Raw genomic sequence first — 71,823 nt, 5'->3', positions numbered from 1 at the left:
AGATAGGATCCATCAAAGATGCAATGTGTATTTGTGTGGATGTTGTCTGCATCTCTAACATATACAAACATATCCGACCTTGAATAGCTCCTTATTTTTGAGTTTTGGGGGGTGTTATTCTTTTTTTTTTTTTTTTTTTTTTTTTTTTAAAAATAATTTGAGGTTATTATTTCAGCTTTTTTTCGATTTTTTAATATTTTTTGGATGTGCTCTTTTTTCTTGAAGATTTTTCTCTGTACACATACTTATTTTTACATAGGTAACTTTTTTTTTCTTTAAAGATATTTCTTGGGGCTTTTTATTGCCTTTATTTGACAGGATAGACGTAGCATGAAAGGGGGAGAGAGAGAGGGGATGCAGCAAAGGGCCGAGGCCAGACTCAAACCCGCGGCCGCTGCACACAGCCTCTATATATGGGGCGCCAGCTCTACCAAGTGAGCCACTGGGTGCCCCAGGTGCCATTTTTAATGCATGACTTTTAGTATCAGACTAGTAACAACTACTATCACAGTATTTTCACAGGGTGGTATTGGTACTTTTACTTAAGTAAAGGATCTGAATACTTCCTCCGCCACTGACACATCAGACTGTGACAGTCTGTTGCAAAACCCAGACCAGACTGGTGTAAAATCCAAATCCTGCAGGCTCATAATGTGGCTGCACTGCATGAAAATGACCATGTATCTGAGCCTCTGTGAAAATGAGTGAATATAAAAAATAAACCAGCTCTTTTATGTGTGGTCCTGTTATAGAAAGCTTGTAATGCTGAGCAGCCCAATGCCTGAGTGCATACTCACAATTAATGCAGCTTCACACAAATTTCTCCTTTTGTCTTCATCCATTTAGTTCAAAGTGGCTTGTTTAATTACATCCTCCTCCGCTGCTTCCTTCAAAGCTCCTTCAAAAAAGGACCCAATGAGTATAGTGCACCTTAAAACAGTTACTGTATATAAATCTTGAACCATTCTGCAAAAAAAGTTGGAAAGTCTTAAATCAAAATGTTAAAAGTACCTCTCATCCTCTCAGTTCATCCACCATACTGACTGACACCATCTCGTCATTTCTTCCCTCAACACATTCTGTACCACTTATACACCTCATCCGTTCTTCCCTCCATTTCTTACATGCTCCGTCCTCTCTTGCTCTTCCAGTCCATGTGGCGTCCATGTGGGGGAACCAGTGGCATCTGTGCCATCTGTTGCCACCTGCTGCCAGCCCTCCATCCCACTGCCAGGTGCTACTGGCACCCGTATCCCCAGTAGAGCGGGTCAGGGCCTAAGTGTCGGGGCAGGTGGGAAACAGGAGCAAGACAGCAGTAGCAGACGGGTCGTACGTGTGGAGAAACCTTAATTAGATTTACTGCTGTAATTCTTTTGGTCTTGACAGACTCACCTCAAAAGTATTTATGTAATTGATAAAGGAATGTTGCCAAACTGCTTCTTGGAACGTTCTTTTGCCAAGAAATAAGAGCTTATTGATGCTCCATTTATAGTACCAAACAACTGCACCTAACTCCAATGTGATTTTGCCACCTCTGGTTTATTAGCTAGAAGTGGCAGAGGGGCAGAATTTGAAAACGTGTAACGTGTGCATCCAGTTGAAAACGATAGAAGCAAACAAATCCAAGCTTTTGAGGTTTGATAAGTTTTGTTTCCTCCAGTGTAAAGACAGGTGACAAATTAAAGAAAAATAATAAAAATTAGTGGAGAAACAATAAATCCAGTCTGATGCTCTACATTGAAATGAGAGCACACAATAAAACAGACAATTACAAACATTTTATGTTAAAGAGCTTATTGACTAAAAAATAATCTTGCATAATATAATAAGTTTGTTTAGATCTCTTGCCCTCGTTTGTTTGTTTTCCTCACTTCCTTTCTCTTCTTGTGCACTGAGGTGAACTGCCAATCAGGGTCATTACATTCACCAACCAAAAAAATCCCCCCTGCTGATTCAACATACTGAGTCGGACAAAAAACGGCCGACAAGGATATACTAGTGCCAACTGTGCATAACACACTGCCAAAATTATAGGGCAACAGACGCTCACCAACAGTCTGACATTGACCAACGGACAAAGAAAGGACTGAAGCACACTATTAGGTTACAGCTTTTAGTTGTGCAAACAGACTTAGGTTTCAACACTACTTATGTTTCAGAGTTTGGTGTGTCAGGGTCCTTGGAAAGCACAAAACTTCAAATGAGGGAATGTCTTTTGAGTGAATGGTGTTCATCCCTCCAGCAGAATTTCGGAGACTTGTAGAATCAATGCCAAGGCACAATGAAGATGTTTTGGCAGCACACAGTGGCCCAACACCTTACTGAGACACATTATGTTGTTTTTTCCTTTAATTTGTCACCCGTCTGTACGTTTCCTTTCTTTAATACAATCAGTTTCTGAGTGGAGGCCAACAATTTTCAGGAAGGACACGTTACTGAACAATGTCAGATATTCCCCGCTGGTTCATCTCATGATGGCGAGAGCGTGTGGGCTGACACAGCGGAGCGTTCAAACCTTTGACAACCCAGCTGGACGTGCATCTATCATTGCTGCGCTAATTCTAATTAAAGCAATTTTCTCTTGGAACAAAATGGCAGCTTCACATTAGGGGCTGAAAACGTCCATGTATTTTAAAGTGTGTATAAGTGTGTGTTCATCCTCTGTGGAGTGGCTGTGTGGGTGTGCGAAAGTACATTACGGATGTGGAGTGTGTCACTTTCCCAGGTGTGTTTGTCCAAATGTGTGTGTAGGAGGTTGTGAATGGAGGTAGAGAGCCCATATCTGGCATGTTGATCAAAATTGTTAACCTGAAAGGGATATGTGTATAATTTTGTCTGTGGATGCGTAATGTGCCTGTACGCAGGTGGTGGTTTTTTGGTTTTGTGTCTGTGTGATTGTGTGTGTGTGCGTGTGGAGGGGCAGGTGGCCATGACCAATCAATAAGCCTGATAATGAGATCTGAGGGGTGTCATTATTGTGGCCCCTCTGGCGTACAACGCCTCCTCTTCCGTAAAGAGCATCGTTGTCTCCTCTCCTCTGAGTGACCGCGCACCTCATTAACCTTTCTAGCCAACACAACACCGATCAGACGTCATTTACTTTTTCCCAACGTACTCGGTTGTTCTAAGGAAATAAACCCTCCTTGGAACATTAAGTTATACTGAGCAAAAATCGCAAGACAATTGTTTTTTTCTCCCATTTTTCACAAGTTGAAGTTAAAGTTCTAAGATTATTTTCATGCACTCAGTACATATATTTCACTCAAATTTTGGTCTCAAACCACCTGACAGCTGTGGCATATCACAATGCATCATTAATACACAGGTGTGTCTTGAGAGCGTCTGTGGTAAGGAGGCAGGTTCAATGTACTGCCAAATTAATGGAGACAACATTTGAGTCGTGTCATCATAGTGAAATTAAAATTCATTTCACAGGCAACAGCTCTGATAGATTTTTCCACAGTCAGCATGCCATTGAGTTGCTCCCTTTAAAACTTGTGGCCTTGTGGCCAGTGGCCTTTTATTGTGGCCCACCCAAGACACACCTGTGTAGTACTGAGGCTGTTTAATCGGCATCTTGATATGTCGCACCTGTCAGGTAGTTTGATTATCTTGGAAAAGGAGAAGTGCTCACTAACAGAGATTTTAAGAGAGACCAAAATTTGAATGAAATATATCTATTGAGTGCATTAAAAAGTCTTGGATTTTAAACTTAAACCTGTGAAAAATGGGAGCAATAACAAATGTCTACCTTTAAATTTTTGTTCAGTATATTTTCTCAGACATTAACCAATCTGGTGCTGTGTTTTAGCAGCAGATTGGAGAATTACAAGACTCAAGGTTTCCTCAACTTATAAAGTGAAGAGATTTCAGCAGCATCATTCACTTAATCATCAGTCTGGAGTGTGAAATCCTCTCTTATACACTATCTGTAAATGTTTCCAAATAAAGTGCTTTCTGTCGTGCCTCAGAGCAGCATGTGGCATTCTGTGATTGACAGCAGTGGAAGTACTTTCTGAAAATATCCCACAATAAATCCAGCACTCTCATCCACCATCCCACCAAAATAAACCTCACACAATCCAATAATGCATATATTTACAGTAGAAACCCAATTAGGCATTACACCATATACAGATACTTTTTTTTTACAGTGAGCAAACTGTGCAGCTATGAAGACAAAGTATGTTTGAGGGGGGTTTTCATGCCAAGCGTGACAATTTTCTCCTCCTCCCTGAAGTCAGCTCTCCCTCATGGCAGTAATCCCTCCCATGTCGAACACCAGCACATGGATTATCACAGTAATATTCAGAAAAACCAGAGGCCGCTGTTCTCAAAGTGAAACTGGAAAAGTCAACAGGGTGTCTGAAAGTCATTAAAACCTCTGGGAATCAGAGCTGTTTTGTAGCCAGTGACCTTCAGAGCCATGTCAGTTCCCCTGTGGTGTGTGTGTGTGTGTGTGTGTGTGTGTGTGTGTGTGTGCGTGCGTGTGTGTGCGTGCACGTGCGTACGCGCGCCTGTGCACTTTACTGTAGGGGTTTGGCTGATTGAGTAGTACAGAGGAACCTTGCTAAATTGAGTGCAGAGAGACTGTCCTGACACCAGAAGGACACAAGTTTGGTCCCTTAAAAGACACGCTGTGGGTGCATCAGTAGTGGTGCCGAAGTGCTGCCGAGCCAGATGTCTGGCCGCTTCATGCCCATCCATCGTGAGCTGTTGAATAAAAACATCAACTAAATGCACAAATACAAATGAAATTCAGCAAAAATGCTTCAGTGGCTGAAACACAGTGCTGGATCAGCATATTTTCCACCATGCATGGACACATATTCTGACAAGCGAAGGATTAGACGTCTAATTACACATAGCTACCAACACAGAATTTCAAACACTTTTCCGCAAAAAATTAGAGAATGATTCAACTTACTGTGCTTGCTTGATATTTGTAAATATTTGATGTTTGAACCAACAAGGATCAGCAGTTAAAAAAATGACTTTTTGAATGCGTGTGTGTATATGTGTGTGTCTTTGTGTGTCCTCTGCTGTCGGGGTGCTGAGAGCAGAGGCTACGTCTCCCTAGTGGTTTCTCTACAGGCTGCAGGGGAGGTGATCGGTGAAAAAGGTTTAATCGTTCCCCCCTCTGTGCTGGCTATGGAGCCACATTCATCATACAGTTTCACAGCCCCACCCTGGGTTGTCCCATTGCCACCACTGCGCAAGCTCACACACTCTCCCAGACCCCGACACACACACCTTCACCTATCAGTCCCCAACCAACTCCTCCTCGCTGTTTCACACTCCATGGTCCATTTGATATTCTATTTTTGTTTAATTACTCTGTAAAGTGTCTGGCCAGGTTGATCCAAGGTCTTAGCTTGCTCTTTTTTTTTTGTGTGTGTGTGTGTGTGTGTGTGTGTGTGTGTGTACGTGCATGCTTGCGTGCATGTGTGGGTGTGGCTCAGAATAACTGAGCAACTAAGATGTAAACACGAGAGTCTAATTATATAGTTATTGAAGGATTTTGTGCACCACGTCAAGTCCACTGATGTTCATTTTCTCAATTATTTTTTAAGAGTTCTCCACTGATATATATAACACTGTCACATTTGCAATGTACATTTTTTTAGAAAGCATCAAAATCACTGTGGCATATTGTCTTATTACTGCATGCATTCTTCCTCCTTGTCAAAACTTGGGGCCTACATTACCCAAAAAGCAACTCCCCTGCTCAGTTTTTTTTTTTTTTTTTTAAGAGGTCTTCTTAAAAACAAGGCGCTTAACCTGAGGGTTTTGCCTTACGCCCTGCATCAGTGTTGTGTGCCTGATGTGTTTTCTTGTCGGCTTTTGTTTTAAGGTCATTTTGTCACTTTTTGAACAAGCTAGCAAGACCTTAAACCCAAAATTAAACTTACAGCAAAATCTAATGCCTAAATGTATCTGCAAACAGGGATTAATTTTTATTTTTTGTAATGAATGATATATGAGAACACACTTAGATCTTTGCTCCTTGCTGACACAGCTGCAGCCACAACTAGACTGCCCTGCAGATTTTCAAATGTCTTTTATCTGACTGCTGAAAAATTATAAAATTGACCATCATAATGTTATAATGGAAAATATGTACAACTAAATACTGTTAAAATTTTGATGGACCAAATCATGTCCAAAAAGCTACTCAGATGGGGTCTGTAGATGCCCAAATAGGTTTAGCAGGCAATAATCAATAACCATGTACATAGGTGTGATCCCAAATTTATAAACTATGCTACTGTAAAACATTAAAAGTAAATATTACATGCCTTCATAGTTAATTGATCTCATATTCAGTGTATTATTCAGTCGAGTTTGCCTAATTTTCCAAGTGTTAGAAATGAAACCAGCCCACTTTTCCACTCCAACCTTTCATTTTCATTAAACCAAAGTAATTCAGGAGCTTTGTTCTGCATTCTTCCTCAGGTACACGCAGATTATCATAAAGTATAAACGGGCATTCAGAGCACGGGCTGCGCTCACTGAAGCGTGTTGTTGCATCCTGCAAAACCACGACCATCTGGGTGAAATACTGTGTTTTTGTGGAGTTGTTTGGTGGTAGTTGTGGGTGTGTCATGCTTACTTCATTCTAACTGTGTTTTTTTTCCCTTCATTTTCAACTTGTAGCCTTCATCCTAAGAATTGCCCCGATGGTTCAGGTTTTTCGAGCTTTCTTTGGAGTCACAAAGGCTTTAAACTACTTTTTCCCCCCCTATATATATGCAGTAGTACTGCCAAATACATGTAAACAAACGTTGGTGTATAATGTGGGTGGAGTTCCCTTTTGAGAGTAACAACTGCAGATCAATACCTCGAGGCTGTCCATCACTCCCCATTCACCCTCTATAGCATGGTGGGAAAATGAGTTTTTAATGAGACATTAGCTCAACCCCTGACCTTGGTAAGAGTATTCTGAGGATTTATTTTATGTCCCCAGCAGGAGCATGTTGTGGTTAAATGCATGACGCTTAGTTATTCATAAGAGCTTTAATTATGCATGGATGTTCAACAGCAGTAAACAGTCCTTGAGTGGAGTGAAAAAACAAGTCTTTTTTTCTGCTCTGTGTGATTCTGAGCTGCGGGACATTTATTACTCCAAAACTTAAAGCCAAATGATTGATGACCGTTTGATATCAGCTTTGGAAATTAAGTGTAAAGCTGTAAAGGTCTGATCATGCTGCAGAAGTAGACAGTGATTGGAGGAGTTTGTCAAGCCGGGCTGCCAAAATCATTTTGTACTGCTACTCACAGTGTAATTTTCCTTCTCGGAGAACAAGAGAGAGAGCAAGTGAGAGAGAGAGAGGGAGAGATGGGGAGGAGGGGGGACTGAATTAAATTAAAATGAGAGGACACTTGGTTCAGATAACAGAGTCTGATGGAGCCAGTTGACTGATGATGCACCGTTTCAAATTTTCTCCACACGATTAGCATCGCCAGAGGATTAATTCTGGCTACATTTAAAGTGATTGATCATTCATATAAATTAATGAAACAAATAGTAAATATATTAATAACAAATGAGGGATAAGCCTTGCCAGAAAGGCAACCAGCCATGGTGCTGCAATGCATCACTTTCAAATTTTGTCATTTGCATTTTTTACAAGATATGCTGCTTCACGGTATCGCACACACACATACTTATGACTCTTTTCAACACTTACTGTACTTTCTCATGGGAGCTCACTCAGTGCTGTGGAGTCGAAGTGGATTGTTTAACCCTTCACTTCCCAACTTAAAAGCCAATAAGTCAATACAGTTTCTACCTGTGATTAAACAGGCAAGGCCAGGGATCAATCTCCTCTGATCCATGTGACACCTTGACTCAGAGCAGAGTTACTCCTTTGCCAATGAAGATATCAGGTTTTGATCAGCTGTGTGATTGACTCATTGAGCCATTCTGCCAATTGGTCGATGGAGGCCCACTGACACTGGAGTGGAGCGCATTATTCCCAAGGGACACAGAGAGCGAGCCAGGAAATTACATGTGCAGGTCGGCATCGCATCACCGTCAGCACTGCTCTGCATTAAACGGCATGTCCACTCATCACACTGACATCACATCAGCACAGTGAAAAAGCAATTACAGGACCGGGCGATATGAAAACCAACTAATTAAAATAGAAATTCTGCATGTAATTATTACCATTTTTTTTTTTTTTTTAAATGAGCAATACTGGAGAGGAGAATATGAATAGTGATTAAATAATTCATTCATAAGTTTTTCTTCCTAGGTTGATTTTGGAATTTCCAAATTTGTTCATTCATGGTTCTTTCCTATCTTATCTAAAAAATAACCCTTTAAAACCCGAGCAAATTGGCCTGTTGTCTTTCAAGAACAGAAGATAGTTATTGTGCAACTTTATATTAATATATGTATAAAAATGAGTTTTCTGGACTTTTTTTTCTTTTTTGTTAATTTTCTAGTTATTTACTCTCTCTCTATTCGTTTGGGTTAATTTTTTGCAATTTGCAGGACATTTCTTGCCAAGTTGGCCACTCTTCTCATGTTTTCTAACGAAATCAAACCAAATTGCTAAAGTATCAAATGCTTGTGGAAGGCATCTGAACATAGCACAAGAAAACTGATATTGATCCAGGTTTCAAAGGGTTAATAATCTTATTTTACATATAAATATAAACTTAATCCTATTTTATATAAGACAGTTTCAAAGTACTTGGAGTTTGAAAGAACTTCCAGATGAACTTTTCAAGTGTTTACCTCTGTGTCTGTAGTGTGACTCATCTGATGATTCATGTCAGGGGGGAATTCCACTTTTCACACATGATGAGGAAAGCCCACACTTACTGTTGAAAAGGTTTATTGGCTCCCAGCAGCATTTAGTTCCAGCATGATGTCCTCAAGTGATTTACTGCAAGAGGGGGACAAAAGTACAGCAACCTTCTTCACTGACTCAGAGTTAGAGGGAAACTTGGTGTTTTCAATCTGGACTCTTTTTACTCAAGTTTTTGTGTTTCAGTGATTAATGAAGACTAGTACTAGAACTTTAAAATTTGTCCAGCTGCAGCGGCAAAACAGACTGCAGTGTAATCAATTCAAGTATTTGTTCTCCGTCAACTCACGTCCATTAAAAGTGCTTGTATTTGTCACTGACACACTTAGAAATGCCTGACAACATCACGGGCAAAACCCTAAAGAGACAGGAAACATTTCCCTTACCTTTCGCTGGTCTGTTTGTTATTGTGACAAAGTCTCGCTCGAGGAGGCATTTCATTCTGAAATCTGACAAGAAGTGACTCGTGCAGGAAAAATAATGATGGAAACATTGAGTTGGAGAGAGAAGTGCTGGGAAGAGTTTGTTGTGTTGGAGTAGAGAAAATGTAGCTTAGTGTTACTTAACAGATTTTCAATGCCTTGGGTGAATATTTAGCTGATTTAGACAATGTGGAAAAGGTTTCAGAACAAGACTTCTCCTTCAGCGAGATACGGTTACACAACCAGACGCAATCAGTTAAAGGTATGCAAAAACATTTCATTTCTCTGTAGGGTCCTTCACATAATGTTTTCAGACACTTATAATAACAATCTGTGCCGGTCAGTGACAAAATCAAACATTTTTAGTGGACATAATAGACAATACATAATTGCTTATAGGGATTACGTTGCAGCTTGTTCCACCAATGTGACTGGAGCAGTCTCACTCAAAACTGTAATAAGTTAAAAATGGTTGTCTCCATTAGTCACTCAGACACACAAAACATGCAGAAAGGGCCTAGGCTCAAACTACTGACATTTTCCTTTACGTGTGGGCAAAAATCTAGCATTAGTGTGTGTTAGTGTTAGTGTTAACCAAACCTGTACTATGATATAAAATATATAAATAATACACAGAAAATCCACTCAAAGCTCGGGGGTGACGTGGGCATGGTCCACCCTTACATAAGTTGAGGGATCTTTAAAAACAGACAAAAACTATAATGTTAAACTTGCTCTTTCCTTTGACAGAAAGATAATGGGCTCTTTTCACGGATGACATTTTGACTTGTGGCACAAGTGTAAATAATGAAATGAATGATGAATGAATTCCATTTAACTCATTTGATTTCAGGGTCCCGCTATCGTGCATGCAGCTCTGTGTAACTCTAAATGGAGCACTTGACTAGAGCAGAGCCATCGTTATTGTCATCAGTGACACCTGTCTGCTGTGAGAAACACCCTGAAGCTTTTTGTGTGTCGATTGTGGTTTCAGTTCAGAGCCACTTGCAGTTTAGCTGAGTTTAATTCTGTTATAAAGTGAACGGTGCATTGGTTACCAGAGTAAAACTGTGAATGAGATGGGTCATGGGTAAAATCTGAAATTGCCTTTGGGTACGCACCTTAACTGTGTGAAGTGAAGCAAGTGCACAAGAAGCTTTCTGCTGAGATTAAGGGACATACAAAGACCAGACAATGTTCTGGGGCCTAAAGGGGGCTCATTAAACATTCAAAATTGCCTCTGCTCTCTTCATCAGTCACTAGAATGGGAGGTAGAAGGTGGCTGTGGAGGGTGGTAGGTGGTGGTGGTGGGGGGGCAGTTTTGATATTTTTGTCTTGGATTTAATTTCCTCCCTTTACATATTTTATCAGAAATCCTCTCCCCCACTTCCTTAATCCTCCCCTTTTTATCTTCCTCTCCTCCTTTCCTGCTGTCTTCTGCCTGCTATCCATCATGCAATCTGACTTTAATATGCTTCACTGAGGAATATAAGCCATTCATCATCACATGGTGAGGCCCTGGACACTGCCATGCTACACATTTCATAGGCCAGTAAGCCAGCAGTAGCATGGGCCAGCTGTAGAGCTACTAATGCCTCTATTTATTCCGCCAGGCAGGCGCCGTACAATCCGTCACTCCAGACCCGACTTCCCTGACTCTGTGTCACGTCTTTTATGCTGCTCCTTAGTAAACATCTCTCTAGTCACCTGATTGGCCTTTGGAAGGAAGGATGACTAGATGGATGCAGGGAGACAAAAAAATCATGCATGGGTGAGAAAGAGAGAGTGAGTGGGAGGCACAGGTAACATATGAGACTGAGAAAGAAAATTAGTGTAAAGAAAAGCTGATGCAGCAAATAAAGTGGGCATAGTTCTTAACTTTCAGGGGACAGTCAACATGTTTATAGCCACACTAACAACTCTGGGGATGGCAATGTCAGTTGGTCCATAATGTTGATCCAGAATGAAATATCTCAACAAAGATTGGATGGATTGCCATAAAATTCTGTACAGATATTCATAATCCCCACTAGATGAATACTAACAACTTGATCCCTTGACTTTTTACCTATTGTAGCACCACTCACTTGTAGTTTTGAGTCAAATATCTTGGCAACTACTAGATGGATTGCTGTGAAATTTGGTGCAGACATTCATGTCCCCCTCAGGGTAGCTTTTATTAACTTTAATGATCCTTTAATTTTCATTTAGTTCCACATTCAAGTCAAAATTGTAATTTGTCCAGAACTTTGGTTTGCGACCAAATACTTTAAAAACTAATGACATTTCCATCAGCATCTGCTTGTGTTCAGTGATAATTAGCAAGCAAGTAAACATAACTTTGTTTATATAGCACATTTCATTCCAGGTGGAAGCACAACGTGCTGCACAGTGTATGAGCTACCAAAGAGGTTGCAGCCACAAACATGATGCAGCTAGGGTAAAGATAAAAAATAAATTAACCAATAGATAAATAAAAAGTAATATATGTGAAGAAATAGGAATAAAAATTGAACTAATTAAGATCAACAACTGACTGCAAAATTAAAGGCAAATTAGCAGATATTAGTTGTCATGGTCTCTGCCCTGTCTTCAGTCCCTGTGTTTTCTCCCTGATCATGTCGCTCTAATTCCTTATAACTGCCATTTTCCTTTACTTTCTTTCAAGCTCCATCTCCTCACCTGTACCCCTCCCCCCCGAGTTATGTATCATGATAATATTGTAAAATGGGGATTCTGGTAAGTCCCACTCCTAGTAAGGTGTTAAACAAACTGATGTTAGCATTTAGCTCAAAGTAAGAGCCAACATGCAACCTCAAAGAGCCGCTAGCATGGATGTAGACAACAAATATATTTCTAAACCTGAAATTTCTTGCAAGCTACCCATGTATAGTAGAAATATGATGCTAGAGTTAAAATACACTTACTTTCGATATTACTGCTAGTGCCTAAAGGAAGAGCGGGGTCTCCATATGTGTGACACAAAGGACCACAATCTTATAGAATAAACATTTACAAGCAAACAACAGACTCCACAGCAGAGTCCTTGCCCCTGGCAAAAAGCAGGGTGTGCAGGATCACAGGGATATAGACGTCTACGGGGAAAATGAACTCATATTATCAAATACCATTCACGCATTGCTGTTAAATGACTGCAATTATTCTTTGAAGCACGATTAGCCTGCAGGATTCTCTTGAGAACAGTGTGGTGGATTAACTATGTCAGCCTGACACTTGTGTAATTTGACAGGGGGTTGCAAGGAAACACTGCGAGCTGAGGAACACACAACTTACACAATATCATTGTGAAATATGTTGCGAGGTCCTGCATTATAAATCTTCAGAAAAAATAGTGAGTGATTAAACTTAATCACACACAGTCATGAAATAAGGAAATGTGAAAAAGAAAAGAACTTTGGGCTAATTAGCAGAGCTGAACCATGATTTATCACAGGTCATCCAAGTCCAAAATCCTCACATTATCTAACATCACTAATCCTAATGAGGACCTTGTGCTGTTTTAAGGTTTGCTGATAATTTGTGCCAGTTGGACATGTCGAACATACTTGATTAGTGGAGTCAAAACCATCCAAACAAGTGACCTCTCTCTTTGTATGGACATCTGGCTTGGTGTTGAAATGAAACTGCTCCAGCATTTTAACGGCTGTAGCATTTCCCAGTACACTACATCATGTACAGTTGTCTCTGTGTTTTTGTCCTTGGGTCAGTCGCACTGTTTGATCTCAAATGTTCCTTTTCATTCCTCCTTGTCATATGCCCTCAGCTCTTCCAACTTTCCCTCGTTCCCGCTCCACCTTCTGCCTCCAATAATAAATCACCTTACCTGTCTGTCTCTCCGACCCTGACCTTGATAACTATTGATGAGACGATGGAACTCTTTATTCACAACCTCATCTGCCTGTCATGCTGACGGAGAGAGAAAAAGCAACCCAACCGTAGTGTTCGGATACACACATTCAGAGGCAGACAGTGAAGGAAGAGATACATGCAGAGACATGAGGGGAGAGCGGGGTCAGATGGGACGATGTCTTTTTAGTAGGTTAGAAAGCAACTGTGTCATTTACCATGCTCATAGTCAGCCACACCTTTTTCACTATCAACCTCAAAGTGGAGACCTTCAGACTATTCATTACATTTTATTCAAAGTTTTGAAACCTGTAGAATTTAAGTATATAAGTTTTGCCACATACAAAAAAAAGATATAATGAGAAAGCTGATTTTCTGGCCTATCGGTTTGTGCTAGTTTTAGCTGTGTGAATTTTTGAAGGTAGCTAGCTCAGGAGTCTGAAATGTGTCTGCTCTTCGTGGAGCGGTTGGTATAATTACCCAGGGGCTGTTGGGAGTGTATTGTTAATAAGTGTTCCAACTTTACAAATCAACAAAAGCAGACAGTTGTGGTTATTGACTTCTAAATAACTTTCTCAGCTTTTCTGTAATAAAACAATTACATATGGCCTATGGTAACCAAATTTAGCAGATAGGTGCCACTAAAATAAAGACTCAGAAGACAGAAAAATCTATCTATCTAATTTATAAAAAAACAAAAAAAACAACTGTTTTTCTTTTCTCAATAAAACTTTCAACCTGACGAAGTACTGACGTTTTTTATGGGCATGTGAAAGGTGCCTTTTGCCATTGTACAGTTACACCAAAATTAAATTAAATTAAATTACTGACAAAGCTGTGCTATTTTATGAGTTCAAAACAAGAATGGGGCCTAAATACACAATGCATGTAACAAGTGTAAATTGACATGCTGTCCCTAAATGTCCAAAACTGGTGCAGGAGGGTGTGTAGTGCAGAATTTTGACATATAAGTCCACTGACAAAGCATCAGTGTTTGACAAGTTGGCATGAGAACAGGTTGGCAGATAGGGATCAAATTATTTTCATAACTGCTCAAGTTGTCTGAGAGTAATGGAGGGTTATGTCATGTAGACACAAAAATGTCCCACTTTTTTCTACCTATAACCTCTACCTTCACTCCCTTGGGTTAAAGGCTGTGTGTGCTGCCTGACCTCTGATTCCTCTGAGGACAGCTACACGATCCTCTTCTTTAGTGATTAGCAGTCTGTAATTTGTCCTATGCAAATGCAAACCCTGTGACAAGCTAACATTCGTTTCCCCCAACCCACTGGCCTCTGTGACTGATAGGACATGGTAACAGTGTGGAAAGTTAATCTAACTGGTCTTCCATCATCATTAGAGTTATTGATAGGCTGTGGAGAGCAGTGAGGGCCAGCAGACCAGCAGGGCAGTGTACCTGTAGTCCTCTCCAGCTGTCCTTTGGCCTCAGCCCCGGTCTGATTTACTCCTATAGATTAGCTGTCAGTGGAGGTGAGGTGATCCGTCACAGCACCTGCACACAGGGCCCATGAAAGAGAGAGGATATAAAGGAAAACATATATGAATTATGCAATACAGAAAACGAGTCATTTTATTATGCCTTTGAGAATCTTCTTCTCTCCTCTTTTTCTCCCACTTGTTGATCTGTTCTCTGTCACCACACACTTAAATTTGAGTCCTATGATATGATGTACTGTGGTTTTGCCCTCGGAGGTCCAGTGCCCAAGCTGCTTGTTCTCCATGTTTGGAGGAGAGTGATAAATTTCTTTAGACTTGCCCTTTGTGTTGTCTGCACTGTTGTCTGTGGGCCAGAAGTTAATGGCCATGTTTGACGCTCCTCCAGACGACTTATGAAAGTGTGTGCGTCTGGTGACGGGAGCAGTGTGTATTTACAGCCACGCTTTGCTCCGCTCGTCTACCGAAATTTCGTCCTGCAGAGACTAATATGGGCACCCGGGCCACTAAATCTTGTGACATATCAGACCTCTGAACGGGAACAGTAAACATAGCCGGCTGCAGGGAGGACAGAGACACTGGCTGATCAATAGAAACAGCATTTGCTTCCATTGTTTTTCCTCCTCTCAGCAGAATCGCCGTTCTCATAAAGAATCTGCTGCCTGCAATTAGGGTGGGCTTGCTGATGGTGTCTTGGGTGGACAGGGGATTAGATTTAGAAAAGAGGGTGAGGGGGAGGGGGAAAGAGGTGATAATGGAATTGAAACAGCAAAAAACTGGCTAATGAATGAGAGTCGAAAGGATCAAAAAGCATGAAAAATGATAAGAATAGAAAGATGCAGGTATTAGTGGGTGGAGAAAGATGTGTTCAGTGAAAGAAGCAGCGATCTTTAAATGGTTATTAAAAAAAGGCCATGCACTGTAATACCTACAATGGTGTGTCTCTCTCTGCACATGCATTCGTACTACTACACTTTTGCACACTGAGCAGATTGGTTTGATTTCTTTCAAAAACATGGGGGGAAATGACAATAAGCAACTTGGCAAGAAACATTATAGAAACTGCAAGAAATAAGTAGATTTTGAAAATTATTTTTAACAAAAGCTGGGGAATTTTCAAGAGACCTCTGTTATTTTTCATTCTAACCCATTTTGTTTGTTTGGTTGTTTTAGGGGGTTAGTGTTTTGGGAGGGTGGGTTGCTTTTTTGTAGGCAATTCTTTTTACTAATTTATTGCTAATTTCTTGCTAATTTATTCTTAAGTTTCTCATTGCCTTCTTCCCATGTTTTTGAAAGAAATCAAGCCAATTTGCCCAGGTTTCAGTATACAGTATAGTGTCCAATTAGTATTATACATTCATATTTTTAAATGAGGGTTTTGATGATTGTGACTGCTTCAGCAACATGAATTTCAGTAATTAAATAGATTATGTTTCTGTCTGAGTTTAATACTTCATTATGGTGTTAAACCTCCTAAAATGTCAACAATATAAAGCCCCATTTTGATCATTTCTCTTCGTCTGAAAGAAGCTGTGATACGGGTGGTTGTGGAAAAGGTGACAGTCAGATGGCATCAGCATCAGAAACAGCATGCAGTGCACTACACATGCACTTAATTGGGTTAGAGAACATGCTGATTAGTGATTGGCAGGGGAATGGTAGTTTAAGATTTGCTTGATTTGAGTTTAGTCGAATTTTAAATATATGAGAGGACTGGAGCCAAGATGTGGTCTCCCTTAATGAACTAAGCTGCATTTCTTCTATACAGTTTCATGCCAAAACTTGGCAGTAGAGACAGTGATTTACAGTACTTATCTGAATAATTTGAAATACTTAAGCAACATATATCTGAAATATCAGTAAAGCAGGCTTGAATTTAAAAGAGTACACCTATAACATTATCGAACCCAAAATGGACAAAACAAGAAAAAAAAGATGCAATAGAAGCAGATATTGTCTCTTTTATTTCACACTTTTTTTGGCACCTACATTAGCCACAACGCTACAACTACACCCAGGTAATCAAAATTACCTGGCCAAACATCATCCCAAACTCGGCACACCAGAAGAAATAAATCGGGTCGTGTCCAGTTGCCTGACTCGGCTGAGAATCAGGTTCATGACGCCGAAGAGTCAGGCCAAATAAACTGTCCCAATTCCAGCTGCTGACACTGCCAATGCTGGGCAGTTACCAAAAATGACCTGGCCCAGCATTGGCCCAAACTTGTCGCGATATTTCAGGTTGCATGCGATTGCCAGACTTGGATGAGACTTGGGATAAGACGCCCTGATGGCTGCCAGCACTGCCATCACAGAGGAGGTCCAATACACTTACTTCTTTAAACTGAATACCTCTTTTTTTTCAGTCTTAGGCCCCAACCAACACAGACTCAAGTGACATCACTTGAGGCCATTTGTCAGACCTGTCTGGAGCCACTAAAGGGTTTACAGAACTTTTTTTATATATGTTATATACTCCCCAAGACCTATAAATAGACTGGTGTGCAAAATCTGCGCGGTCGCCCTTTAGCTGAATATTGAATTGAAAGTGAGAGCCAGAATAGCTGAGGGACAAACGTGAATATATGAGAAAGCAGATTCTGTTTCATGACCTGGAGTAACTCGTCTTTGCCTGCTCTGAGTGTGTTCCAGCCTAAGTGAGTATTTATCAGCACCAACGCATGCGGACACACAGAGCTGTGTCTGACAGCCATGGCCCCACGTTTTGCTGTAATGTCAGTCTGGGGAGTTCCAGCACGTTCACCACGTCCTGCTGGTCTCTGGACGTGAGACAGGGGACTGGTTCGAGCACTCTCACTGCCTATTACTGCTGAACAGGCACACCTGACCCTCCATAAATTTGTCGCCTGCTTTGCTGCTCATTTCCATTGCTAAACCAGTACTGTCTGTCTGCCTGTCAGTTCCTCTCCCTCTCTGCCTCTCTCTTTCTCACTTCTCTATCTTCTCTCATTTTTATTAAAGGCAAAGTGATTTTTTCATTACACATGTCCAAATTTGGCTCCCGCTCTCCGTTTGATATCACTGGTTCATCTTTTGGGACTGGAGCAATATATGAAAATGAGATAAGGATGTATTGACCGCTGACTTTTAGAGCAAGACTAAAAAACTCCTCAATATTAGACCCTGAACCCCGTTTGAGTTGCAATAACAACAGTAGCTTTATGAAAAGATGAAGAGGATAACCTTTAAAAGAAAAATGTCATTTTAATGTGAGGCAATATCCCCAAACAAAAGCCTTCAAGACGTATTACTGAACCATCCATGGCCAAAGATACACAAAAGTATTCTCACCTCGCTATGGCGGTATCATGCAGATAGCTTTGGTTTAATTTGAACATCTGAGATTTTGGCCTCCACCCCAACACTATGTAGGTATGGAGAAAAGCACAAAAAAAATTCATTTTGAACATTAACCTGTGACTGTTACAACCTGATCCATCTATTAAGGCTATATGTTCATGTTTTCATTTTTTTCAATTGTTATTTCCTGTTATATTTTGTTACTCACGTGTCTAATGTTGCATACACCTCAATTCCTGCCCTCGAGTGTTTCCCTCCTCTGTGATTACCCTCCTCACCCTCATTAGTTTCACCTGTCGCTCATTTCTCAGCCTCCCTGCTGCATTTAGTGCGTGTGCTCCCTGTTGTCTGTGCCAGTGTGTTTTCACTGTTTTCTCTTCAGCAATTTTCCCTATATTCCTGTCAATCAAGCTATCTCCTGTATTTTTAGTCTCTTGCCTAGCGTTTATTGGATACCTTTGCACGTTTTTTTGGACTGACTCCTGTTTATTGAACCTTGATTCAAGTTAACTTTTATTTTTTTATGTTTGAGTCGTGTGTTTGAGTCCCTTCTTTGTTTTTGCCTGTACATCCCGATAGTGAGGAGGCGATTTAAGTTATAGATCATTCCATTGCGAAAAAAAGGGCAGGCAACCGCTGCAATAGAAGTAATCAACATCACATGTGTCAAGTAATTTGGGTAAACTGATCCTTTCAAACATATTGCATTGAAAAATCCCAGTATTATTTTTTTCTTCAACAGAAGAGGTGTAGAGGGTAGCAGCATCCAGTGAAAAGGATGGGAAGTATTACAAGCCCAAACAAGATCACAACAGTGCTGAGACCCTGTGGGGGTTAGCAGGTTGCCTGGGCACTGTGAAGGTGTTGCTACCAGGGACATGCAAAGAAACAAAAAGGCTACAAAGAGATATTGACATATCTGCCTTTAAACAGAAAACTTTTTTTGTGGTAATAAGGCCACAATTTCCTGTCTCTATACCACGCATCCATAGTGACTTCTAAGGCTGAAAAATGAAGTAAACACAGAGGTGCCAGAAACTGCAGTTCATCAAATGGCCAGTTGAGGCTAACTCTGAAAGCGAGTTAATCCTCATAGACACCACCAATGGTTTCGGTCTCTATAGCTAATTTCCCCCTATGGGACAGCTGTACAGGGTGTTAAACCTTTATATAACTCACCTGTTTTAGTGTTTTTTTAATGCTTAAACTCAGATCAACTTCATTTAAGTTTATTTGCATAATTTAACCATCGTCACTCCCCCTAGCTCCACTCTCTCTTCCAAATATTGTCACCTCAAACCAGTGGGTGGTGTCACAGTGGCTATGTCCATTATATTTATTCAGTCTGTGCACAATACAAGAGGAGAAAGTACTCCACCTGTTCTCTGTACCAATAGCGCTCCAGTAAGCTCCCTCTCACACACGCCTGTCCAGCATAATCCTTCTCTCACCGGGACACCCTTCTGACCTTTCTGCGCTCTGTGGGCTGACCTCCTGTATGAATGTGACTGTGCTCTTCTCTGTGTGCCATTGAATTGACATGTTGGCACAGTGCCCCACTGCACTGCCGAATCTGGGTCAGAGTGAGCACCCATACAAGCACATACACACACAGGCAGACTTTGGCGACCTTCTTTTGAGCTCTTTCCAAAAGACGTAGTGTGCATCGGGCACATCAAAGAGTTGTTTTAGCAGCCAGTGAGATCAAGAACAATGTCATGTTGTATTAGTCCCATCTGAAACATCTGATGCATAAAATTGCATTTTCTCTGCTGCTCAGCAGAGTAAGATGGTGATTGTTGCTTGTCACTGAATCACTTCTGCAAGCTGATTTAATCAGATACAGGGAAGGATGCGGTTAACCTGTAGATTTGCTAAAATTAGATGGAAGGAGGACTAGAGATGGGACGGACGATGCTGGTTAAATCGCCCATAGGGAGACTGTGTGCCAGGGGAGCTCAAGGACAGCATAGTTAATGGGGCATCAGACAATGACAGGGAAGAAAGGAAATGGGGCGGATGTTGAATAAAAGGCGGCTGACAGGCGAGAGACACGTGACATGTGTTGGAAAATTTCCCTTTGTGACACAAGGATGAATAGTAAGCATAAATGGTGGGGAACTGAACACCACATTCAGTTACTTTGATGGTATCACTGAAAGCTTTTACAGTCAATGATATTTGTCCTCATGCTGTTACATTTCTTTTACTGTTTTTTGTTGACTGTATCATGTCTGAGTTCATCAAAAAAGGCACCTGCTTTCACCACTATTAACAATTAATAGTTGATTTGTTAATTTGTGCACACTGCTTGCATTTTGATAAGATTTTATGACGTGGGATTGTTTTGCTCAAGATGCTGTCACTCAGTTTGTTAGTCCTGCCGCAGCTGCCAACCTGGATCCCAGGCCACAGCGGGTTGTCAGCACTCAGCCGTCAAGTGAGAGAGTCTGTGTGACACCTCTGCCCTACTTTCTTGGGACACGACCTAGCAACACTTCTTTCTGTGTGTGTGTTTGTGTGTGTGTGTGTCTGGGGAAAGACACATACATGTGAGACTAGCCCCCGGTTGGCCAGCTGCATGGCCGCTACCCTCTTTTCTCTCCAGACAGTGACGTTTGCACTCTGTGTGTGAGTCAGCGCGAAATATCCCTGCTGAGTTCACTTCACAGAGCTGTCAACTACACGTGTACATGCATGTATCCCTGTGACTCATGCAGTCAGCATTTAAGCACAGTGTGAACAAATGTTGTGAATGCATTCTTGTCCGAGGACCAAAAGCTGTTAGTCAGTAAGATGAGGTACTTTAAAGAGAAAACATTTGTGTAAGAAGAGGTTATTTTTGGGTTTAGTGTAAGGGCTGGGACTAGAGTAGGTCTATTATTACATCTAGTATTGAGGTTGGGCTTTCGAATTAGTTTTAAAGGGAAACTTCAGTTTTTTTCAACCTGGACCCTATTTTTTCATGTTTTTGAGTCTAAGTGAGTAATGGGAACAATAATTTTTGAAACTGGTTGATTAGTGAGAGACGCTCCAGCTGCACTGGTGGAACGTGTTGCGATGTAACCCCTAAGTTGATACAGAGCTTGAGCCCAGAGTCTGTCATACTAACTTAAGTTGCTCAGTGGCACATGAAGCTGAAAACATTCAACTACCACATATAAAATGACTCGGATGATCAGTACTACTTTCACATTATTGGACCCATAGAGCGAGCACTCTAAAGCCTTCTGCCGCCCAGATGGCTGCTTTCAGTTGAGTGCTCTGCTAATTTGAATGGGTATCAATTAATTTTACCTTGTGGCTTTTCTAGACTTTCCAAATGTTATTAGACCGAATGGATCATACATGACAGTAAAATGAGTCATCTCATTGAGTTGTGATGCTCAAAAAATGTTTCCACTGATTTACAGATTTCTCTTCCACAATGTAAGTTTTTTTTGGCCCTTTAAGTCAAATGGGTTTTGAAACCTGGCGCACTTCTTGAGGGCCTGATCCCTATTGGCAATTGTTCACCATAATTATTCATCCAAAAAAAGTACTTATTTTTTTTACCTTTCACTGTCCTTTTTGTTATTGTGACCAAGTCTCGCATAAGGAGAAGTCTTGTTCTAAATCTTTAAAAGATTTTTAGTGTCTGGCTGACTTTGACATTGTGTAAAAGTCAGCGAGATTTCAGAACAGGACTTCTCCTTGTGTGAGACTTGGTCACACACAGTAACAAACACTGAAGTTGGAGAAGTTTCTCTCAATACTGGAACACTTTCAAAAATGTTGTTCCGATAACTCACTTAGACACAAAACACAGGAAAATAGGATCGATAGGATTTTCATTATCATAACACTGTTGTAGTCTGCTCACTTTTCTTGTGGAGGCATTTGTGCTTCTTGGACATGAAAGCAACAACTTTTTAAAGGCATGGTAACACCACATTGGATTATTCTTTTTTACAGTAAGCCTGATTAGCTTAAAAATTCTGAACTTTTCCATGACTTTTCAAAGACTCATAATATTTTGTTCTTGTTGCACATGCCCATAACTGTAATTTCAGCGAGCTGGTACACAGACGGAGAGACAGACTGTAGGGAGGAAATAAACAATGTATGATGGTGAACAAACATTGTCACACATTGACAAATATTAGAGCTATGTTATGTCAGACATTTTTGAAAATAAATGTGCCATTATCTTACATTATAATGTTAAAATTTCAAAATACACACATAACAGAATTCCATGACTTTTCCAAAACGTTTTAATGATTTTTCATTAATTCCATAACTTTTCCAGGCAACTTTTCCAAAATGTTATTCTAAAATTCCATGACTTTTTTAGGTTTTCCATGACTATGGGAAACCTGTGGAATAACAATCTCTATCTTTAACAAAAGCTAAAGGTGACTAAATATTTAGTGTGATAGATTACCTTCAGTGAGACTCTGTAAGCTGATTATCACACAGCTGGGGAAGTATGTAAATCAGTGTGGTGTCAGCTCTGTGTAAAAGGCTGTGGTGCAAACTCACAAACATGCAAGTCAGATCTCTTGGTCGGTAGGCGGTCTGACAGGATCCAGCCGACCACGTTCCTCAGCAGTGACTTCTCCAGGGTGGTTCCACTGAATACCTGTGTTGAAAGCTGTGTGTGTGTGAGAGCTGCGGGGGTGCACCCTGAGCGATGAGTGCTACACTGGGGAGCTGCAATCTCAGCACAACTCAGCAACAGGGAGGATCCATCATCCAGCAGGACAGCCTTGAACACTGGAGCTGCTGCTCTGCATGTACAGACAGACATACAGTACAGTGGTACACATGCAGGCTTACATACAAAACATGCAAGTTTAAAAGCACCCCCCCCCCCCCCCATTCGTTCTCACCCAAGGCTGCTGTAATCAATCCTGCTGCAGGCTGCTCTGCATCCTACCATCTATACCGAGCTGTCTGACTGCCGCCACGGACAATGAATAGCTACTGTAGTGCGTTCGCACCTAGAAGCATCTCAGACACATTGAAAAGGAAGCACAGACTCTATGGGGGGATCCAGATCTTTTGGGAACAAAACATTATAAAATAGACCAAAACAAATGTGCAAAAGAAGTTGAGACATTTTAATTGAGGTGGTGATATCTTACAGAGTGGGAAAGATGCAAAGACAAATACATTCCTGTTGGCTTGACAAGAGAAAAAGGCTCACCGTGATGCAGCTTTGTTTGCAATCTACATTCTCTGTCCACTTATAAACTAGTGTCTACAAAAAATCAGAGGTAAATGGGTTACAAACACAAATTGAACACCATTAATTCTGGAAGTAAAATGAGGTGAGCATATCCTTGTCATGAATCCCAGTGTCAGTCAGTAGAGCAGACAGCATGCGGAGGTGACCTCTAACCACATCAAGGACATGTGGAGACAACTCAGATTAATGGTAAGACTTGGTGAAATTGGTGCCATTTAGTCTTTGCAACCTTAGTTTCATTTGTCCAAGAGAGGTTTCGGGTCAATAATAGTAAGCCATATGGCTGTGGTGTGTACAGCAACGGCATGGCACAGTTGAACACATGTAGGAGTGGCTTATTACCCTCCACAAAACTGAAGGTCAAAGCAGTAATCTGAACAGAAATGTATGATGGCACATAGTGTTAATGTCAGGACTGAAGCTATCAAAGTGATCATGCTCAATTTTGTGCGTAATCCACCAGTTTGCAAAGGAAGCTAAATTTCACTCAAAGCAAATGAGTGCTGTAGCTCTGCTCCAGAAATACAACTGTAAAAATTCATTCAGAAACTGCACTGTTCCCAAAGGAAATATAGCGAACACTGAATCCCACTTGAGGAATTAATTAAAAAAATAATTAGCAACTGCCCTAGAAGGAGTCATGTGATATCCTCTAGATCAGAGAAGCTTAACCATTTGAAGTGTAGATGGTAAGAAAAATACTTCATAGAAATTTATTTTCAAAAGTGTTATTGTGAAAAAACAGGGGCCATCTTTATTTTTCATAATAAATATAGACTTTCTTACATTTTAACAATTAACAGTGGACGATTATCATACAAACAAGGATCAAGGAGAGCACTGATTGGCTACAACACCACCAAGATGACGACGCCTCAGAGAGAAAGAGTGATTGTGAGGGACTGAAGGACAGAGGACAAGATTTTTTTACATACTGACGTCAACCTGAAGTTCAGGGGCTCAGTTCCCTTGATTTCCACCTTTTTCCTTTCTTATACCCATGATTAAAGATCTAAATGCAAGTTAAATAAGTTCATGTACCCTTTAAATAACAGTAAGTTGTCCTGCACCACACAGTTTCAATAAATGCACAGGCATTGCAGAGAGTACAGTGAGTGTTATTTGTCTTCTACCGCCCCCTAGTGTGAGCCAGAGGAACATGAGAGTCATTTAAGGAAAACCCCAAGATTGTTGTGCCTGAACCCAAAGCCAGCGAAATAAAAGAAAGAGACAATTAAGCACCTAGCGTTTAGCAACACCACTAAACAATATTTCTGTTGTGAAGTGAGCCCGTGTCCCTCCTCTCTATGTCCCCCCCAACTTCTTCCCGGCCAGCTGCAGGGCCTGTTCAGGTACAACATGTTCTCTCTCTCTGAGTGTTTTGTGTGCATCAAAGAGTCTTAGAGGATCTGTTCAGTGCTAGAGGCAGAGATGTCAAGTAGTCTCCAGGCAGCATAAGGGTTGAGCTCCTCCTGGTCTCGACACAGAGCCCACACGTACATCATCCTGAGCACTTTTTCCTGAAGGGTAAAAAACAAATGGGGCTCACTCATTCTTAATTGTTCAATTAAATCATAATAAAAAAAACAGAGACAGACATGCAATTTAAATGTGATTTTAGATTTATCAAATATAAAAATCATCTGTCTGAGATCATTTATGAACTAGAGAGAATGATTCAGCTACCCAGAGTGACTGCTAACACTATTTTTGAGATATCTGCACCAAGTCAATACCCAGATGCCCCATATGTCTGTAAAACCAAGAAAGTTTGAAATGGGAAAAAGATTTAAAAGTCTGTGACCAGATGAGGAGTAACAGTCAGGAGATGAGAGTAGGACACACTTAATACTGTAGTCCATAAGGACAGAGTCTGGATTCGGCTGATAAAACAGTACATCCGCCATTAATCCTCTTGCAATAGTCTTTTAATCTAAGCACTGGGCAGATGCCAGCTGCATGGTACTGAGTGGATACCTTGACCTCTTTACCAATCACAGGTGTCCCCGAGGAGCCCTGAGAGGACTGTACGGCTAATTTACAACCTATAAAGCTTCAGTCTGAGGTTGTGGGTCTAAATAAATAAAAGCCATGCGCATATTAAAATTGGCTTAATTTCCTTGTAACATTCTCTTATGCATCATTTATAAGCAGTTCTAACACACTTGTGATAATGACAAAATTCCAGCTAAAGCTAAGTATTGTTTTTTTAATATTACACAACATAAATGCAATTTAATTTACATTTGTTACATTTTAAATGCTCTTTCCTTTTATCATATAGCAGTTTCTTGAAAATCAAAGTGGTGTTTGTGTTCTGTATCTCTGTGTGTGTGTGTGTGTGTGTGTGTGTGTGTGTGTAACTTACTGGGTCTCCCTCCACCACCTCTCCTTTGGTGTTTCGGATCACCATTACTAACTGAGCCTGGAAGGTGATGATCAGCACTGGACCCTGGTCCATCATCTTTCCCATGGCCAGCTGGAGAAGAGAATGCATTCTCACTTTACTGAACTGCAATCCAAGTATTAAAAATGTTTCATAGCTCAAGATATCCAAAAATAATGAGCAGCCAAACAAAAAATACAAATTATTTTAGAAATAAACAATAACCCAATGACATTTTTTCATAACTTTTCAAGATGTTTGCCAGCACTGACTTTTGACTTGGTTATATACTTTGATTTTGCATATTTGCATACTTCTGTCTGCCCCTGCAGATCATAATTTACACTCTGCTTACATGTTTTTGACAAATATCAGTTTGCTTGGTTTGTAAAATTATTACAACCAGCAACAATCATCAAGATTTTCAGCTATCGGTATGAGGCCAATGCTAATTTCAGGCATTTTGAAAGCTCACCAAAACGCCTGTATTAATTTCAGAGTGGGAGTTACTGGGGCTTAGGAAGATCTGGAGTGTCCTGGGGCATCAATACTGGAGGCTTTATTGTTAATCTTGTGTAGTGTATTCTGGAGAAACTTACATCAATATTGTCAATGTCCAGGATCTTCGAGTGGAACTGAAGTCCCATGGCCTTGGCTTGCTGAATTGGGTGTGCCAGCTGGCTGTATGTCTACACAAGAGAAGATAACATTATGAATACGCATTTTATAAAGAGCTGCCCACCCAATATGTGCACTAATGTCAACAAAGTCCTCTATGGGCAGTCTGGCTGCTGTCTGTACACATCAGGAACAAAAGAAGCTTATTATATGGCATCTCTGTTTAAGCACTTCAAGCTTTGTGTGTGAGAAAAGTCGTACCGCTTCATAACACCAGTCCTTCAGTACCTCCAGCTCCCCTCTGATCATTGCCTGCATGGGCGACAGAGCAAACATCAACGTAACTCTACTCTTTGTTTTACATCTGAAAATAATATTTTTTTATTATGTAAACAGTATTTTTATTTAAAATATTTACATCTACTGTGGTTCAATGTCACATAAAAACAAAACACTTCTCGACAAAAACCTTATTTGCTGTTTGCCCAAACTTGATCTATTCAAACAAAACTTTTCTTAAATGGATTAAATGATTCTGTTACACAGACACTGGTGCCAACATTGTTCGCACTCCCACATACCTCGAGTATATTGGGAATTATATCTCGTTCACACTGCTTGAGGAAAGAATCTTTGTCAAAGGATGGGTCCGCCTTCAAAATCTCTGTTAGTACTTCAGACATCTCAGTCTTAGAGAAGAGCCCACCTAAACACACATGAACACAGACAAGGACACAAATGGCGTTTAGCAAATTGATATGAGCAGTAGAACAAGCTGCGACAAAGTATTAACATATAGTAAAGAATTTATGACAAAAATATTTGCTTCTCGCATTGTGTATTTTTTAAGTAAGCAGGCTAACATCAACTGACCTACTACTCATGTTTTACTAGGGATACACAATCTGACATTTTTCATGTGGTTATGATAAAAACTAACTGTCTTTCCATAAAAATCAAAACAAAACAAAACAGGAACCCAGAAAAATATCTTGTAGTTGTAAACATAATACTCTGAACTACACACAACCATTGTATCTTCTCTATAATGGCGTGATTTGACCTCTCAGCGTGATTAATGCAGATTATATCAAACCAGAGGTCTCTCACCTATGAGGTCAGTCATCTTGTCGGTGACAGCACGAGATGCTCTGATGAGAGCGTTGTCACTCTCATCGTACTTCATTTTCATCTCAAAGAACCCTGAAGTCAACAGAGGAGGGACAGCATGTTAGAGTTTAAGTTAAACCTGAGGCTTCCATAAACAAACACAGTTTTATTACATAAGCAAATCCTTCAGAAGTTCATATACAGAGATTAGACGACGTGAGGAGTCAAAAGGTGAAAAAAGTCAGGCTCATCAAAAGGCTGCTATACATCGCTGCTGAGTGATTAATACGTCATTGTATGATTCCAGTGAATGTCCTGTTAAATAGACATAAACACACACTCAGATCTCTTCAGTTCACTCACACAGAAACACATGCACAACATTCAGCCTATCTAGCAACGCTGGGCGAGGGTCTAAACTTTCTCGCTCGACATCTTTACCCCTGCAACAAGCAAAATCCAATGTCCTGAAGTTCAAGAGACAGAGGAGCATATGAACTTTATACTTCTCTGCAGTTTGCATCTAAAAAAAAACCGCAGTCTTCCACTGCATTAAATAAAAAGCCTTTAAAAAGAACACATATTACGTGAGTGCTGCAGGTGGGTTTATTTATACTGTGTAAGATATTGTGCAGGCAAAGGTAATCAATGAATAAACTCCCATATAAATTCCATTGGAGCCACAGGAGGGTGGTTATTTTGCTGACTCAAATCAGCCAGAAAAGAGATCTAAGAGAGATTTATCACATTTCAAGCGATATATAAGAATAATATATATTTCTGAATACCAATGTTCTAGGTCACAGCATTTCACTGTATTTAAGAGAGTTAAAACTGATGATGCTGCAGCAACAGCTATGGAAATACATGCGGCTTTAAATATGTTGACTTTGCAAAATGTCCTAACTGTGACCCACATAATCTTTTTCATCTGCCTAAACATTATTAATCATCAATTTTTTTTCCTTAACTAATGTGCATGATATCGAACCACATAAGCACATTGCTGTGCATTTTAAAACGCCTCTTTTACACACACTCCACTCAATCTCATAGCAGCAGCTACGATAAACTGGCTCTTTCAGCACATGTTTATTAGTGGAGCCTCATGAGCTTGAAATGATTAAAGCCGTCTAGGTTCAGGCACACGTAAATCTTACACAAGTTTCAGCACTTGGACAATTTTGCTATAGACTAATTAATCTCATCAGAGCTGTGTGAAACCCACAACAACAGCAGCATCACATGCAGGACAATGTGAATGATGTGCATTCCCCCAAATTCTTGCAAACTGTTAAACTGGGCCCACTTTGTTGTCACAACGTAGAAAATTAAATAGGATGGGGGTTCTCCATGTATGACTCCTATCCAAGGATAAAAAAAAAAATACAGGAAGAAAATGTGGTCCATTAGGCCTTACTGTTGAAGACCATGTTGTTGTCTTTGAAGTCCTTCCACTGCTGGTACCATTTTGAGTCTTTGTGGAGCACCACACCCATAGCTTCCCTGAAGAACACAGAAAGTAAAACTTTAAACAGCAGGTTCACAGAAACAGGTGTTGACCTTCAAATTTAACCGTATTAACCCAAAAAGGAAAAAAAACACCACAGAGCTTACAGCAAGAAGAGACTGAGAATACTACCAAGTTCTAGCTTCAAGAAATTCCTCTTTCAAAAAACAGTATTTTACCACTCATTAGTTTCTCTTCTGGAAAACACCATTAGCAAGAGTTTGCTTATCTCTGCAAGCTGGGATTTTTTTCTAATTGTAGTTCAGATAACAGTAAGTGGTTTCTTGGTGCCTCACTGGATGTGTTTCTAAGCTTTCACTGTTTTCATTTACTGCGTTGTTAATAATAATGATCAGACTGTATGGAGCCATATAAGTGGCATCAGCTATCTCTGAACCCGAGAGGCGTCCCCATCTCAGTATCAGGGCAAAGCAGATGGCACTCACGTACTCGTTGGCTTCGAAGACCTTGCTGTCATCCCCTGCCCCTTTGGAGGAGAACTCACTCCTCTTCCTGAGTCTTGCAGGAGGCCGATAAGGGCCAGTGTGACCCAGGTCACCAATCTCTTTCTTCACACTCTCCATGCCCTGAGAGCAGATGAATGGGTAGCAGACAAGAGAACAACAGATCAGTTCCTGTATTCAGGTATACAATTTTTCAGGACTCTTGAGTTCCTTTTATTCTTAATTAATTTTTAAATGTGCAGAAGTTGATTGTTTCAGTGTATATTTATTCTTACTTTATTTGAGAGAAACATAAACTTCCTCACAGCTTGGCCCCACCCTCTTTTAAGTATTTTGCCAAGCTGTGCTCTGATAATACCAATATCAGAATTACAAGGATCTCAACCAGAGGTGACCATATCATCTCCTGAAGGTCAGCAAAATCTGCACAGTCTGCCTTCTCCTTTCAACACTCATAAAAATAGAACTTTCTCCCAGCCCATATTAACATTTACCCACATTGATATTCTTTCTATACAGTAATTAAGAGGTTAAAAGGAAATTGCACATTTGTGGTTATATTATTTGCATTGTGTATTTGTTCGGTTGACCAGAAACTGTGGGATAATTATTAAACTATTAACAATTAACAAATACATCACCATCACCACATCAGTATCCTTGTGCTGTGTTATATGCCTTTCACAAGCTATTTGAGAAAAAGGCAATGACCAGCCTTTCAAATAAATAAATATAAACCAACGAATGCAGTTTAACTTTTGGCAAAAACAGAAATATATCTACTCCATAGTGAGCACAGTGACTCCATACCTGTGATATTGCTCTGAACGCACCAGTCTTCCCCAACATCTCGCCACCTCTAGAGACAGACTCCGCTGAGGTCTTTGCTGTTTTGGCTGCTTCTTCCATTCCATCCTTGATTTTCTTCCCAATTTCTGTACGACTGACCTCCTCTAACCCCTGTCCACACGGCGACACACACACAGATAGACATTCCTTGTTAGGGTAAATGGATAAACTTGAATATAATATCAAATATATGTCAATCGAATGAAAGGCATCTGATTTAGATAGGTTTCTCATTTACCTCTTTAACTGTCTCAGAGAGGGTTCCCAACTTCTTCTTGAGAACATCGGAGGTCTTCACTGTTTCAGACTCTATCGTTTTCTGGGAAATAGACAAAACACTGGTAAACTTAACGCAGTTTTTCAGATAACATGGGAAGAAATGCTGTGTGTGGTTGAATACTAACATATTTCCTTCGAGCTTGTTTCAATGCATCTGACTCCTCCAGTTTTTTGGCCTCTTCTCGGAACTTCTTGATGTTTTCTTTCATTTCCTTGTTCTTGTTTAGCTCCTGCTTAATGTTTTCCAGAAGCTCCCCCAGGAATCCTTTTCTGCCACCACCTCGCTCTCCGGACAGATACCTCACCTGCAGAAGGGGTGACTGAAGCACCTTGTTGGTGGGATTAAGAAACAACACAAAAAATGAATTTACTCCAAGCATGTTTGGAGATGTTCAATTATAATTGAATGAATGACTCGCAGGGGAGATTTTCCTTACTGCTTACGATTAAATTACAGTACGAAACAAGTATATTAGCTCGCAAAGTCAGCAGGAGCACATGATAGATATACAACATGGTAGGCTTCATGCCAACAGTGGATGTTTTAGCAAACTTGTGCTTTATTCAGAGCTCTTAAAATGTCAATGCAAATGCCAGCTCATGGAATAAAGTCTATGTTGCACATCTGTCACATGAAAGTGCTCCATATTTTTGCAAATTAATGTTGTGTAATACCACAGTCCGGCAATAAATCCTGCTTTCTGCCATTTCAGTTGCCTCAGGGTAAAATTGACAGTAAGGGCATACATACAAGTTAACACTCTAATTAAAAGAGAAATAAAACAAGGGTATGACATGACAACCATACATTTTCTTTTCTTGGTTAGTAGCAGAGAACAGCAGAACGGCTGTATAGTAAACATTAATGTCAGAGAGCGAGAAAGCGCAGCTGATAGCAGTGTAATGACACTGGAAGATGAATATCGAAACTCTTTTGAATAGTCAAAATGAATTAATTCATTCAGTCATTATCAGTAATCGCTTCTCTTCTTTGCGGTCACGGGGAGAGGGGGGTGTGGAGCCTATGCCAGCTGACCTCGGGCCAGAGGCAGTGTTGCCAGATAGGTTGTCAGACTATCACAGGGTTGACACATACTGTAGAATCAAACAACCATTCACACCGATTAGGGCAATTTAGAGTTCCCAATCAATGAACTGAGGAAAACGAGACCCAGAAACTCCACACAGAAGGGCCCCACCCACCTTAAGTTCAAACTCCCCACTCTGGGATCCAACCAGTACCCTCTGTCTGTGAGGCAACAGTGTTAACCACTGCACCACCGTGCCACCCCATCAGAAATGACGTGCATCAGCAGCCAACACGAACAAGCGGGTTTTTTCGATCGTTTAACCCATTTATAATATCCAGGATTAACTAAATAATAAAAACAGCTCTTTTCAAAAAGTACTCTTAACCCTTTGAAACCTGGATTGACATCACTTTTATTGTGCTGTCTCAGACACCATTGACACATACTTAAACTGCACAAATTGCAAGAATGTGTAGATTCAGAGAATTTTTTTTTAGGTTATTTTTTGTAACATTTTACTAATTTTGATTTAACACTGGATTTTTGGATTTTTAAGCAAGCTGACTTGCTTAGTCCTCAAAGAGTTAAGATCAAAATCAAGGCAAAGTTTCATAATTTGTATTATGCAAGCAAGCGACCTATAGTATGGGGTCATGTCACAGTTTAAACAAAGACTTAACTTCCTGAAGGTAGGATTTATGACAGGGCTGTTGTATTTAACAGTTAGTTTTACCCCAGGGTGCCTAATATTAGCACCAAATATTGGCAACTGACTGTGTCTGTTGCTTGGTTAACAATACCATCCAAAACCAAAAAATAAAAATAAAACTTCAATATGATGAGAGCATATTCCAACCTAACACCAGGAAACTTCTCCACAGAGGAGTGCATACAGTAACACATGTCCTGCGAGTCCAGCAGAAAGAGGACTGAAAGGAGGGGCAGCTCTGTCAGGTGTTCGTACCTGTGAAGAACAGGTGAGGACCCCTCGTATCCTGTACACATTGGGTCTGTTGTGAAGTAGCAGGTACGAGGAAGGGACTGACACCAAGCCTCTTCTTACACATATCTGAGGACAGACAAACGAAGTCACCTTTACACTTCAGTGGACTGCTCCATAACCACGCACTGACGAGGCTAGAAACACACGCTTCAGAGCAGGACACGCCGCTGACAAACCACTGATGCACGAAAGCTTGTGACGTTAAGCTGAAACGCCGTCGTAAAATGTAAATTTGTGATGTCATTAATGTTGAAAAAAAGTAGAAAATAACAAAGCCAGTAAAGCGAATGCATTTAATATATATATACACACAGACACTGTTGATTGTGCGGCATGAGGCCAAGTTATTATTTTACTTGTAAAAGATTTTGTCCTGCACTTCAGAGTTCACCGGCTGTAACGCTACAGCTGCACATTCAGAGAGCTAACTTAGCTAGCTTACGCATCGTTAGCAGCTTAATCGGGAACAAACCGACGAGGGCTACTAGTCATTGATTAAAGTAATAGTTTAAATTCCTTTAAAGTTACTGTCTTAATTATTCGTGGTGTTTAAATGCTTATATTTAACAGAAAAAGCACCAAACGCTCACCTGGTAACACTGACACAAGGGGGTCGCCATCTTGGATTTAATGCTGTGACCTTCTTCCGGTGGTGACCTTCCATATCCACGAGGGGGGCTCTCGAGCTCAATCGATTTTATCTACATTAAGTCTCCTCGTGCTTTTTACCTCGGCATATTGCTCAAACTGGCATCACTTAATCATTTAGCGACATATGTTGATCTGCACCATTACACTATCATCATAATATGATTTTCAAAAAAGTCATCCGTCATAAAGTGTTAGCACGTGACTAATGTAACATGTCATTTCTCAAGCAAGACTGAAGTTGAATCTCAATTTTTCATTGTCAAATCCACTATATCGACAAGCAATGCAATAACACACCCATACATACAAACAAATCCATCAAAAGCATGTCAAATCTGAGGTTTATTTATCAAAACACTTTATAGAACAAAGGCAATGACAGGTGAAGCATGACAGAAAAAAAAAAATTAAAACTTTGGTCTCTAAAAAAATGTAAAATTGAAGCAAAAACTAAAACACAATTACTGTGACAACTTTCTAACTAAATATTTCCACTGTTACAAATATCTCACAGACTTATTCATATAGTATGAATATGATGAAGGGCAAGTCAGACGATGGAGAGTGTTTGGACGTTAGGAACTAAATGAAATGTCAGATGTAACAGAAAAAGAACTTAAGCATTCCTATCAAGCCTAACATCAATTTCTCTTCCGTTCAGCCGGTAGCCATTCATGGTCTGGCAGACGCGCTCAGCAGTTTCAGGGCTGTCGAAGCGAACCACACCGCAGCCCTTGGACTTGCCGTTCTCCATCTTGATATCAGCATACTGAACCATGCCTACAGAGGGAAGAATACCAGTGTTATTAATCACCTTAAACCATTCAGTGTTCTTCACAGCCGTTTGACCCGTTTAACTCAACCTGAATGAGCTTTCTCTGCTATTTTGGTGTGTATTGCTAAAAAAAAATAATCCACTTTAAGTCGCTGTCTTTAAATAGTCTGCCTTGTCAGTGCGCCTCCTTCAGAAAGTTAGTAACAAGTATCTGTATGGTGGGATTTTCAAAAGGTAGGTATATTGTTTTAATGTGTTGATAGTTTCAGAGGTCTTAAACAGAGTTATGTAACATTATTTTAAAAAAAATAAAAATCTAATTAGGGTCATTTTTTCTTAAACATACTCTATCAAACGGTTGGTCTGGCCTTTTATGGTAAATGTAGTGGAACTAAAGCTAATGAATTTGAATTAAAATGTACTAATTTGCTTAAAAATAAAAACAATTAAATCATTGATTGTTGTTAAATTATACATTTAATGTTATCCATTATATATGGTGAAATAATACTGGAAGTGCGATTTTTTTTTTTTTACAGTATGAAGCCATGCTCAGCCAAACAGTTGAACTGTCTTTTTATGGTAAATGTAGTGAAACTAAGATAATAAAATTACAATATTTATGAAATAGTAAAGGATGATTATTCACTGTTGTTAACACAATATTCAGTGCTTTTACATTATAGTATGATTTTTCACCACTTCTAAGATGTTTTCAAAGTAATGTAATAGTAAATATTTAGAATACATTTTTGGAAATAATAACAGTACTGGGTAATAATTCCATGCAAACAAATTGATATATGTTGTCATACTAACATATTATAAGCATTAGAACAGTTCATGGTTTGTAGTTTTATTTATTATTTTTTTCTGTTTTATCATTACCATAAAATGACGTTTTAATCGTTAGGTAGTTGCCTGCTTTTAAAAAGCTATGGGGTTTGTCAAAGAAAAATTATTTCAATTGCTTTCTTTTTAGTGAGGCCATTAAAACTGCAAACAACAATTGTTGAGTTTTATTTTTATGTACTATGACTAGTCTTACCACATGTATTGAAGGTATCCTTCAGCATCTTCCAGTTGAAGTCAAATGGCAGCTGAAAAACAAATTTGATTCCAAGTTGATTAGAATTATGTGAGAAGATACTCAACATCAATTAAGCCCAACCTCCATGCAGGTTGATACTTACATTTCTGACAAAGATCTGGCATCCCTTCCTGATATTGCCTCCCCCAGTTCCAGACCCTCCGGCTCCTCCGAAGGAATTCCCACCAAATCCACGATCCATGTCAGCAGAGCGGTTAAACTGACCACCAACACCTCCAGACCCCATCCGATCCATGCCAGAGCTCATGCGGTCGAGGCCACCGGAGGAGAAGCGGTCAAGTCCTCCAGTGGAGCCCATGCGGTCAAAGCTGCTGCCCATTCTGTCAAGCCCGGTGTTGCCCATGCGATCCATACCCATTGGGGAGCCGAAGTCAAGGCTAGAACCCATGCGATCCAAACCAGACGGGCCTAAGCGGTCAAAGCCAGTTGGGCCGAGGCGGTCCATGCTGGAGCTCATACGGTCCAGGCCAGGTCCAAGCCTGTCCATACTGGGCCCCAGCCGGTCCATCCCCGAGCCCATCCGGTCAAACCCAGAGCCCAGCCTGTCCAGGTCAGACCCGCGGTCCATCCTGTCCATGCCCATCCGATCCATCCCTCCCATGCGGTCCATGCTGGCTCCCAGGCGGTCCATTCCAGAGCTCATGCGGTCCATACCCATGGAGTTTCCTGTAAATGCAAGTAAACAAAAAGAAAAAAAAAAACATTAGTAAGGTTAAATCAACATCTATGATGAAGTGAACATTACATCTAATGGGGCCTACCAGAATATTTATCGGAAGGATTTCAAACAAAATCCTGAAAATACTAACCCATTCCTCTTTCAAAGGAGTCTCCAAAACTATTGCGAGACATTCCCATTTCATTTCGCCCAAACTCCCTGTCAAAAGCACCACCAATCCCACGATCCATCTCTGACAATGCAAGAGATGAAACCATTAGAAACATCCAGCAAAACGTGAGTATTCCACGCTTGCTTTGGAGTGTTTAACACGCCTCAAAATGCCTCCTCACCGTTCATTCTGCCCATCCCCGAAGAACCGAAACGATCCATGTTGTTCATTCCTCCAAAGTTGTCCATGCCTAGAACAGAGAAAAAAAGTCTTAATGGCAGAGAGCACAACCACAAATAGATGGATAATTTGAGTTTGAAAATCCAATGCTTTTATGATAAGATTCTGAGTTTGTTATATATGATTTATACAAATATAATTTCTCAACACTTTCACTGATAAGCTGTTCGTAATAAAGTTAAAAACGTCCTTACAATGTTTCCCTATAACATAATTTTAGGGGCTTTTATACCATTGGTAAGTGTTCAAAGAAGTGCAGAGTTTGGTTGAGTAGTTAATGCAGCATTTGAGGTAAATACATTAAGGGCCCAGCTTCTTAAAAGTCTTAAGTACATACCTCCTCCACTGCCACCTCCCATGCGACCTCCCATGTTGCCAAAGCCCATTCCATCCATTCCTGCAAGTAAGAAGAATGACGATGAGCCACTAATTTCTCTGGTGTCTTTTATTCATGAGTTCAACAGCACTGCAGCTGGTTACCTCCTGGGCCCATGTTGCCCATCCCTCCACCACCGCCACCGCCACCTCTGTTGAGCTGGGTAGCATCAATGGGCTGGCCACCAGGTCCCAGTCCCAAACCAATACCACTCAGGCCACCTGGGCAAAGAAAACAGATACAGTGTTAAAACATTGTCTATATAGTTTAGTTTTGTGCTTGTAGAAATATAATGTATTAGAAAAACATACAATGTCTACAGTAGTACTATTATTCTTTGGTGTCAAAACTCAAAATATTTAAAGCAAGATTTATGTGGCTTCTAGTCACATTTGCTCCCTGGGGTGCAAAAGTCAAAAGACTATAAGGTTCAGTGGTATATTTACAGATTTGTAACATCCAAATGTGGAATTTCGCACACAGTAGCTGACTCATGTTGCATAAACAAAATTCAAAGATGGATGAATTAAATAGATAGTGGCATTTAAACTTCACAAATTAAAATTTAGGACTAATAAATTTTAAGGCCATACATTTATAAAATTGAATGTAAGAGATTTTAGGACCTGCAGACACCCTGGATGAAAGCTACGTGTATACTTACGGGGAAGAGCAGCAGCAGCTCTCTCAGGTGGTCCGAAATCTTTAGGCAGGGATTTCTCATCCTGAAAATTAAAAAGCCAGAAATGCATTCAGACTAGAGGCTACAATCATAATGTGTTCCAAGGTACAGTGAGGTTCAGGCAACATACCAGTTTGACGTGCATGACCCTGTTGAACAACAGCTGCCCGTTGAACATAGCTGTAAAATAATTAAGGAACGCACACCAAAGACACTTTGAAACAATGTGATTCTACTGGATTAACATTCTGTGCATACACAAGGGGGATTTCCTTCACACTTTTGAAAAGGATACAGACAGCCTGGACTGCTTCAATGGGCATGTCAAATGTTACTGTGCCCATGCCTCTACTTTTCCCATCCTTGTCCTCAAGGATGTCCGCCCTCACCACCATGCCCGCCATGCTGAATACCTCCTTCAGCTTCTTCCAGCCCACTTTGTAGTCAAGCTGTACAAGGCACAAGGAACAATTTAGGGGATGTTAGGTCTGCATCTATAGGCAAAGCTAAAAGACAAGTTAGACTTCACTAAGGTTTCCCACCACGTCTGCAAACATTACTGATTATATATACAGCTTTACACCAATGGGTAATGCTGAAACTATAAGTCAAGCAAGTTATTTTATCAAATAAGGAAACTTTTTTTTTTTACTGTAGTTGATGCCTTTCTCTTTTCATATAATTTAATTCCGCCCATTTGGGCCATTTTGGATAGTAAAACAATCGCACAACAAGGAGAACACCGTGGAAGCCTCACATTAGCCACAAAGACAGTGCTGCCAATCCTGCCAGCCTGGAGACCGTGGATGATCTCGTTGGGGATGTTGGGGTTGTTCATTAGGCTAGGAGGAATATTGATGGGGCCGCTTGGTCCAGGGCCCATTCGATCCATGTTCATGCGGTCCATTCCTCCCATTCCTCCCATTCCACCCATTCCACCGTGGCCTCCTGGAGGGCCACCACCTTGACCCTTGTTGATTTCTCTCTGAGCAATCACACCATCAGGGTCCTACCAAAGATCATAAAAATATGAATCGGGAAAATTAGCAGCTGACATTTTGACGTCTTTATTTTTCTGGTCATTTTCACAGTGACCTACCTCTTTCACTTTGAGGGGTCGTCCATTGAGGTTGTGCTTGTTGACCTTCTCCACTGCTTTCCTCATAAGCTCTTCTGTCCTAAACTCAACAACACTGACAGAAATAGAAAGTATATCCTGTAAGAGAACATAATCTAAATAATCTGTCTTTAGACACCACCGATGCATATGCTTCCACTTGATTCATTTGAACATAATTGCAACATTTCCATTCTGTCAACCTAAGAAGCATTGACACTAAAACTTAAAAAAATAAATGTAGAGACTTACGCGCAACCCTTTGTTGATTGAAGACATCAGAAGAGGCCATACCAAGGAGAGTGAAGAATAATTCAAATTAGTAAAAGCAATGGTTATAAAAGATGTTGTAATTGACAGAAAGGTAAGCAAACAATGGATTTCATGCACAATCAAAAGTTCAACATCACACAAGCCTACAGCCTTAGCCACGGCACTGTGCTTCCAAATATAATTACAATTTATAAAATTCTCAGTCACTAGCACAATGCACACAACTCTGGTGAAAATTAAAGAGTATTGTTCCCAACATCCAAAGGGCAGAAAAATCCAGTGAAGTAGGATTCCCCACAACTAAGATATTGGAGGTACCGTTTCCAGTAAAGCAATTCTACGGAATGAGGTATATATTACAACCATCTAACAGCCCTTTAACAACATCTGGCAGAGTAGAGCCCTTTAGTTCATGAGGAACAAATCCAGCAACCAAAGGGACATTGTCAGATACTGCAATCCCACAGGACTGGCTACAAAGAAAGCTGAAGTCCTTTTATGAGAGCATCAACCCTCAGGATGACCTCCAGTCAGTGCCACAGAAGACACCAAATAAAACACACCTCTGGCATGTCACCATCTCACACACTCCACCAGGCTCCTGAACTGAACAATTCCCAACAATGAAAATAAAGACACCAAAGCTGACAAACACAGGTTTGTCTAGGATTATTCATGTTTTATTTGTATGTATTTGCACTTACCCTCGATTTGCCTTCTGCGTCCATTAAGTGTTCCACGTACGTTACCTCACCCACTACAAATCAGATTCCAGAGACGACACACACCAAGGGGAGAGAAGCCGAGAGAACAATGGGGGTTTAGAGCAGTCACAAAAGTAGGGCGGCCGGTGACAGTGAGCTCAGACTGCCAGTCCTGCGCCTTCCCCCAGCACCTCAGCAGCAGCACAATATGGTACAGGTCTACAAAAAGCAAGCTTGGGTCTTTAGAAAAAAAACTACTTCTTAGCCTGTCCTTGTTAGAATTCTCCCGAAGCACCAAAAGCAATAGACTGAGGACAACAACTGGTGAATGGCCTGGTCTAATTCCGTAAACACCACCTCCTACCTGAAGATAATTGACCCCATAATGTCTAGTAAGCAAAACCCATTCAATGCCTCAGTCCATTTCATTGCAAACCTGTGCATTCTTTGTCAGATGTCGCCATTTTAAACATCAGGCCAATGCATCAATACATTCGCCCATCAACTTAGCCTGAGAGGAAAGCTACAGCTAGGAACTAACCATAATCTTAATGAAGGCAAGCTCTTGTGGGAGAGAAACGTGTCTAACTGCAAACCTGTTCTTGAGAGGACCTGTTCCTTAAACGCACAATATCAGAATTTTGATTCAGCGTCGACCACAGCCACGCCTACGTTCCAGATCACGTGCCTGTTCAACGTATGGACATCAGTGACCAAACCTCTAGAGACAAGGACAGTGCATAAGAAGCTGCTTCATTTTGTAGACCTGTACCCCAAAAATATCCCCGACGCATAGCCGTGTTTGGCACAACATGGAGATCTGCTGAGAAAACATTTGCTTGTCAAGGTCACACACCTAAAAGAGAAAATGCAATTTAACTCCACAGTCAGTTTTCATAAAACGAATACCAGGCACTCCTTCTGAAAAAGGATTGTACCTTTCTTAACACATGATTTTACGTCAAGAAAATGCCAATTAGGCGCATTACTAAATACATCAAACACTTTCCAATACCCCATAACTACAAGTACTTTCACATGAGTAACAGCACATGTAAAGCCATATTGCACATTTAAGAGAACTTAAGGCTTATCCCTGCTGAAAGTTGCTGCATCACAAATGCAGGTCTCGTTTGACAGGTCACCAAAATTTTGATTCAGAAATCATGGTAGCTCAGGTTTTACCATTAATTGAGATGTTGCAACTAGAAGCAACTTGCCCCTCGTTACCGGGCAAAGTCAAATGGCAATGTAATGTGTGTTTTTTCATAGATTTCATGCAGAGAAGCATCTCAATATGCCACTCGTGATCCCAAGCCATTGGATTTTCATGGTAGAAGACCGGCTTTGCACATGTACAACCCACACTTCACAAAAACCACAATATGTTTTAGTAAACACGATGAGAATAAATATTCAGTATAACTTCCAGGTTCACAGCACTTGTGCACGTCTGCAGCAACTCCTTAGTTGACGGACAAATGAGAGGGACCTCGTCCAAAACCTTTGTTCCAGATAACTCCCGCGAGATTTCAAGCAACATTGTACAACATAAAGTTTCTGCACAAATTCCAAAAAGCCCTTGAAAGTTGCAGTGGTCAAACAAAACGACCCTGGATGCTGCATCTTTTATGTCCAAAGTTGAGTGAGTCAGTACCTTATGCAAACACCTTACCTTTCTCTTTCATCAGGTCTTTGAGAGCTTGCCATTTGACATCATATGGGATGTTGCTGACAAAGACGCGGTATCTTTTGTTCACGTTTCCATATGGTTCGTAACGCCCGCCTCCTCCTCTCTTCTGGGGCCGTTCCTTCCTGCTTGAATTGGGCTCATGCTTGGGTTTCCCATTCACTTCCCTGTATAAAGTATCAGTTAATTGCAATTTCAAAGTTTCTTAATGCATGAGCCCATAAGGTACAGAATTAAGCATGAGATTTCAAAAGCGAAAAAGGAAGCTACTGGGGACACCTAAATTATAGGTAAAATTACTTAATACAAATTAAATGGTGCATGTTATCAACAGGTAATTCACAATAAAACAAAACACAGGCAGCACTATCAGGACTTTTGATCATTCTTTGTTCCTTCAAAATGGCCAAACTGGGCTCAATGGTTTAATTAGGCTACCTGAAGTTAATAGTGGGGTTAACAGAAATGCTTTGGGTATTTTTTTTTAGCAATGAAAGAAGTGAAATTAGCATTAGTGATAGTACTAAAACCAGGTTAAAATATTTTATGTAGACAAAGTTCCAATGTAATAAACAGTAATCATAGTCTGCAATGCTTTACTATTGAAAAGAAAACACTTAAGCCTCATGGCAAGGCCGCTCTTTGGATATAGTAGGCCTGTGTTAACGTACCATTATAAAATTAACGCTACATTATGTTAATGTTCGACAGCAAATTGCGATCGAAAAAGAAGAGCACAATTAAACTACTAGACATTAATACTAGTTACAAAAAACTGCTAAAGTTGAGCTACTTGAGTTAGGTAAATGGGTGGATTCTCCCATTAAATAGACGGATCCCAAACACACGCCTCCCACCAGAACATAAGAAGAAAAGCACATCGCGTTATTACGAAAAACTTAAAACATACCTTTATGAAATTGCGCAATAAAGACCAGAAATGATATAGTTTTCATTAAAGACTGATCGAAGTACGACCTTCCAGTGGATCTGAATCATTACTGCGAACTATGTAACTAGCCAGCTAGCGGGCGCCAACAAAGGAGCCGTGATGAATGGACTCACCCGGTCTGCTGCTGCGGGGCCTGCGGGCCCGCTTTCTCGGTCGCGTTATTATTTTCGGCCTGCTCGGTGGACATCTTGCGCAGTTCAGCAGTTTGTTAAATTAAACTTCGTTATCAAAGGCAATCGTCGTTTTTCTTTAACGAGTAATTCGCCTTAATGGAACAAATACCTGCACCGACCAACTCTGCGACACAAGCTACTGAAAATGGCGGAGACAGCGTGAACAGGAACAACGTTAGCTGGGAGTTTTAAACCTAGGGACGAACATCCGGTGTGTATTTTTAAAGTAAAGGTCATCGCGGCACAAAGGGGATTTTCAAAATAAAAGTGACAGGAATACAGACAAATATACCTTAACCAGAGCCTTTAGATAAAAAAAAAAAAAAACTTCAAATAAAAAAAAAAAATGTATTTTGTTATGAGTTTAAGTTTTCATTATTTAAACTCTGTAAATGTCACAATTCACTGATTCCTAATATTATATGTCTCCTTTTTGCTGTTTTGAATTGTACATATAACAGGGTAATATATTAGTCTATTTGCCGGCAAAGTCAACCCGGAAATGTTGTGTACCCCCAAAGTTTTATGTTATAAATGGATAGTATAGGTTCCTAACATTAGCAAAATGCATCTGCTAACTTGCATATGTTGGCCGTTTTTCATAATTTACCTAGTTTGTATAAATGTGCATAACCACATATACTGACAGTATTTCAGCCACTGCTTGGCCAATTGGGACATCGTCTGGTTGGTTTTGGGGTTTCTTTGAGGATGATGAATCCATCTCTGATCAGTCGTAACACATGTAATTAGTGTGCATATACTTTTAAATCCTCGATGCTGAATAAGATGGCACCAGAGGGATTGAGCCTATGGCCCTCTGGTGAAAAAGTTTCAATATTAATGTATCTGCAGTACTATGTACTGTGTGTTGAGGGTGACATTTGTTGTCTGTTCTGATAATTTTGGATATAATTTTGGTAAAAAAAACAAACAAAATGTTTTATGAACTTGTGTGTCCCACCCGTTAAACATGATTTTATTATACTTCCTTTGCCATGCTACCCGCCTTTCTTACCAACAATTACTAATAGTGTGTATTTTTTAAAAATATTTGTAATTATTATTATTATTATTAATTTCTTCTTCTTTTTTTTTTTTTTTTTTTTATTTTTTTTACTATTATATTGTTCTTTTTATCCTGTACCTTATAGCTGCTGTAACACTCCAAATTTCCCCACTGTGGGACTAATAAAGGATTATCTTATCTTATCTTATCTTATCTTATCTTATCTTATCTTATCTTATCTTATCTTATCTTATCTTATCTTATCTTATCTTATCTTATCTTATCTTGTCAACTCAGTGTGATGGTCTATGAATTCAAATGTTATCATCAAGCATTGTTCTATTCATTTGTTTTTAAATAAAGTACTATTTATAACTAATTTGAAGTTATTTCAGTTATTTCAAATACATTAAATATACCCTAATTTTTTTTCAGTCCCTCTTAATGTACATTAATAATAGATCCATGATTTTAAACCTAGCGATTTGTTTTGGGGAATAAAAGCTGAGGTGGAAGCTGCAGTTGCACCACCAGACCTGACGGAGGCGACAGTCGATCATAGAAGTGACCACAGCGACATCAGCGGGAACGGAAGTAGTTGTCGATGTAGTTGCTAGCCATTCTCCTGTCGTAACTGTAACAATAGCTTGTGCATATTCGTAATAAGTGGCTGTAAGGCTTTCGCGTATTGTTGAAACTTTCGGGGTAACATTACTAAAACTTATTACATAGTCGTTACTCGGCAGTTTACGGCTCTGTGTAAAGTCAGCGGTACGTTATATTAAAAATGACAGTGTTAGCGTTAGCCTTTAGCTAGGAGCGTTGGCTAACGTATCGCTTCCCTGAATGAGCGTCCGTGAATGAATGAACAGTATTTACGTCCGACAGTGTGTGAAAAGCGTTAATTCACAACATATTAAGTCATGGCTACTGGTGCTGATGTTAGGGATATCCTGGAGTTGGCTGGGGGAGATAATGATGGTCCCATCAGCAAGAAAGATCTCATCAACTCAGACAAGGTGAGAGCTAATATTCCGATAACTGCTATCATTTTTACTATTGTATTCATAAGTTATACGTGTTATTTCCCAACATTTGAACCAACATTTAAAGACTTGGACACGCCGTGGGACTCAAAAACACAAAACATGCCCTTTCCACAGCAAGAAATTGAGATTGTATCGCTGTTATTCGCCTGAGAGTGTTACCGTTTTTCTTGAGATAAATAATCAATGTTTTTCATCACCTGTCTCAGAAAAAAAGCAAGAAGACCACAGAAACACTGACCTTCAAGAGACCAGAAGGAATGCACCGAGAGGTCTACGCTCTTCTTTATTCAGATAAAAAGTATGGGCTCCTTCTGAATTTGTTTCTGATAAATATATTGGAACAATTAAAGTCCTGTGTGTTATATCTGCTTTACTTACTTATTCTTAAAGCTGGTAGGTGGCATGAGGAAGGAATTGGGATGAAAATGATAAGTGGATAGTTTTTTTTTACCCCATCTCTTTGATAAAGGAAAAGGAAGAAAGAAAAAAAATGAAAATAATTGCCATTATTTTTCAGCTTCTAATGTGAAATGCCTTTAAATTTCGAGGCTAACAATTTACTTTCTATTGTATATCACTGCTTTTGGGCTTGCTGACACTGTTGACACAGTGCAGAGGTGCTTTTTTATGTTCCCTTGTTGTATGTGCTGAATATCTTAATTGAGCTGGTTTGATGTTTTGCTTTAACCGAGGTTTGTCCTTCCTGTCAATCCCCAGAGATGCACCCCCTTTGCTGCCTAGTGATACCACTCAGGGCTACAGGACAGTTAAAGCCAAGCTTGGCTGTAAAAAGGTGCGTCCCTGGAAGTGGATGCCTTTCACCAATCCGGCTCGCAGGGATGGGGCTATATTCCATCACTGGAGACGCGTGGCAGAGGAGGGCAAGGACTACCCTTTTGCTCGCTTTAACAAGGTAGGGACGACTACAGTCTCCTCTTAAGTCAAACTACTTATTCAGTGCAAACATAAACAATAGATTTTCATAACTACCAGTCCTCTGTTGACCTCTCCTTTTCAAACTCATACTATTATTTATTCTTTCACTTACTGATCCTGATTCCTGTTCTTTCTTTTCTGCTGCCGGCCTTTACAGACAGTGCAGGTACCCGTGTACTCTGAGCAGGAGTATCAGATACATCTCCATGACGATGGCTGGACTAAAGCAGAGACGGACCACCTGTTTGACCTCTGCAAGCGCTTTGACCTGCGCTTTGTTGTTGTCCACGACCGTTACGACCACCAACAATACAGAGTAATTACTCTTTCACTCATCTACAATACTCACAGGGGGGTGTATTGCAAAAATCTTCATGATATGAGTTGAACCACATGTTTCTGCTTTTAGAAACGTTCTGTGGAGGACCTTAAAGAACGGTATTATAGTATTTGTGGTAAGCTGACCAAGGTCCGTGCAGCTTCAGGGACAGAGCCCAAGATCTACATCTTTGATGCGGGCCATGAAAGGCGCCGTAAAGAACAACTGGACAAACTCTTCAATCGCACACCTGAACAGGTTTGTAATTTTTCCAGTTGGATTTGGATTCTTGTGCTGTTGTTAAGCTTTCATAACTTGCATGTTAGCGTTATTAATGCAGTTATGCCTTTTGTGTATTTGTGTGTATGTGTGGGGAGGGGGGGTGTCAAACAATAAAACAGGCCTGTTGACTATTAAAATCGCACTTCCCTTGTTTTTCCTGCAGGTGGCAGAAGAGGAATATCTTATTCAGGAGCTGAGGAAGATCGAGACTAGAAAGAAGGAGCGTGAGAAGAAGGCCCAGGATCTGCAGAAACTCATTAAAGCTGCTGACACAACCACAGAGTTAAGACGAGCTGAAAAGAGAGTTTCCAAAAAGAAGCTTCCACAAAAACGAGAAACAGAAAAACCGGTATGATGTGCACTGATACCAACGCAGCAAAGCAAACAGAAGTCAGTTGTTTGTATCTAAGAAACGTTTACCAGCAAATTAAAGCATCATTAGAGGCAAAAAAAACGATGACACATGAAAGATGGCACAGCTGTCAGCTTCACGATAGTGCTTTTTCAAAGCAGTAGTACACTGGAATAATGCCTGTTTGCCTCAGTCTTAATATTTTGTATTCATCATTTTATGTTATTTCGATGGAACAGTTGTGTCTTAATGAAACGGAAGGAGCTGTTGCATCTCAGTTTGTGCCAAATCTTGTCTCTTATCAATGACTTCCTTTTCTTTAGGCTGTGCCAGAGACAGCAGGCATCAAGTTCCCTGACTTTAAATCGGCGGGAGTCACACTGCGCAGTCAGAGGGTGAGTATAGCTGGATCCTTCTGTGGTATTGAAACTACAAAAAGAGTATTCCGAAGTGCATCTGTAACTTAAAACTTCTCTTTGCTCTCGATTAGCAGTGAGGACCTTCAAACACCAATCTAAAAGAAACAGCAAACCTCAAATTACAGTAGTCAGAAATCATCTGATACCTTCATATTAAGAACTTTTACTTCTCCGTACTTTGCAGACATTACTTCATCAATAAAGTTGTGCTTGAACCACTATTAATATCAAAACAATTTTAGTGAAGCTTGACCCTGCGGTTGATGTATGTGAGAAACCAGAGTGTCTGACTTCAGCTGGCTATCTCTCATTAGCACCGTGATGATTAATCCTGTTACTGACTTCCTAATATCTGTAAGACCTAGCAAGGGAACTCTTATTCATCTTCAAGACTGATGAGGAGCTGCCGCTCTCTATGGAAAATGCATTAGCACAGCAAAAGGAGTGGAGTACCCCTCTAGCTAATCAGTCAGACAGAGTTCAGTGGATAAAGACATTTTGATCTGGCCCGCTGAAGTGCATTTCATACGAATTAAAAGCCCCGAGGTGGAGCTGTTTATCCTAATGCCCCTGGCGCGTATGTGTCTGTGTGTCTGTGTGCATGTGTGTGTGTGTGTGTGTGTGTGTGTGTGTGTGTGTGTGTGTGTGTGTGTGTGTGTGATTCAGATGAAACTGCCAAGCTCGGTAGGCCAGAAGAAGATCAAGGCCATTGAGCAGATCCTACTAGAACAAGGAGTGGGTAAGTGTAGATGAATATCAGCAATCTGCTAATATTTCAAAGTTTTATATTTTGCAACAGACTAAAGAACCCTAAGAATCCTTAACTTGGTATTTAGTTGTCTTGGTTTTTGGTTTCCTGGTTATGATTACAGATGAGAAAATAAAAAAATATATATTTTATATGAGTTTTTAATTTATGTTGAATAACAAGCACGTTAAGGATATTCTTATTTTTTAAATGTATAAAAATAGAAAACAGGACAATATGGTTCAACAACAGTAATTTGGACACCTCTTGGACACAATGCCTGCATGCTGCATCTCAGATGTGTGATGACATTGAAAGATTTTGCTTCTTATTTGCATGAACCATACCAAGGATACTAGCTATCTGCTGGACATGACTGACTAGCGAGGTTTCAGCTATCTACACTATCTAAGTTGCGTTGGGAATCAAAAGCCCAGTATTGTACTTTGTGCGAAAAATCATACTTACACAGTTTCACCATCTTCTTCTACTTACCATAATAACCTCACAACTGTAAACACGTTTTGTTGGGTTTTAATCAAAACTCTTACATTTTATTTTCATTCATCTTTCATTTGTGTCTTTTCTTGGATCCAGATCTTAACCCCATGCCCACAGAGGAGATTGTTCAGATGTTCAATGAGCTGCGTAGTGACCTGGTGCTGCTCTATGAGCTGAAACAGGCTCACAGCAATTGTGAATACGAACAACAGATGTTGCGTCATCGTTATGAAGCCCTGCTGAAGGCCGGCAGTGGAGGCGGGTTAAGTGGAATCACAGGGTCCTTACCTGCCATCGCAACACAGGGTGGAGAGCTCAATGCCTCCAACAGCAATACAGCATCCACCCCCGGAGGTGAAGCTCCATCCTGGCCCAGTGCAGACGACATTAAGGTGGAAGCCAAGGAGCAAATCATTGATGTTGTAGGAGCACCACTTACCCCCAATTCAGTAAGTCTGCACAGCATAGACCCAAACTCTTCCAAATCACCGCCAAGAACTGGGTGAAGATACCTTTCAGATAGAGCTGTTTTTAAGTATTTTGGCCCAAGTCCTGGTCAAATCTAAAGTCTTGTAGAGATCAAGTCAAGTCTTAAGACGAGATTCACAGATAAAAAAGCAAGTTTTTGCTGTGTATCGATGCATAGAATGAACGTATAACAGCACAGTGGCCAAAATAAGACATTGAACATACATTTGAAAGTAATGAATCGAAGTATCTGTATGTGTCTAATTAATCTAATATAAAATTGTTAGGAAGTTAAGGCACTTGTGTTTGAAGAATTTAGATTTATAGATAGATTTTATCTTTATCTATGAGATATTTTTATCATTTAAAATTATTGAATGCTTATGACACATTAATATAAAATTGCTTATTTTCGTGATGATGGCCAACATCAGCCTGTTGCTAATAGCAGATGTTGTCTTTCTGTAACCCAGTCGTCATTTGGCACGGTCAAGTGGGAACCCAGTTAGGGATTCAGTCCTTGTCTTTGAACTAGAGCACCGTCTCCCAAACTTCTGTTCCAGTACCACTGGTTCTGCATGCTTTAAATCTCTCCCTGCTTTAACACACCTGAATGAAATGATCAGCTTCTTATCAAGCAGCCTCAGGAGTTCATGGCGAGGTTGTGTTCCTGTGTGGGAGGGCTGGGTGGTTTGCTGGTGGATTTACAGAGTAGAAGATAAAGTTGTTGGAGGGAAAAATTACAAACAGTGGACTTTTTGGCTCATTGCCAGGGGTTGGCAAACGATGAGGGCTTTGCCCCTTCACTCCAAAAGTGCTGCTGTAGGCTACTGTTATGCTATGCTGTGTTTTCATCAAATGCTTTATTTCTTTAGATTTGCACAAGTAAGCAAGAGTGGAGAGTAAAAAAGGAGAATTGCTGTGCCCAAGTCTTATAATGGTCAGGAAAATCCTGCTGTTTTTTCTGGCATTATGTCGACTGAAATATTGGTGGCATTCTTAGTAAACAAACAAGCATGTAAACAATATGAGCAAAATAAAGGTCAGCAAAAAGCTGAAGTCATTTTCATATATCATATAACAAGTAGATAATGTAATTGTTGTGACAGGCCTACGTGATGTCAGCAATTTCAAGTACAGCAGGGCATCAAGAACTGGCGATTTCAAACTGACCCCGATTTGACTTTTTTGTGTGTCACATTGCAGCGCAAACGGAGAGAGTCGGCATCCAGCTCGTCTTCAGTGAAAAAGGTGAAGAAGCCTTGATGAGGACGAGAACACCAGCTGGTACACGGTGGAGGACAAGGTACCGTGTAAGTTACTCTGGTCACAGTGGAGACGCCCACAAGTTTAATGGTTGGACATCGGGGACACAGGGGAGCAGGACACCACAATTCTGTCCATTTATGTAGAAGCACCACTGACTACACACATATACACAAACAACTTTTCACCGACCAACGAGACGTCTCCGAGCCCTCCCCGTCTGGCCTGCCCAGCATCTTTGTGACAAAGGCAACAACTGAGTGACATTTCATTCCATTACTGCTCGTCTCGCTGCCTCCACCATTGCTCAGACTTAGATGAGGCAAGATCAACTGTAAATTGCCAGTCTGAGCTAATCGGGACATGGGGAGGAAGGTGGGAATGACTGGGTAATTGGAATGAATTGGAATGAAAGAAGAGACTCTGGGAGTGGGAGGACCTCGAGCCGCAATGCTCATTTGACCCATCTGAGGTTTTTTTGTAGCCTAATCATGCCATAGTGTTTACTGGAAATGTGTTTTTGTGTTAGCCTTTAGTAACCCCCCCCCCGTAGCTCCCTCTCGACCCGGAGTGCGCCTCGCTCTCTCATCGACGGTTCCATCTGCTGCCCGTGCTTTATGTTGAGCTCGTGGGGCTGATTTGTGTTGTTTGTCCTCAGGTGACCTTGAAGCCGCTTTAGTCAATGATTCAATAAACCTCATTGTTTTTTTTTTTCTTCCTGCGTGTTATGCATGTCTATGCCATGTCAATCCCTTTCAAATTTCAGACGTCCGTTGCTCTATCTCTGATGAGATCTTAACTTGGAGGTAATTAGTGTTGAATATACACATTTGCCGGGGAAATTGTAGGATCACGACATTCTTACCTTACCTGTCATCTAAGTTAAGTGACAACTAATGACTTCATTAATATGATAATTAAGCAGTGATCATTCTCTGGCTGGCACAGCCACTGAAACTTCATTAGGTTTCCTCCCCATAATATTGCTAATTGCATGTCAATTATGCCGTTTAGCCTACTTAGACATTAATTTCTATGCAAATTTTAAATACGTTTGCCCAGAAGAGGAGAGTGCTTAGATCTAGGTACCTTACTGTGTGTATTTATATAAATATAAAGATGTATATTTTGCAAAATTCAAGTACTTCAGGTACTGGAATCTGCATACAAACTCCAAATTACTTCAAACTGCAGTTGTTTTATGTTTCTTATCACATCTCAGTCTATAACCTAAAACCATTCAGTGGTCACTTGTCACGGCTGTAGGATTACAAATGGAGATTTCAATGAATCATCTTAACAGTAAATTCAAGTGAGATTTGGTTGATCTGGAAAAAGAAATAATTTACTCAAAAGCCAAAGAAATAGCAAAACCTTTTTCTTAAACTACCCTTGTAAAAGTCTTGATTTGGAATGTTCCTAAACACTAATTTCCCCGACATTTAAACGTAAGTTTTAGCAAGTGAAAGCAAAAAAAAGGAATATAATATATATTAGAAAAATCCTTAATTACCGCTCTCAATAACCCAGTTGTATTTTAATTGCTGTTGAAAGGTGAGACACTTTGCATAGTGCATTATGAACATTGCACATTTTCCTACCAAAAATGACAACTCACTGAATAAAAGTTCACAAATAGCATTTCCTGAGAACTATTTTTCAGAAAATTCTTTTGTGAAAATAACGAAACATGCTTGATTATTACAACGGCATTTTCAGTGGGCGAGCGTAATAACATAAATTAATAATCATGTTAAGAATAACTTTATCCGACAAGTACTTCTGGTGACAACCGGTGAGGGTAGCAATGCTTAATCCATCCGACACCTAATCCTGCACATTCCTAGTTCAACTTCAGAAGCTTTCTTTTTAACTGTCATAGGGGAAAGCACTCGTCAACATCCACCAAATGCTGCCTCCTCACCACAATCAAAACACCTTCATCTACAGCTCTAATAAGCTCTCTAAGGTTACAGGAGTAAACCCATCCGCGCACTGTAGGCCGTTTGATTGAGAGAGAGAGGAAAAGAGTGAGAGAAAGCAAGTAAACATGGGTAAAATGGATTCTCTGTGTCTATATTTCATGTTGAAAATTGGCTCATAAATCCAGTGGTTTGATCTATGGAACCCGTCGTTGCTTGAAAAAACCTCCGTAAATGTGTAATTTCTCCCTTGACAGAACACAGCCGAAAGGCTATCTTTCTTTTGCTTCCTCCTCCCCTCTCTCCCCCTTTTTTCTCTGTCTCTCATTCTCTCTCCCCCTCTCCAGCAGCCTGCTGTTGGATTAATGCTCTGCTCTCTTCCCCTCTCTCCTTTCATGCTCCTCTGATATCTTCTTTTCATCACTGCTCATCCATTTATCAAAACTGGGGCTTCTCTCTCCCCTCTCTGTCTCTCAATATCTAAACCCATCTTAAGTTATATGGCAGGTATCGGGTAAGATAGGCTTCAAGAAAGTGGAGGTTATTAATAAATACTAGTCTAAATTGAAAATAGGTGGGCAGGGGATGCATCACCAGCCATGTGTGAATGATAAAGACCCCCAGCAGCTCCCATCTTGCTCTATCTGCCATGAGCTCCATCCAGGCTACAGTGTACGTTCTGCAACACTGATGTGAAAAGCATGAGGCAGAACACCACGGCGGAGTGTCTTATAATGTGGTTGTGATGGCATTGAGATGGGATCTCTTTATCAAGGCCAGGTTGAGGCTTTAATCACGGCCTAAGAGGTGCGCTGGCTGTTTATCATAATTGAACTGTATCCAGGCTAATCGCTGGCATACGTCACTGTCGAGGGGTCGCTCGGCCGCACCAGAAGGCAATGCCGGTGGTGGTGATTGAACACACAGTTAAGAGAAAAGATGTGTACTGAGGGGACATAAGGCAGGAAGAGGCAGGTAATAGCAGATGTGATAGAACCCTGTTCAAATACATCACGCCTTGAGGTAATCGCCGATGTGACAATGATTAGATTGTCGATGCCTCCTTGCTGTGGCACACTGCTTTATACCCATCATGTCACATACAATCACTGATTACTACAAGGGAAAGAGGCAGGGACAGTGCAATAGAAGTGTAAGGACAGCGTCTGGATAATTTCCTTCCTAGGCTCAGGATTGAGTGCTGCTTATATGGGCCATAACAAATGTCCAAAACAGACTTTCACCTCCGTGCCCTTCTCTCATCTCCATGTTTCTCACTTTGACTTTCACCTCCTCCTATTTAGGTCACCTTGAGGGAGAAAACTTTTAATCATTGTTCCACATCAAATTCACCTGTGCCCTCTGGGACACCGAGCTGCAACAAAAGGGAGGGGAGTTGAAACCGCAGGTTGAGAAAATCACAATCGCCCACAGGGCTGGACAGTGGAACTCATTTCCACTGGATTCTTTGCTGGTGGGGGAAGGCCTGCTGCAACACAAACCCAATCACTGGCACTAAGCAGTGCTTACAGCTAGGCATTAACCCCGCCGTCCACTCTCCACATTAAAGCCCGGGGGAGGCAGAAGAGAGTGGAGTGGAGTAGAGCGGACTAAATCTAGACTCCCTGTTCTCTGGGACTGTGCTGCTCTCGGGAACATCTCCGGTCAGGTGTTGTTGTCTTTCAAGGTGCCCTACCTTGAAAAGAAGGAATGGATGCTGACGAAATATTACAAGTTATTTTAGGTAGAGAGATTTCCTTGCACAGTCATACAGTGCACTAAACCAGGTGGATTTAGATGAAAGAGATTTAGGTTCTTTATGAACACATTCAGCAGAAGCGACGCAAAATTAGCATTTGGACTTGTGTTTTCTGGCCATATCATGAATGTAACTCACAATTTACTGTCATTTTAACAATGTTTTAGTCTCTACCAACTCCTGAGAAAAGTATCCTGCTCTTAAGCTGCTAAAGAGCTGCATAACAAGCCTGTGACTGTGTCAGTCTCATGGATGTATAAAGACACCTGGATACGGCATTGGAGGCAAGGACCCTTTCATTTCTATGAAAGTTGCTCAGTGCCCCCAAGACACCAGCACAGTTTTACTTCCCAGGTATAAAATAACCCAGGTCTTGCAAATATTTGGAACAATAGAGCAAGCACGCTAGAGACTTTCACTGGCCAAGCAGCTAACTTCCAGTTTAGCCCTCCACTCATTTGAATGGGGAAAAAATGATATAATCGTGCAGCGCTTCTAGACTTTCATCTGACCAAATGGATAAAATCCTGATAGTCAGAGAAGTCATTTTGCTTGAATTGTGATGCTCAAAAAGGTTATCCACTGATTTACAGATGTATGCTTCACAATAAGGAAGTCTGTAAGAAAAAGTGTTTGGGCTCGATGGCTTCACACAATTGAATCCAGAGTTTTTTACGCCACAGTTTGGCCAGTGGCCACTATGTTGAATTGCTTGGGCTGGGTCTGTCTGATGCTGAGGAGGTCGTGTACTGTGGGCTTAAGCTTTTGCACTAACAGCTGCCTGCTGCGCTTGCAAAGGAGATTGATGAGACAGGTGATAGTGAGCAAAAAGACGAGAACTTCAGAGATGGGTGATACTTCTGTTAGTTTATCACACGTTTCTCCTTTAACATATCACACTGTGATTTGATACATTGTGAGAGTAAAAAAAACTTGATTAGTGCCGCTTTAATTTTTGAGATGTATAAGGAAAGATTTCTAAATCAGGTAACAGACACCACAAAGACTTGTAAAATAGTGCAGTAAACCACAGGTGCATGCATGTTCCGGTTTGATCATCAGCTTGTGTGCGTATCTGTATATTTGGCCTTTTATTTTATTTTCTATCTGAGCTAACATGATGAAGAAAGGAGGGCACACAGGGGTGAGCGGAGTGTGGTCTGTCCAGGTGAGCGCTGTGATTGCATGCTGACTATAAACGAAACCAGGTCGGACAGATCAGCTCCACTGTGTTCTAGCATCAACGCTCAGAAACAAACCGGTTTGATTTGATTTGTCAGTGAGGGATAGAGAGGCCTCCAAACAATATGTGACAGAGTTACCTCAGCAAATCAGTACAGCCGATGTCCCTCTCTTTACCTGCACAACCACAATTTTAACAAAGAAAAAAAATCCAATTTGCCATGCGGCTCCACAGCTGTCACAGCAGGGGAATTAAACATTACCCATAACTCACTGGGGGTGCTGAGCAGGTCAGCGGATGGCAGGGATGGTAACATCACTCTTGGGTGCAATAACAAAGGATTTTAACCTCTGACTCCTTCACAGGGGCTACTGGCAGAACATCATCACCAGCAGCAAGCTGGTTAACAATCTCTGGTTGAGTTGACGGTACACACCTTACCACTCATCACTCAAATTTTTCCCCAACACAAACAGGAAGACATGGGGAAATGTCAGCATAAATGCAATGTTTTCCACCCTGCTGGCTCCTGGAGCAGTCCCTGTGATGTTTCATAGGGGGTTGCTGAGATCCTGTAGCTGCTAGCGTCCTGGTGTCATCACCCACACAGGCTGACTGCTTGCCTGGCTGGCCCGCCACCACCAGAGCCTCAATTACCTGACTGACGTTTCATTAGCGCCTGCAGCTGATCCCGTGGCTGAGAGGCAGTGGGGCGCAGAGGAGCATAGAGCCGGAGAGAGAGAAGGGAGGAAGAGAAGGGGGCTTCAACGCATTACATTCTCATGCGCTGTCAGAGTCACAGCTCTGAGTACAGCCACACAGCCATTCATTACATTGCAGTCATTTAGTACATGCTCTTATTGAGCTGGACTGTGTATACTAAAATAGAGCTGGCTGGGTTTTATCTGGTGACACCAGTTCTGGGCTGACATTCGCATACCTGTCCTGGATTGTTGGAGCAACTGTGTGTAGGTGTGCGTGAGCTTGTGATATAATGTAGCAGCTAGAAGTGTATGAGACAGATCAATCTGGTGTAGTGTACTGATCAGAGGTTTATCTCTTCTTGTGTTTCTCTGCTTACATGTTTGAAACCATATATGCCCTGTGTACATACCTGGGTTTGTGTGTGATATGTGTGGCCTCTACATCCTTGGGGTTAGTGCAGGCCATGTCAGAGATGATCCAGGGCGGAGCTGAGGGGGCTTAGTGAGACCCCCGGCCTGAGCCTCTCCACAGAGCCCACGCTTGGCTGGCCTCTCCTTCCCATTTGTCATCCTGGGCCAGTAAGACCCCCGGAGAGATTAGGGCAGAGCAGAGAGACTGGAGGAGTAGCAGGAATAAGAGGATCAGTTAAGCTATAAACACAGGCAAGTTTGTGTCTCTCACCCACTCTGGCGCTGTGACACTTTGTAATGGCTGTCAAAAGTTGGCTCTGTGCCGTACATCTTTCTTTAAAGGACACTGGTGGTGCCAGAATGAGCCACACCTTGTGTCTGCAATCACAACAGGTAAAAGAACTTCTACTGGTTGAGCAAATGCTGTGTGCGGTGCTCGGATCAAGTCATAGTTTTGCAAGTCACAAAGTAGAGGAAATACTTTTTCAATGCTAGTTGTTATGTACTTGTTACAAAGAAACAGTCCCAAAATACCAGACATGGAAAGGGGCCCTGAGCAGTCGGGGGTTTGTTGCCTTGCTCTGGTGAACTGGCACTACCAGTCCACGCTCCATACTTGGTCTGAACGGGGACCTACAGGCAGCTGTGGCTGATAGGAGGTAGAGTGGGTTGTCCGCTAATTGGACAGTTTGCAATCAGATCCTGGCTCCTCTAGTACACATGTAAAAGTATCCTTGGGGAAAAAAAACTGAACCCCAAATTGCTCCCAACGGCTTTTCCATTGGTATGTGATTGTGTGTGAATGTTTAAAAACTAAATAGCAGGTGGTCCCTTGTACGGTAACGTCAACCACTAGTGTATGAATGTGTGTGTGAATGGATGTGACATGTAGTGTGAAAGCACTGAGTGTTCGGATGACTAAAAAAGCGCTATGCAAGTGCCAGTCCAGTCCATTTACTGTTTACTTGAACCAGCAACCCCTCGGTTTCCACGCTGAGCTACTATCGCCAAGTTAGGTCTAAAGTCTTTGCAATCAAGCCCCAAGTCAAGACAAACAAGTCCTGAGTCAAGTTCCAAGTCAAGTACTAAGTCTTAGACTTTGAGTCTTGAGTCCTAAACAAGTCATACTACAGTCTTCATCAAATGTAAAGCCATTTTAACAACACGGTAATAGGCATTGGCATCAATTTTTTTTTTCAATTGGTGCTTAGTAACATAATGTTTGGTCTTCATGGTTCTCTCCTGTAACTTGATTGGACGCTGGTATCTTGTATTCAGTCGACCACTCGAAGCGCTTTCACACTACGAGTCACTTTCACTCATTCACGCACACATTCATACACTGGTGTATGCTGCTACTCAGCTTTAAACCACTCACACATTCATCAAGGTATCCAGTATTTTCAAGTCAAAAGGCTCATGTTTAAGTGAGGTCATGAGTTTAAGTCAAATTTAAAGTCTCAATCTTTTTTTTTTAAAATCAAGTTGAGTATAAAGTCATAAAATTTGTGACTCAAGTCTGACTCAAGTGCAAGTCATGTGACTCATTCCCCATCTCTGGTGCTGTGTAAAAAGCAAGTGCAAGTTGGACATTAACCAGAGGAGTTAACTGTATCGACCCACACTGACCCGCACTAATGAACCGTGGCCCAGTGCAGAACAAAAAATGCAAAGGTTTGCCTATAATTAGAGTTCTGTGGCACAAAGACCATCAGTCAAACCCTGAGAGCTCCTTCATTTCCATATTTTTGAATATTCTACTTAATTATGCAAAAGGGATAGTGAGGTAGGCGAGAAGTTTTAAGAAAGCCCCATAAAGTCCTTATTAAGAGCAGAGGGGATTAATGACAGTTAATATGAGGGCAATCAAACATTTAATGCAAAGGCCCTCCTGCAGGCAAACAGTATTTAAATGAGTCAATTAGACATTCATTATCTACAAGCCTATAAGTGGAGTCAGATCTGCATAAATGTTGGTGCAGAGAATCACTCCCCTCTAAAAGGGAACTAATGAAATATTAAAAAAGTTAACAACTTAGACATGGAAAATGTACAAATATTGATTGCTAGAGGGCTGGTTACATGTTGTCATCGAATCAGGGGGAGAATGCGCGATATCCACAAGAGATTGTCTCATAAATCATAATTATCGAGTTAGCATGATCTCTCTCTCCAATTAGCTATGTAGCATTGTTGAAGTGGAATGAGAGAGGGGAAAGGGGGAAGCCCTCCAATTGTCTGTGTGAAAAAAATCGCAAATCTTACACGTGAATATCTTTAGTTTTACTCTGAGTGCCTCTAAATTATTCCCATGCTAACAAACCACCTTAAAATAAGTAGATATACACAAAAACATACATATTCTGCGAGGATGGCTTGAATAATGTACCAAACTATGCAGATATATCATTGTCAGGACCTCCTCCCCCTCCTCCTCCTATCCTTCTTTCTTTCTCTCTCTCCATGTCTGAGCCTCCACTCTTGTCAGTTGCCCCAGCACACAATTACTGTGTGTGATTGCTATCAGGCGGGACGGTCGGGGAGGCTCCCAAATTAGGACCTAAATAGGATTTCCTACATGGCGAAGGGCACAGGCCTGGACATGGTAATGAAAGCCTATACATCACAATCAGGCCGACAATCCTATTCATACTGCAACACATTACTCTCACTCCTCATAATTATAGAGGGGTGACAGACGGGCCTGTGAGGCATGGTGGAGGAGGCGCAAGAGTGAAGAGAAGGAGGAGGCGAAGATTGGGGGGTGGTGTTACTGGGAAGGTGGCTGAGCTGTGTCACAGTTAGTTTCGAGTGGCTTCTTCTCCCCACTTCTGTGATCTCTTGATACGTGGAGTGACCGGATTAGGTGGGAGTCCACTGGGTTCAATTCTACATGGCTCCAGCATGCGATCCAGCTGCCTATAGATCTGTGTAATTACAGAAAAGTTCTAATTTGGCCCATTTTCTCCCAACGGGAAGAGTCCTCCAATGGGACACTGACCACATCTTCCATCAGACTGACTGACACAAAGACACACACAGAAACACACTTGCCCACACGGGGCGATGTGATGAGATGTGAGGGGGACAGCTTTGCGATCAATACCATGAGCAGGAATCAGCGATGGGGAGAATAAGACAATGGCCTATCAGATTGAGGTTGACTTCTCCTTGTATGTGTGGCAGGCCTGTGACAATAGATTGGCCCAGAAATCCGATGGCACTCGCCGACAGAGGGGAAAAAAAGAGGAGACAGATGAAAAGAAAGATTGCTAATGCTCTCCAAGCAGGCATTTTAATCTGTGACAGAGGAGGGATTTGGTGAAAGCCATTATCACACAGCTACCCCCCTCTCTTCCTCCCTCCCGTTTCTTTCTGATAAGACAACCTTATCAGACTACTTGGGGGGAGAATGTGCATGTGTGTGTACGTGGCCTTACCTTTGCATGTGTTTGTGTTGCAAAATGGGATATTCCAAATTCATTGGACCCCAGAAAGCCGTACTCTATCAATGTAAATCACCTTAAGAACTCAGTCAAACGGTTAGCGTCACAAAGTGGATTCCGGTCACAATAACCCACTCCGCCAGGCAAAGAAACACCCATAACAACGAGGCAACATGAAGTGCATTGTTACATGTGTTCCCTGCAGAGGCCTGAGGGAAGAAGCCACCTTGATTTTGTGTGTGTGTGTGTGTGTGTGTGTTTGCCTGTGTCTCACCCGCAGCTGCAGAGATACCGCTCATCTCATGATCACATCACAAGCTTCAAGAGAGAGATGAGATGATGATGGTGTCTGCCTACTGGGGTCACATATTCACCTCTGGAAACTTCTCCACTCTGTCAGCCGGACCAGGTGCTGGAGGTTGAGTGAATGTGTGAGTGTGTGGTTGAGAGTGTGTGTGTGTAGGTGCATGGGGCAGCAGATGGAAAGATGTGCTTGAGATGACTCTTCCTGATGTAATGGACTGATAGAGGTTAAGTGTGTGTGTAGCTGGGTTGACAGTGTGTGTGACTGCATGTGCCATGTATGTGCTTACACGTCTGTATATGTATGTTTGTGTGTGTGTGTGTGTGTGTGTGTGTGTGTGTGTGCATATATTTGCATATGTGTATGTGTGTTGGACAGCAGCCTATATCCCCACTTAGTGCGTGTGTGTCTCCTCAACATGGTGTCCCTTCTGTGATCAGGACAATCCATCAGGCCCTGCTGGTCATTAATCACCAGACAGACACACACACACACACACACACACACACACACACACACACACACACATACATACACACACCTTTGGGATCAGGGCAGGCAGTGATGAACAGTAGGGTTAGTTTAGTAGAGCACTCACACCTGCACCACAAAGAGCATGTCGGCACCAGGCGACACAGCACGTCCCTGGACATGACCGTGGCCTCAGAGGGCTTATGGTATATGACCTTCAGAGACAAAACGCTGCACCTCAGAGATTTCATTTAGATTTTTCTGTTTTAATATCAACATTTCTTCTTCTTCTTCTTCTGTTGTTTATCTGAAAGGAAACTCCACTAAATTGAGATACCCACCTACATTTATAAGTCACCGGGAGCAATCTGTGATACAAACTGGGAAGTGTAGGATTGAGCATTGTTGGAGCTAGACCCATAACAGGGACTAAAAGTCAGAATATCTCACCCTCCACTGCTTTAATTTTGACTTTTCTTTTTCGAATGCCTCTCACAAGTACCCCAAAGTTCAATACTAAATCACAAATGATGTGACAGTGCTGTGGTTGAAAATAAGGTAAAGGTAGTACACCTTTAAGGTTTGGTTAGATTCTGGGAAAGGTCAGTAAGAAATGGGATGCAAATGGTGATCCCCTGTGTAAAGTTCAACATTTTGTTGACCCATTCATTCCAACCTCCTTTATACCTGGACTTTGTGGTTGTATAGTTAACCCTTGCTTTCAACAGATAATAGTCACACTGTCTGTGACCATTAGAGGTCTTTGACATTGGAATGTAAATATCATTATTAGAGATTTGCTGAAACGACTTTTGCTGTTCTTGGGAGTCCAGTTGTCATGCTCTACCTACAAAGCTTCTTTAGGAGGCATTTCAGTCTGAGTAGGTCACCACTGGATAGCGGATGCCACCGTTACAACCCTGAGGTCCTCTTTGCCTCTGTGCTTGTCTCAAGTCTCCACTCGCGGCCTTTTCTTATGGATCATCAGATCAGAGCTGAGCAGCCCTCCATAGAACCACCGTACTGGCTAATTCACTATTGATCCTGGCCCATAGACCAATTTCCACTTGTGTTTGGTTTGGGACTACAGTTTCGGTCACGCTCCGTCTCTCCCTTAGGGGCCAGGGAGGAGCCCCTGCCACTCTCTTATCAGGCAGAGAGCACACACACAAAGAGTGTGAGAGAGATGGAGAGTGAAAGGTGGGAGGGGAGCGTTACTAGCTTGCAGAGAAAGGGAGAGAGGTCATTAGTGGATGGTGATGAGTTCCAGAGTTTGAGAGAAAGCGGAGCGGCGCTGGCTTTGTGCGAGGTCGCAGTGTGTTATGTAGCAGTGTGACTCTGGAGGACTGGCCGTCGTCGATTCCCTCAGTGCAAAACTCTGCTGAGAAAATGTGGATTTGTTGAAATGTAAGCGACAGATAGACAAGACGTACAGAGCTGTCCATGGTGCTGAAAAAAGGTGACACCTTAAAAGACAAGCTTCCTTTCATCCAGACACTATGGCCCCCTTTTTCCAAAAGAGAATCAGGCAGAAGATTTGAACACTGTATGAAAAGCTCCCAGTAATTTTTAATTGTGCATTTGATATAAAGAATCTTTATGTTTTTAACAATTGAGATATGTTTGATGTTTTATACAATAGCTTTGACGTTTTTCTTTCCCTATGAACTTTTTCTATGCATTTTTGTATTTAATTTATTGTCAATTGTTTTATCACCAAGTGGTTCAGATGGTTAACCACACCTGCCACCGTCCTCTTCAGCTTCTATTACAGTGTGCAGATGTCTCTCCTGTAAAGTTTGTTTTTTTTTGGGATCTGTTTACCCTCTATCTTGCTTGTTCCAGTTCTTCCAGGAGGTCATTGGCATTTTCTAGTGTCTGTGTGTGTGATGGGATGATATGACTTGGGAGGTTCATTAGGTTTGTGTTGCTTAAGTAAATGCAAGTTAACCCGGGACACTGACAGACAGTCCCCTGATATGATGCTACGAGCCAATCTTCGTCACACACACACACACACACACACACACACACACACTGGGTGCTTCGTAGATCAAACCTGTCCGCTCCTCACAATCCTCTTTTACCTTCCTCTATCTACTCACCTCTCACTCTCCATTGCTGCTGTCTTCATGTGTCTTCCCCACCACCCCGAAACACACCCTCTCTCCTCTTTATCTACCCACCTCTCACTCTCCATCTATCCGCCCCATCCCCTCCCTCTCTTCCTATACCTGTCCCTCCTGCCTCCCCCCTCTCCCGCCTCCCTCTCTGTCTCGCTTTTTCTTTCTCCCAGTAACAACATTCCCTGGACTAATTGCAATTCTGTCAGCAGGTAAATGCTTTGTGACCAGTCGCTGACAGTCAAGCCAGCCAGCCCCCAGGTTGCCACTGACAGTCATTGTGGGGCAGACAGGACAGCCTCGGCAGTGTTGGCAGTCAGTTAGCAGGCAGTGTATATGGATGTGGCCTCTCAGCTGAATAGTGAGACTCCAACTGTCTGCTAGTGTGTGACACTCCCATTACCCCGCCACAGAAAAAGGTAGACAGCCACAGAACAGCTGGATAATGCACTGTCTGACTGACGATACACTCTACCTCTCACACACTCTGCTTCTCACCTCGTCTCCGGGCCCATGACAACGCCATCTTGATACTGTCAGGTTAGGAGCCAGCCATTGTGACATGTGAGCACTCACACAGTTGACTCTGGATGTACAATATTAAAGCGGCTGGGTTGGGAGGATTGATGATGAATGATGGATTAGAGGAGATACACGGGTAACACTGTATTTTTACTCTCAACTGCAACACCTGTCATGCTTGAATCCGTCAGTTACCATCAGTCAAAAGACAGTGTGGTACTTTTCTAACTGTGCAGATGTTTTTAGTAAACAGGACTTTGGATGTAGAGGCAGCCTTTGCATAGCTCCTTGATGACCAGGCTCAGCTAATTAAAGCAGGCTGTTGACAGTTGTCAGCCTGACCCTTAGCACAGCGCTCCCCTGGGGGTCCTGTTAGCATGCTAATGCTAATCCCCAGTGACGGGGGACAGGGCAGGGCTGTCCCCTGCAGCCCCTTGCTGTTGTGACCACGGGATGTGTCAGGACAGGCACAGTGATGTGCTAACATGGAGACGTCCCCATGTGCATGTCACACATCTGTAATTAGAAAAGAGGCAGGCAGCGGGAGAGCTGGAGGGGACAGTTGTTGTGGGACCACTTGATCTCTGTTCCTGACACGGCTCAGGAAAGAGCAGTCTGCGCCTAAAACGGGCTTATAAAAGAGCAACTGGTTTCACAGGCTTTAATGCGACGATTTGCCTCTTGTAAGCTTGCGAGGCATGTTTGAGATTTGATGCGAACGGATTCACAGGGAAAAGAGCACGGGCTTCACAAAGCACAGCCACAGAGCAGTTAACATCACAAGTGAGGGGGGAAGAGAGGAACGCACTCCTACACCTGTCTGTCAGTCTATCTGTCTGTCTCTCTCTCTTCTCCTCTCCAAAGGAAGGTCAAGGACACATGCATATTCATGGAGGAGCCTGGCACAGGATCGATGGCTTTTAATTGTTTTCTCTTGGTTGGTGGAGGGACGTGCCAGTGTCTATTGATCTGTTTGAGCAGAGGCCACTCACAGAGCACGACTGAGAGACCTTTACCTGACTGAACACCGATAGACCGTTTGTGTGTGTGTGTGTGTGTGTGTGTGTGTGTGTGTGTGTGTGTGTGTGTGTGTGTGTGTGTGGAGGAGCTGGGAAGTGTGTGGTGATTAGGATTTTGACACACACAAAACCCCAGGCTGCATGAAAAGGCCTCTTGGGGCTTAGAGGTAGATAGACACACATAAAGGTAACACACTACAGCAGAGACGTTAACAATATAGCACAAGATTTGCTGTTTGAATGATGCTATGGAAAAATACCACTTAGAGGGAGTGAATGAATGATTGCATATTTTTATTTAAGTGTTATACACAAGACATTGCTTACACCAAGCACAGAGATGTGCAAAAAAGAAGGCAAACATTTGTGTAAAACATGATTAAACATACATTTAGTAGAAGGTAACTAAGAACATTTACTCTCAAGTACTGGACTCTAGTACATCTTTGAGAGTATGTGTATTTTACATTTTACTACTCCTCTACATTTATTCGAGAGCTATAGTTACTACTTTTCAGATTAAGATTTTACATGAGAAAATGATGACCTTAAAAATATAATGTATTATTAGAGATTAAATGCGTTATGAAGTAGTTCATATTAGCTCCACTGTGACCGGATTAATAGTCAAATGCTTTTTACACACTGATGTATCAGTGTAAACAGTGTAATATGTAGTAATATGTCACAAGTGTATTTTTCTACACAATGGGTACTTTAACTGACTTTACCAACTTGTGTTTTTGGGATAAAACTCCTGTACATTTACTTTATGAGATTTTTAGGGGACAACTCTACTTAAAAAAGTGGAGTTTTCTTTTAAACTAACAAAATTTTTACTTAAATTTATTGTATTGACTCGAGGTCCTCGTGAAGACCGAGAATCGATGTGTGCTGGTGTCTTCAATTACCCATACATTGATGAGATTATTTCACCTAAAGACCAGGTGCCTAGGTTTTTTTTTCTATGGCTGTCTGCACCAATGTAAGACTTTATGGATTCTAATTTTTATTTAAAGGACCAGTGTGAAAGATTTAGGGGGATTTTGTCAAGGAAAAAAAAAGTCAGTGTTTTTCTGACACACTCATGAAGGGGCTGCTCACTATTGTGTGATAAGGCGAATGGCCCTATCTAGAGCCAGTGTTTGGTTTGCTCTTTCTGAGCTACTATAAAAACATGGTGTTGCACTGTGGCAATCTCTGTGGACAAGAATCCGCTCCCTATGTAAATATAAAGGGCTTATTCTAAGGTAACAAAAACAGTTCAATTTTCAATTCTTATTTTCAGGTCAATATACACTAAAAGGGGAAACAATACTTGCTAGATTATATTCAGTTTCTGCTAATATATGGCCCTAAATCCTACACACTGGATCTTTGACATTTCTTTATGTTTCAGTTTTTGATTGGGTTGGATGATGTTATATGTTGATCGTCTAAGTCAAATGCGTGATGCATGTACCAAACACACACACACACACATACAATACACCACTGTCCACTGGTCGGGTTAAGGGTGGCCAATGTTCCTTATCACATAATGTGTTCTTTTCACCACTTCTCTGTGAAAAAAAATCAAATAACAGGATCTTGAAATAACAATTTTATGAAATAATTTCTCAATGCTTTAACTTTGACACCATTTTCATGCTGAGAAACATTTACATCTGCATGTTTACATTGTGAATAACAGATGAATATGCTCACCTGCCTGTCTCCCAGTCAACCAGATCTTTCCCTCTGCAAAGATTATCCCCTTCAGAGGCCTCTTCTCTCTCTTTCATTTATTCCTTTGTAGCTGGTTGAATTTGTCAATTTGAACAAGCAAAGTTGGGAGATTGGAGGCAAGTGGGGAGCAAAAGAAGGGTGCACACACACAGAGGAAGAGAGAGAGAGAGAGAAAGATAAAAAGATTGTGACAGTCATCCATTTGACCCAGGCTGTTGAGTGAGAGCAGTCTGGCTTGTCAAATCTCTGTGCTAACAGTGAATAGCCATATCTGTGCAGAGCATAGAAGGGTGTCATGCACTATGGTTTCATGGTTCAGGATAAGGCTGGATAAAGCCATTGGCTGGATGACACACAGACAGACACACTTTCACTTTCCCTCTAACTCCCCATCTGTCTCTCGCTCTCTGTTGCCATCTTGACTTCAGAATGAGAACTTATTTCAATCAAGTCAGCCTGTTTATGTGGAAACTGTCAATGAAAACCCCTGCTGTATTTCAAAGCGAGGAAACAGTTTCTTGCTCACAGATTAAACCTTGTACCCTCCGATTATTGAACAATGAGAGCCCTCCACCCCTGCCCTCCTCCTCTCTCCGCTACACTGTAATATCCTTCTCATTCACACACACACGCACACACACACACAGGACCTATTACCGGCTCATTAGCCTGAATCATACAAGAATTAGACTCTAGCCCGCTGACAATTGCTCAGAGAAGGGGCCTTTTTTTGCTCAGGAGTCAGGGGTTAAGTTACCAATCAAAATAGCTGGGCAGATGTATTGAGACATTTTAATATTGGCCATTGTGGGAGCTCTAAAAAATTTTAATCTCTCTCTGGCACGGCTGCCCCCGAAGGCAACTCAAATAACGGACTTCAGGAGGGGGGTTGGTGTTCAAAGAATTGATGTACCCTGTGGCATTTGGATAATTGTGTTGGAATTGCTGCCACCTTGAACAGCTTTCAGGCTGAGCGCCCTTTCTTCATTTTACTTCTTTGCTTACCTGGACCATAGATTTTTCTGTGCGCTCACCCTCAAATGTTTGATTTCCCTTTTTTTTTTCTTCAGGTCTCACTCCAGAGTCCCCTTTAAATCCCCCGAACCAAGCTGCTCCAGATGGAAATCAGAAGGACACTGTCCGCACTAGGAACCAATAAAGCGAGAGTGCTAACACAGTCTGTGCTGCTAACACAGTCTCTCCTGGACAAAGTGGGACAGGTGCTGCTGCCATCCCACAGTTAATATAATGTAAACCACCAGAGGGGGCCAATGATGAGGACTGGGCCACAAGATTCGGCTCCAATTCAACCAGACATGTAAGCTCACAACACTGTTTTGCATGTTTTACAACCTGAAAGCAGATTATTTCTATCTCACCTGTCAGATCTCCCTTCCTCCTCTTTATTTCCTCCTTCTTCTCCACATGATTTGGCCCTCCTCATCATCCGCTCCCCTCCACCCACCCCCCCTCAGTGGTCCTGTCCTCTCCCAGGGTTCAGACTAATGACTAGTGACAGTCCACTGAGGGGAGCGAGCTGTTTGCAGTCAGCAGTGCGTTTGTTGGTAATTATTTTCCAGAGTGTCACATTAGTGTCAGCCTCGTGGCGGTGAGAGAGGAGAGAGGGCGGGGGGGCCCGGCTGGCTGGATGGGTGAGGTGGAGAGGGAGGGGAGGGGAAAGGGTGTGATGTTTGGTGGTGGGCAGTGTTGTGCTTATGTGTGTCTATGTGTGTAGATTGAAGTGGTGGGGGTGGGTTGAGGACACTGACTGTCTTCTGCACTTTACACTTCGCCTCGTGGCTACGTTAAACTAAAGATTAAGGTGAGTGGAAGAAGAGGAAGCCGTGTTCATTTTTCCTACTGCTTTTTAGTCCTGTTTCTGTCCTAAATTATTTGTCATAAAGTATCAACATGTTTTCATCCAGAGTTGTCACATATCACAGCTTTATCAGGCTTTATTGCTGCTTTGTCAGAACTTCTGCGTCTACATATTATGCTGTAGGTGTCCACCTGCGTCTGGTGTTGACGTTCAGGATGTCAACAAAAGCACGTGGTTAGGATAATACAACACAAGTAGGCGGTTATGTTTAGGCAACAAAACCCTTGCACTCCTTATATTATGCTCAATATGTTATGCAGCAATGTTGTTTCAACCTGATGCAATCTGCTGGTGTATCATTCAGTCACACTAACTGCCATCCAGACCACCAGTTGTGTATCATAACAATGCGAAAGGGTCCATCTGTAGGTGTTGCAAGCTGACGCCACCGATTACTAGACTTCCGCGTTGTCTAAAAGCTATTGCACTGGGTTACACCTCCCTTCATTAAGACAAACACAAACACTGGAGTTAAGTCATTCCCACATTTATGGTCTGTAAATATTCACATACCCATCAATGCATCTTAGTACACAGCTGAAACAGTATCCTAATGTCTGAGAATGAGGAGGAGGGACTGCAGGGGGACGCTAGCTAGCTAATACTTGTCTTGTTTGTGATCTGATAAACAAAGACACAAGAGTGAGGCAAGAAAGGACTGAGTGAATCAATGCACTGTGCACAGCTGTACAATATAATAAGAATGTACCCATTTCAAATATTAAAAATAGAAAATCAATATGTGGCGGTTAATGTTGCAGCTCAATTTCAAGAGGAAAATGTTGGCATTGTACGTTTCTGCAAACCATAGATACTTTGCTTTTGTACGTTCCAAAGTGACATACTTCTGATGTATATGAGGTGACTTGTTATTCGGAGATGGAGGAGATGTTTGACGGTGTGAGACCTACAAGGCGGGAATCCTGCCAAGTGTCAGACCACTGATTGGGACCAACCAACAAAAAAAACTTCAGCAATATCTTCGGAATGTCGATAAAACATAATTGCGAGATAAATGCATTTCCCTTGAGTGACGTTATGTGACTTCTCCTCTCGTGATAACATTCCTAAAAGCGAGGCAAACAATGTTGAAAACAGGTTTATTTCTATCATTGAAGGCGATGTAGGCGTGTTATGCGAGTTACAATTGAAGAGCAAGCCCCTTGTAAGTGGAAGCGGCAACATATGAACGCTTTCTGGGAGTTGATAGTCCACAATTTCACAGAGGGATTGTGGATTCAAAACTTCCAGATGATCTAGTCAACTTTTGAAGAGTGAGGGAACCAATTCCTACTGACAAGCATAAAGCCACAGCATCATGTGACCTATGAAAGCAAAAAAAAAGGGTTTACATTGCAGTTTTGTGAAATAAGGCCTGAAATACTGCGTTATGCGAGTGTAAAAACTTTTTTGCGATACAAGGGAGTTACTTTATATTTGTTATTTCAATTTGTGCAGTTTGACAGTTAATGGAAGGTCGCCCATTGCTACATTTCCAGCAACCATTGGGGCACCAAAATTGGGTATTTTAGACTTAAACATGATCTTTTTCTAACCATAACCAACTGGTTTTTATGCCTAAAGTTTTAAAATATCCACTACATAATAAGTCACAAATGCCACAAAGGCGTGCCTTGCAGAAACGTATAATGCCATAATTTATTCTGCCAGTTGGGTTCAATGTTAATTATGTGGTGAGCTGCTATAGATATATAAAGATATGGAAATCAGTGTACATTGACGGGATGTACACTCTGCTGTCTTGTTGCTGTGGTTCTCCCATAAGCCATGAGACAAATCACAACAGCCTACGTCAGAACAGTATAAACAGTTTGCAACCCTATATTTATTTGCTAGTTACAAAGGATAAGGGTTGAATTTTTACAAAAATGTTTTTTTGATTCTGCCATGATGTCTGCTCTGAGAATACCAAGCTAGCGTCTAGCTGGTGGGGTGTGGTGTAGTGCCGTAAACCGCTACACACTTCCCAGAAGATCCGAACCCCCCACCAAAGTTACATGCGAGAACAGGCTTTAGAAAGACAGAGCAGGAAAGAAAGACGTGCCATTGTCCCAATAACAAATCAGTGCACCATCAAAAAAATTAAGCTGTTATTTTAGGGTAAAAAAGTTACATAATGTTTAAGTTACAATAAAACTGGACAGTGTTCCCTAAAATCACAAAGCATGCATTTCTTATTCCGCAGTGCTCTGTTGGTAAAACTGTATTAAGTTCAGGGAATTTAACTTCAGCAGAAAGACAAAGTTGAGTACATGCAAACAGTATCGGCCCGCCGACACGGGTGTGCTGTGAATGTGCAAACATACAGGACGCTAGTGTGTGTCTGTGTGTGTGTCTGTGTGTGTGTGTGGTGAGGGGCAGTCACCAGCCCCCTTGGGAGGAAGCGATCAATGATTGAGACCATAATGCACCTCTCTGTATTCCTCCTCACATTCACGCTCACTGGCTGCTTTGGGGAGCTGTCACACACACTCACACACACACACATACACACACACTCGTGCGTACACACATCCTTTCACTCTCCCTCATACGCACACACACATTGTCACATGTTCGACAGCTCATCTCTCACACGTTCCCTTCCACTCCATCTTGTAGCTGTCTGGTCGATGGCCTCTCTCTCTGTCTCACTTCCACTGCTCAGTCTTTGGCAGACTGCTCTGCTCTGGCGCTGTCTCTCCCTATGTTAATATAGTAGCTAACCTCTCTCTCCATAGCACTGCTACCAGACAGTCTCTATGTTGATATACTGAGGAGAGTGTAGAACTCCGCCGCACAACTACCACCCAACTGACTCCAGAGAGCTGAGCACTCTTCATCTCCACCACTGCTGCTGCCACTGCGCGGCTCCTGCTGGGGCACTCTGTTGTCCTGTTTTGAGTCACATCTCTTTCCAGCTTTTTCCAGCAGGCACAATCACTTTAAAAACAAATCTTTTTTTCATTTCCATGCTCCTCTGCTTTTGATTAGGGCAAATCGTATGAATTTTGAAGGCAATCTGCAGTAATTGGAGATTGTGAGTCTCACAGCAAAAGGTAATTATCACTAATTGGTCTGTGGAAATGATTACAGCAGTAACTTAGTTTACTCCACACCCCCAAAACAAGAACTGGGAATGAAGGGAGAAGCATAAAAAAGAAAAAAGAAAAAAAAGACATGACTATTTACTGTTCACCACTCCAATTACGCATTGTGAAAGTTAAAAGACTCCGCTGATGACCTCTGGCATCATAATAAAAGAAGTGGAGAACTCTCAGCACGTTGATTTCATTTGCTTCATCTCATCTCTTACTTGTTGGGAAATACACTAAAGACCAAAGAAAATAAGCTGTAAAATTTAAATGAAATTAAAATAGCTCGACATCTCTGAGATATGACAGAGGAATGTGACCGCACTGATACACAAAAAGCGACCAAATCAAAGCATAAACGGCATACATTAAGATGTTACGCTCTGCATATGCATGCATGTGTGTGTACGGCACTCAAGAAGACAAGCCAAGTGACTCACCTCCTGCCAGAAAATGAAGACATACAATTAACATCGTATCCCATCATCCTCAGCTGAGCGGGCAGGCCTGTAATTGGCTGGCTGACCAGCCTGCGTGGCTCCGGGTGGCAATTTATTCTGGGAGCCATGCAGTTTACCCAGGGCGGCTAACGGCCCCTGTGCCATAACCTGGCTGAGGCAGCGGGGACATCATTAACACTTCACTGGGCCTGCAGGACACACACCCATCATCATCCACTATACACCACCCACAGCCACAGCACACGGGCAAATTGGAGGAACAGGGTAGAAATAATAATCAGAATGTCAATGAGCTACTTGTAGTGAGTGTTTACTGATCAGCCGGCAAATTAGGATATTTTTGGCATTTCTTGCTTATGGATTATAACACCAGTTTCCTGAAATATCATTGATTATTAATGTGAAATGAAACGAAGATAATATGCGCTCCAAGCAGATTTGATTTGGGAATTCAGCCTCCATGTTGTTTTAGCCAGCTCTGGACTGTGAGTTTGTCTATTTGACGCTGTGTGCAATGGTATGCAGTTGTCTAACCCCAAAACAATGTGTGAGGGAGAGGGTGCTCCCTAAGCAGAGTAATGACCTTGCCTTGTCACCAGGAAGACATGTGTTACATGCTCCCATATTGGTCCTAGAGAGAGACTGTAACAGAGTCAGTCTGGACTCTGGTTTATGTGTCCATTTAAAGGTCTGCATCTGCTGTCTGGCCCTCCACCTCCTCGCTGAGGGGGCTTTCGTAGGTGTGAGAGGAAGAGGCTCACACGAAAAGCTCCATCACAGGGATCACATTATGGATGATGAAGTGTCCAGGCTAGATCACGGTTCTCCTCAGTCTTATGTAGGTATAGAGTCAATATTTATTTTTACATCCCAATTATCCAGTGTGTTTTCAGGCTGAGTTAACACGGTGAACCCCACTGATTTTCAGCTATGTCTCCCCTCATGCCTCCTCCTTGTGTCTTCTTTTTGGCTGTGATATTTCCAATTCACTCATTTCCTATCTCAGGACTCTTTCTTGCTCTCTGATTACACACACACACACACACTCACATGCACGCACACAGGCTCACAGCCAAATGGCTGTTCATTAAAGACAGGGACCTGAGGGGAAGCAATCGTCTGAGAGACGGAAATTGCGTGTCACATTAGATTAGCAGTGTAAAGCCTCTGGATTGGCTCGGGGGAATAAGGAATTATTTCAATTACATTATTTCAAAAAGTCTTTAAGCAATACCAATACCGATAAAAACAAATTAAGAGTGATTTGGGCTGATCTGTGGCGCTCTGAGCTGTGCTTTCTGACAATGTGCTGGAAATCAGATATGAATAATGCAGATATTACGCCGTGTGTAATGTGTTGGAGTTGAAAGCAGATTATCTGTGACAAATAATACCATTGGTTTGCATTGTGTCTCATCAAAAGGGAATGTTCCCAGGTGTCAGTCACACTGGCCCGGAGACTTGAAGGGTTTCAGTGAGCCACCGAGGAGAGGACAACCATCA

The 71,823-nt window shown here is 41.5% G+C and overlaps 3 protein-coding genes across 5 annotated transcripts; 1 reads left to right on the top strand and 2 right to left on the bottom strand.

Annotated features, from left to right (window-relative positions):
* Window positions 1-22,969: 22,969 nt before the first annotated feature.
* On the bottom strand, window positions 22,970-33,018 carry timm44 (translocase of inner mitochondrial membrane 44 homolog (yeast)). Its single transcript, XM_042515303.1, has 13 exons — window positions 32,961-33,018; window positions 32,332-32,436; window positions 30,462-30,665; window positions 30,296-30,376; window positions 30,019-30,168; window positions 29,195-29,331; window positions 28,655-28,740; window positions 27,235-27,327; window positions 26,706-26,830; window positions 26,386-26,436; window positions 26,106-26,195; window positions 25,489-25,599; window positions 22,970-24,640 (listed from the first exon to the last, which is right to left on the bottom strand). Exons 1-13 carry the CDS (start codon window positions 32,988-32,990, stop codon window positions 24,521-24,523), a joined length of 1,383 nt encoding a protein of 460 aa, XP_042371237.1. The 5' UTR covers window positions 32,991-33,018; the 3' UTR covers window positions 22,970-24,520.
* A 317-nt stretch (window positions 33,019-33,335) lies between these two features.
* hnrnpm (heterogeneous nuclear ribonucleoprotein M) lies at window positions 33,336-42,126 on the bottom strand. Of its 3 annotated transcripts, XM_042516642.1 has the most exons (16): window positions 41,885-42,126; window positions 40,805-40,986; window positions 39,130-39,182; window positions 38,405-38,412; window positions 38,135-38,228; window positions 37,793-38,044; window positions 37,331-37,484; window positions 37,166-37,215; window positions 37,018-37,078; window positions 36,458-36,574; window positions 36,315-36,374; window positions 35,919-35,987; window positions 35,717-35,818; window positions 34,990-35,573; window positions 34,845-34,896; window positions 33,336-33,801 (listed from the first exon to the last, which is right to left on the bottom strand). In XM_042516642.1, exons 1-16 carry the CDS (start codon window positions 41,956-41,958, stop codon window positions 33,638-33,640), a joined length of 2,076 nt encoding a protein of 691 aa, XP_042372576.1. In that variant the 5' UTR covers window positions 41,959-42,126; the 3' UTR covers window positions 33,336-33,637. The 3 variants fall into 3 exon arrangements, with proteins under 3 accessions (XP_042372576.1, XP_042372582.1, XP_042372589.1); XM_042516648.1 differs by lacking the exon at window positions 35,717-35,818; XM_042516655.1 differs by lacking the exons at window positions 39,130-39,182; window positions 41,885-42,126 and having other exon boundaries at window positions 40,805-40,888.
* Window positions 42,127-43,558: 1,432 nt separating this feature from the next.
* Window positions 43,559-50,419, top strand: dmap1 (DNA methyltransferase 1 associated protein 1). The gene is made up of 10 exons (XM_042515193.1): window positions 43,559-43,972; window positions 44,209-44,300; window positions 44,720-44,915; window positions 45,096-45,254; window positions 45,348-45,515; window positions 45,703-45,888; window positions 46,215-46,286; window positions 46,977-47,049; window positions 47,656-48,008; window positions 49,234-50,419. Exons 1-10 carry the CDS (start codon window positions 43,877-43,879, stop codon window positions 49,291-49,293), a joined length of 1,455 nt encoding a protein of 484 aa, XP_042371127.1. The 5' UTR covers window positions 43,559-43,876; the 3' UTR covers window positions 49,294-50,419.
* Window positions 50,420-71,823: the final 21,404 nt, after the last annotated feature.

The sequence above is a fragment of the Plectropomus leopardus genome, chromosome 3 (genome assembly GCF_008729295.1).
Source record: "Plectropomus leopardus isolate mb chromosome 3, YSFRI_Pleo_2.0, whole genome shotgun sequence".
In the NCBI taxonomy this organism is placed as follows: domain Eukaryota; kingdom Metazoa; phylum Chordata; class Actinopteri; order Perciformes; family Serranidae; genus Plectropomus; species Plectropomus leopardus.
This window is presented reverse-complemented; position numbering and strand designations above follow the sequence as displayed.

Excerpts from the sequence above, each read along its gene's own strand:
- hnrnpm (XM_042516642.1), bottom strand. The coding sequence starts at position 41,958 with ATGTCCACCGAGCAGGCCGAAAATAATAACGCGACCGAGAAAGCGGGC. Across the intron at positions 36,375-36,457 it reads GGGCAACATGGGCCCAGGAG|GAATGGATGGAATGGGCTTT; the intron begins GTAACCAGCTGC and ends TCTTACTTGCAG. Across the intron at positions 35,988-36,314 it reads GGGAGGTGGCAGTGGAGGAG|GCATGGACAACTTTGGAGGA; the intron begins GTATGTACTTAA and ends TCTCTGTTCTAG.
- dmap1 (XM_042515193.1), top strand. The coding sequence starts at position 43,877 with ATGGCTACTGGTGCTGATGTTAGGGATATCCTGGAGTTGGCTGGGGGA. Across the intron at positions 43,973-44,208 it reads ATCTCATCAACTCAGACAAG|AAAAAAAGCAAGAAGACCAC; the intron begins GTGAGAGCTAAT and ends CACCTGTCTCAG. Across the intron at positions 44,301-44,719 it reads CTTCTTTATTCAGATAAAAA|AGATGCACCCCCTTTGCTGC; the intron begins GTATGGGCTCCT and ends GTCAATCCCCAG.
- timm44 (XM_042515303.1), bottom strand. The coding sequence starts at position 32,990 with ATGGCGACCCCCTTGTGTCAGTGTTACCAG. Across the intron at positions 32,437-32,960 it reads CCTTGTGTCAGTGTTACCAG|ATATGTGTAAGAAGAGGCTT; the intron begins GTGAGCGTTTGG and ends GTCTGTCCTCAG. Across the intron at positions 30,666-32,331 it reads TCCTCACCTGTTCTTCACAG|GTGCTTCAGTCACCCCTTCT; the intron begins GTACGAACACCT and ends CCCACCAACAAG.